The sequence below is a fragment of the Podarcis filfolensis genome, assembly GCF_964270895.1.
Source record: "Podarcis filfolensis genome assembly, chromosome: 17".
Lineage (NCBI taxonomy): Eukaryota > Metazoa > Chordata > Lepidosauria > Squamata > Lacertidae > Podarcis > Podarcis filfolensis.
In genome coordinates this window covers 37,470,850-37,525,175 of record NC_139621.1, presented here as the reverse complement: position 1 = coordinate 37,525,175, position 54,326 = coordinate 37,470,850, and the positions used below count along the sequence as shown (strand labels likewise).

The following is a 54,326-nucleotide window of genomic DNA, read 5'->3' as shown; positions in this document are numbered from 1 at the left end:
CTACAGCTCCCATCATCCCTAGCTAGCAGGACCAGTGGTCAGAGATGATGGGAATTGTAGTCCAAAAACAGCTGGAGACCCGAGTTTGGGAAACCCTGTTATAAGCAATTTCTCTGAAATGAGAGTAGTGTTTTTCCTGGTATACTGAGGAATGCTCCCTGTTAGCAGACGGCATCGTCCGTATTCATTGTTACGTTTATATCCCACCTTTCCCTCAAGGAGCTCAAGGTGTCATACATGGTTCTCTCCATTTTTGTCCTCACAACAACCCTGTTGAGCTGAGAGATTTGGAATGATCCATATTCACCTAGTGAATTTCGTGACAGAGGGGGGATTTGCATCATGGGTCCTAGTCCAGCTCTCTAACCACTTCTGATCCCCATAATCGGGACTAGCAGAGCACAGCGGACTACCTGTGGTAAGCATAATGTGCTTGTCACTCTGATTTTGTTTTACTCCATGGACCCTCATACCTACGGGACCGCCTCTCCTGGTATGTCCCACAGAGGAACTTACGATCTTCAAACAAAAACATCTTGGAGGTCCCGGGCCACAGAGAGGTTAGGCTGGCCTCAACCAGAGCCAGGGCTTTTTCGGCTGTGGCTCCGATCTGGTGGAACGCTCTGTCACAAGAGAGTAGGGCCCTGCGGGACTTGACATCTTTCCGCAGGGCCTGCAAGGCAGACCTGTTCCACCAAGCCTTTGGCCAGGGCACAGCCTAACTCCCTCCTTTGGCAATCTTCACAGAACTCTAGCCCAATGGTTGCCATTAATCTGATTTGAATTAATTTTATAATGAAACGATTTTAGAGTGTTGTATTATTTTATTGTTAGCTGCCCTGAGCCCGGCTTCGGCTGGGGAGGGCGGGATATAAATAAAAATTTATTATTATTGTTATTATTATTATTAGCCATTTTGCCACGCCCAATCCATTGCAACTATTCTGTTTCTGGTGCCCCCAGTATTCAAACCAGTCCAAAAAGGTTGGCAACCCCTGGCCTAAATGATCAAACCAGTTGCTGGTGCTGTATGCTCATTCTTTCTCATGTAACTTTTGTCTTTTGCCCACCCAACAGAGGAGCACTGATTCATGAGCTTTTCATATGTACCTGTCAGGGAACTGTCATCTGAGACGAAGGAGGTGAAAGGGCTCATGGAGGGTGAGAGAGACCACTCAGCGGAGGAGGGGACCAGCAGGGGGAGAAGTGGAGTTCCAAGGGAAAGTGAGTCGGAGGGAGGGCTCAGAGACACTTCAAGCGAGAACAGTGGGGAGGTTTCAGGACCTCCCGTAGGGACACCCACTCCTCGGCGGAAACTGTCACGCCGAGAGTCCAGAAGACGCGTTTCCGTTAAGGAGCTTTTATGCTGGAAGAAGTTCCGTAAACGCCCACTGTCCGATTCAACGAGCGATTGATGGAGCCATGCTTAAGGAGCTCCATCACAGACAGAGGTTTGGGAACTTAGCCAAACTCTGAGGGATCAGGATTTTACGCACAAGCAGCTCACCATCCCATCACAGTACCCAAGAAATTCTCCATTTTTTGTGTACCTGGTGGAATGTGCTTTGTGCCCCAGGGCAGTTGAATCTAGCTTTGGTTCTAGAGGCTGATCAGTGCTCCCAAACGATGAACTCTGATCTCTCAGAGGATGTGCATTGGCATCTAGAACAGGTTGGACGCCATTCCACTCAGGCCCACCTCATGGCAATACCTCCATCTTGTCAAGATACAGCTTCCTTTTAGTGGTCCTCATCCAGTCAGCTCAACACGCTGTTGCCTCGCTTGAACGAAAAAGAGAAATGGACATGCCCTCCCAACATTTTCCCGATGGAAATAGGGATGCCCTATTCCATAATAATAAAGGGATGCAGGTGGTGCTGTGGATTAAACCACAGAGCCTAAGGCTTGCCGATCAGAAGGTCGGCGGTTCGAATCCCCGCGTCGGGGTGAGCTCCCGTTGCTCGGTGCCTGCTCCTGCCAACCTAGCAGTTCGAAAGCACATCCAAGTAAAAGTAGATAAATAGGTACCGCTCCAGCGGGAAGGTAAACGGTGTTTCCGTGCGCTGCTCTGGTTCGCCAGAAGCGGTTTAGTCATGCTGGCCACATGACCCAGAAGCTGTACGTCGGCTCCCTCGGGCAATAAAGCGAGATGAGCGCCGCAACCCTAGAGTTGTCCGTGACTGGACCTAATGGTCAGGGGTCCCTTTACCTTTATTCCATAATAATATTTTTACTATTTATACCCCACCCATCTGACTGGGTTGTCCGAGCCACTATGAGCAGCTTCCAACATATAGGGAAAAAAAATTAAACATTTAAATCTTTCCTATACAGGACTGCCTTCAGATGGCTTGTGGGTTGGAAAACTCCATACCCTCCATCATTTCTCTGATGAAAATAGGGATGTCATAAGGAAAAGTGGGAAATTCCTGGGTGAAATCAGAAACTGGGATGGCTTCTGTAAATCTGAGACTGTCCTGGAAAAAATAGGGACACTTGCTGCGTTTGAATGGAGGTGGCTATCACCAGTTTATTGATGGCACCTCACTCCAAATCTGCAGTTCCATGAAGGTAGTCCTAGACTGCATAGGAGGCAAGGTAGACCCTCGTGAGACCACATAGTGTTAAACTACGGGACGGAGGAGGAGGCGTCTTCTGGCACCACCTGAAAATGGCCATTCAGGCAGGAGCAGAACCACAGCAACACAAATGTCCAAAATCCCCACCTTGGGCTGTGTATCTGATGGATACTGAAAGCCACCAAGAGGTCAAGGAGAATAAGCAGAGTTGCACCCTCTTTACTGTCTTCCTGTCATTGACGGCTAGGCCAAGGCAGTCTTGGGATCAGACCCAGGCCTGTAGCCAGGTTGAAATGGATCCATATGCTCCATCGTCCCAGAGGTACTGCAATGTTGCACTCAAGCATCATGCCTCTAAGGGGAATATTATCGCCTGGCCAATAATACAATCCATGGCGTCCAGGAAGGCTTTCTTCAGCAGCAGTATTATTCTTAAATTTGTTTACGTCCTTGTGCACTGCCTCTTTTGATTAAAACAAGGGAGTTTTAATCTAATGAGACCTGTGGGTATATGGCGGTATACAAATTTAATAAATAATATAATGCAGCCACTGTAGTGCACCCACTGGCTTTTAACTAAAGAAAAATCTGAATTTATCGGTTCCTCAGCTTTCAAATACAACTTCAAAAATAAATGAAAGTCTTGCTTCAGCTTCTGAGCAAAGGGGAGATCCCAGTGTCAGACTAGGACCAGGGTTTCAAATCCCTACCTCACAGGGTCGTTGTGAGCATTCAGTGAGGAGGTGGAGAACCACCTTGAGCTCCTCGGACGAAAAAGGTGGGTTTATAATTTAAGTCGATCCATCACAAACTATTAGGCTCCACTGAAAGTCACAATGCAGTGTGCTAGTTCTTGAGTTTCGCAGAGACCTCAGGCTGGATGTTAAAACAGAAATGGTGGTGCAAAGATATTGCTGCTAAAGGGATGTTTGCAATCCTGACAGCTTTAAGATGGTGGTTCGGAGAGAACCTAAAGTAGTTCATTGCCAGGAAAAACGTTTTTCTGCTTGCATGGAGGCATGCTAGGACAATGAAGCAAGGCACCCCTCTCCCCTTGGAGAGATGAAAGCCAGCGGTCATTCAGAGCTCCCTCTCTAGCACAAGTCAGAACTCGATCGTCATGCCTAGAGCAGTATCTTAAAATTGAATTAAAAGCCCATGAATCTAGGAAGTGTATATTTCGGTTAAGAGACGAAGAAACGCTACCGATTTGCATGCCCTCAAACTGCTGGCCAAAGGTTTCTCAGAATTTGGGCCACTCACCTGTTGCCTGCTTTACAGGGTGTTCGAGAAGGAATTAGAATTGTTCCACCTAAAATTGGTTCTCTTCCCACCCCCCCCCCATTAGAAAATAACAGGGCAGCTTCTTCTCATATTTATCACAGCTGAATTATAGCCCCCAGGATGTTGTCATGGCAACCTTCCGAAGGCAGCAGGGGGAGTTCAGGAGATGGGGTCAGAAACATGGGTTGGCAAAAGGGAGGGGAGGTTTGTTGGCAGTGCGGCGAAAAGATGACTGCAGAGGAGTCGAAGAAGAGCACAAAGCAGTTCAGGAGGAGAAAATGAAGAGGACCAAAGTATATTCAGCAATTGCGCTGTGGCTGGGTTGTGTAAGTGAGCTTTCCCCCCATCTTTTAAAAACCAGCTTCATCCCACTGGGTTTTATTCAATGTAGCACAAAGCAAAACATTTCTCTTTCTGTGCACAGCAAAGCATTCTCCACCCGCTAAATCTGTTCTGGGGGTTCCTCATTGCTCTGGAGAAGATTTGGGGATGGCACAGGGTTGAAAGCTGCTGAGAAATCAAGCAACAGCAGCAGGGTTGCATTCCCCATGGGAACAAATGCCAATTCTGTCCCAAAATGGCCCAAAATCAGACTAAAATGGGCCAGCTTGGTCAGTTTCTTCCAAGAGCACCTGCAGCTAGACTGCCACTACCCTCTCTAGACCCCAAAACAGGTGTTGTAGTTGTGAATCCATCTGCCTCCATTTCCATTTTTTTAAAAAAATATTTTATTGGAATTTTACAAAAACATAAGTTTACAAAATACAAAAAAGAACATATGAAAAGAACAAAATAAAAAAAGAAAACCTAAAAAAATACATAAAAAGGAAAAATAAAAATAAAAATACAAAATACAGAAAGCGAATAGATAAAAGAATTAAAAACAAATCCATTTTTATAACTTTATGCTCATTAGCTTGTTTCCTTGACCTCCTCACACCTCCCCTTTTTGTATTCCCATTTACATAATCAAATCAGCAAATCCTTACCCTCTTTCAATTATCTTAACTCTATCTTATCATATTATAACTCTATATTTTCATCCATTATCAATTCATTTTTGCATATTCTTATTAACTTTGTTGCTAATACCCCCTATTTAATCCAATCATCATTTTAACATTCATTAATTTTACAGTATTTCTGTAAATAGTCTTTAAATTTCTTCCAATCTTCTTCCACCAACTCTTCTCCCTGGTCTCGGATTCTGCCAGTCATTTCCGCCAGTTCCATATAGTCCATCACCTTCATCTGCCACTCTTCCAGGGTGGGTAAATCTTGTGTCTTCCAATACTTTGCAATAAGTATTCTTGCTGCTGTTGTTGCATACATAAAGAATGTTCTATCCTTCTTTGGCACCAATTGGCCGACTATGCCCAGAAGAAAGGCCTCTGGTTTCTTCAGGAAGGTATATTTAAATACCTTTTTCATTTCATTATAGATCATCTCCCAGAAAGCCTTAATCTTTGGGCACGTCCACCAAAGGTGAAAGAATGTACCTTCATTTTCTTTACATTTCCAACATTTGTTATCAGGCAAATGATATATTTTTGCAAGCTTGACTGGTGTCATGTACCACCTATATATCATTTTCATAATATTCTCTCTTAAGGCATTACATGCCGTAAATTTCATACCGGTGGTCCACAACTGTTCCCAGTCAGCAAACATAATGTTATGACCAATATCTTGTGCCCATTTAATCATAGCAGATTTAACCGTTTCATCCTGCGTATTCCATTTTAACAGCAAGTTATACATTATTGAAAGTGTCTTAGTTTTGGGATCTAACAGTTCTGTTTCCAATTTTGATTTTTCCACCTGGAAGCCAATTTTTTTGTCCAAATTATAGGCCTCTCTTATTTGATAATAATGAAGCCAGTCTCGCACTTTATCTTTTAATTTCTCAAAACTCTGCAATTTCAATTTCTCTCCTTCTTGTTCCAATATTTCCCAATATTTCAGCCATTTGGCCTCCATATTGAGCTTTTTCTGAGCCTTCGCTTCCATTGGTGACAACCACCTTGGGGTTTTATTTTCCAATAAGTCTTTGTATCTTATCCAGACATTGAACAATGCTTTCCTGACAATATGGTTTTTAAATGCTTTATGTGCTTTAACAAATATGCATGCCACCCAAAAACATTATTAAAACCTTCTAAGTCCAAAATGTCTGTGTTCTCAAGAAGCAGCCAGTCTTTCGACCAGCAGAATGCTGCTGATTCATAGTAAAGTTTAAAGTCTGGCAGGGCAAATCTGCCTCTTTCCTTTGCATCAGTTAATATTTTAAATTTTATTCTGGGCTTCTTGCCCTGCCAGACAAATCTAGAAATGTCTCTCTGCCACTTCTTGAAACAGTCCAACTTGTCCAAAATTTGCAATGATTGAAACAGAAATAACATTTTTGGCAATACATTCATCTTTATAGCTGCAATTCGACCCAACAAGGATAGGACACCCCTATTTTCATCAGAGGGTATGGTGTTATGTGACCCCTGAGCCAAGGAGGTAAGTAACTATACAACCTTTAGAAGACATCTGACGAGAACCCTGTACAGGGAAGTTTTCAAATATTTAATGATTTATTTTGTTTTGTTATATGTAATGGAACCTGCCCAGACTGGATGGGGCAACCCAGTCAGATGGGTGGAGTATAAATATATTATTATGATTATTATTTATTAGATAGAACGTCCCTTTTTTTTACCAGAGAAATGTTGGAGGGTATAACAATGGAGTTTAGCTTTGACTGGATTGTGCTGAGTGTGTGTCGGTGTGTGTTTTCATACCTAAAACGTAATCCTAGGAGCACCAAATGCTCTGTGATTACCATTATCCTCTGATCACCACTCCAAGAACATAATTGAGCCACAAACAGATTTTGGTGAGTATCCAAGTGCCACTGAAACGGTTGTAGAGCATCATCTGCTGGGTATAATGGAGAAGACATTCATTCCTGCTAACCACCGTTCTTCCTTTGCCTGTTGAGGGTGCTTTTTAAAACATTGTGTTCATAGGTACAAGAGTCTCCCTTCTGTTCTGCTCACATTAACTACTTCTAATCAGTGACGTTTAAAGAATAGCAAGACCTCCTGTGGCAGGAGACAAAAGAGGGAATCTGCTGTGGTCAGTTTACTAACACAGAGAAGCCAATATAGAAAAGCAAATTACATCTTGAATGAATGCTTTGTGCAGCAGGTGGAGAACAGCTTTCAGCAACGGGTCCTATGGGAAGCAGAAATTCTTGGTATGAAAACTGAGAGTATACAAGAACGTCCCTGTTTTCGTCTATGAAATGTTGGAGCATACAGAGCTTACTCTGGCGATATTATTTTCCCCCCAGCATGAATGTCTAGACCTCAGTAAAAGCAGTATTTTATTTTTTTTAAGGAACACTAAGCAAGCATTCCAACCCAGTTCCTGACAATATGTTCTTTTCAACTCTTATCAACATAAGCACATCCACTGTGAGATTAAATACTACCTAACAACCAGAATGCTACTAACATGAGTTTGACCAAACTGTGGGAGGCAGTGGAAGACAGGAGTGCCTGGTGTGCTCTGGTCCAGGGGGTCACGAAGAGTCGGGCACGACTAAATGACTAAACAACAAACAAGCAGAACAACGCTTGCTGGTGGCACCTTTGCAACCAGAGAGCCAGCGAGGCGTAATGGTTAAGGTGTGGGACTAGGACCTGAGAGACCAGAGTTCGAATCCCCTCAGCCATGAAGCTCACTTGGTGACCTTGGGCTAGTCACAATCTCTTAGCCTAACCTATCTTTCACTCCAGAGTTCCAGAAAGACATCTACTTCTGCTTCATTGACTATGCAAAAGCCTTTGACTGTCAACCGCAGCAAACTATGGCAAGTTCTTAAAGAAATGGGAGTGCCTGATCACCTCATCCTGAGAACTCTCTATGTGGGAAATCTTTTAATGAGGGTGAAAGAGGAGAGCGGAAAATATGGTCTGAAGCTCAACATCAAAAAATTGAAGATCATGGCCACTGGTCCCATCACCTCCTGGCAAATAGAAGGGGAAGAAATAGAGGCAGTGAGAGATTTTACTTTCTTGGGCTCCATAATCACTGCAGATGGTGACAGAAGTCACGAAATTAAAAGATGCCTGCTTCTTGGAAGAAAAGCAATGACAAACCTAGACAGCATCTTAAAAAGCAGAGACATCACCTTGCCAACAAAGGTCTGTATAGTTAAAGCCATGGTTTTCCCAGTAGCGATGTATGGAAGTGAGAGCTGGACCATAAAGAAGGCTGATCGCCGAAGAATTGATGCTTTTGAATTATGGCACTGGAGGAGACTCTTGAAAGTCCCATGGACTGCAAGAAGATCAAACCTCTCCATTCTGAAGGAAATCAGCCCTGAGTGCTCACTAGAAGGACAGATCCTGAAGCTGAGGCTCCAATACTTTGGCCACCTCATGAGCAGAAAAGACTCCCTGGAAAAGACCCTGATGTTGGGAAAGATGGAGGGCACAAGGAGAAGGGGACGACAGAGGACGCGATGGTTGGACAGTGTTCTCGAAGCTACCAGCATGAGTTTGACCAAGCTGTGGGAGGCAGTGGAAGAGAGGAGTGCCTGGCGTGCTCTGGTCCAGGGGGCCACGAAGAGTCGGACACGACTAAACGACTAAACAACAACAACAAAAGAACAATCTTTCACTCTATTCAGCTCACTGAAATACACATACACACAATGCCTGTGGCAGCAACTGCCTTCTGAAGGTTCCTCGGGCTGAAGGTTTGGCAGCCCTGGTGAAACCAACCACTCCCTGGTGACAAACAGTGTCTCCTTCTCCCCTCACAGTTCTTCCTCTGGAAACAGCTCCCTTCTGAAGGCTGCTAGGGCTGGAGGATGGGGCAAGGCAGGTGAGGAAAGCCATTACCTATCTGCTGACCAACAGTGACTCTCTCCCCTCACAGTTCTTTCTCTGGAAACAGCTCAGAACCTCACTGTTTTACCAAAGATTTCACATGCACAATGCAAACACACACACACATGCCCAGAACATGCATTACAGATTAAATGCGAAGCTCAAATCTTTTTGAATTTTGCATATTAGAGCTTTATAGGGATGTTGAATAACACCATAGCCATGAATCATGAAAGAGAAGAATTTGGTTGCTCCCGCTATCTCTCTGCCTCCATTTTATGTCTAGCTGATCCTTCGTCTCCGACATTATCCTAAGCATTCGATGATAGCTCCTTGTACTGAAACCGACCAAAGGCTGATCCAGCCCAGAATGCTCTTTTCTCAAAGTCAGCAGCTCTTTTAAGTTCTCAGCCAGCAATCCCTGCAAGCCTGTGGCTGGTGCATGCAATGGCATCCTGGATCATTCTAGAAAACATATAAGTTATGTTTTGCTTGTCTTGGCCCAGTTCTGTCTGCACCGCCTGCTACTTAGGAAAAGAATTGGGTGATGACACATTCTTCTGCTGCCTATTCCTTTCACAAAGAACCCGGTTTGAGAAGTGGAGGCTGCCTCACATTGCCCCGGCAACCCTACAAAGCTAAGTGGAGGGTCTGATTGTTCTGCCTGAGCAGAGTTGTGTTGGTATTTCAAAGTCTCCCTCTCACCCCAAGTGCAGCTGCCAACACACACACCACCCAGCAAAACACACATCTACCTTCTGTTGCCCTCATTTCCATCTCAATAGCTTCCTCTCCTCTGGCCCAGTTTCTATTCAACCTCTTCATGCTTCTTATTCCCCCACCCTGTCCCAAAAGGAGCAGCTGGCCGGCCTGAAATGAAATCCCCTTTTAAAATTCCCTCCCGGCTCTCTTCTGGGCAGTTCATTGGAGTGCAGGCCAGCCTCCTAGCAGGCCATCACACTCCTCCCTTCAGAAAGACAAATAGGATTCTGTAGCTGTTCATTGGCTGCCTCTGTTGAGGGCAAAGAGGAGCGAGTAAATAGGATTTGCAGACAAAGTGACAGCTGTGCTGGGGATGCCCTATAAATTAAAGGGAGGGCAGAAGGAGGGAAATTTGAAAATATTCTCAGAGAGACAAGATGAGCCTGGAGGCGGCAGATAGCAAAGCTTCATGGACGACGACAGGGGCACCCAGGGGATGCAGCTGGAAGAAACCACACCTGGAACAGCCAAAACGTCTGGTCTACAAAAAGGTACATGCAAAAGGAAAGAGAGTGAGAGAGAAGCTGTGTTGGCAAAGGTCTGGAGGTGGGTTAAGTATGGGCTGACGAGGTTGTAAGGAAGGCAGAGATGGAGGGAGACAGAACTGAGCAACAGGTGCAGTTCTGCAGGATATTTACTGCAATCCCCACTGAAATGAACAGTTGAGAAAGAGCGAGGCTGTGATCTTGTGCATCTCCGATTTACTTCGGTGGGGATTACTTGGGAAACTTCCCACCCAACTGCGTACCCATGTTAATTAGTGAGAGGGGATTTGGGATATGATATACAGTGAAATGAAAAAAGAATTCAAATATACATTCCCAAAGAAATGAGAGGCTTTTTTATTAGGGATAATAGGAGATGAATTGAGAAAAGAAGACTGCAAATTATTCTTGTATGCCACGACTGCCGCAAGGATTCTTGTGGCCCAAAAGTGGAAATCCCAAGAGTTACCAGCCCTAATGGAGTGGCAGACGAAATTATTCGAGTATACTGAATTGGCAAAAATGAGTTATAAAATTTGAGACCAAAAAGTGGCAAAGTTTGAAGAGGAGTGGAGTAAATTTGTTGTGTATATACGAAATAACTGTAGAAGTTTAAAAACTGTAGCAGGGCTAACATAATCTTGTGATGTATATAGAATGCAATTAAGAATCTGCAGGAATGGATGTAAATTGGGAAAACCGAAGCAGGGAAGGAGGGAAGTCCGGGCGCAAAATTGCGCAGGGTAAATAAGAAGATAAAAAAGGTTGAATGTTAAAGTTTAACTTTAATTTTGTTTTGTTTTTGAAAATCAATAAAAAAGTAATAATTAGTGAGAGAGGATATCATTCGGATTTTCTGATTCAGGCACTTCAATGTTTTGGGCCAGCTTTGGTCAACTGCTCCCCCTGTTCCCCAGTTCTTCTCTTCCGCCTTTTCTCCTTGCCCAGCATGACAAACAGCTTCCTAGTCAATTCCTCTAGTGATGCAGAAATTCTTCATCTGCAGATCATCAAACCGCTAATGGAGAAGAAGCGAAGGAATCGAATTGCCCAGTCTCTCAACCAACTGAAGGCTCTCTTACTAGGTGGCACCAGCCCAGGTAACAAGGTAAGGAGCCACGTTTGGTGTCTCCCCATAACCCATAATAACACATCCCACTGGGGATGAGAGGGCATCCACCATCAAGCTTCTGTATGTATCTAACATGATAAGCTTCAACTTTTTATGTTATTATTATTTATTAAATTTGTATGCCGCTCTATACCCGCATGTCTCAGGGCTATTGCAACATAAAATTAGAATCTTAAAAACACAAAATTTATAATAAAACAAAACAACCCAATAACCCTCCTCCCCAACACATTTTAAAAGGGCATCGGATGTCAATCAGCCAAAGGTCTGGCTAAAGAGGTGTATGATGAAGGTGCTTGGCAAACCTCCCTGGGGAGAGCATTCCACAGACAGGGAGCCACTGCAGAAAAGGCCCTTTCATGTGTTGCCACCCACAGGACCTCTCATGGAGGAGGCACACGTTGAAGGGCCTCAGAAGGTGATCTCAGGGTCTGGGTAGGTTCATATGGGGAGAGGCGGTCCTTGAGGTACTGCAGTCCTGAGCTGTTTAAGGCTTTATAGGTCAAAACCAGTACAGTGGTACCTTGGTACTCAAACTTAATCTGTTCCAGAAGTCTGTTCCAAAACCAAAGCAGGTGCCCTGGAAACAATAGTCGAGAGCTGCATCTGACCTTTGGCTTCCGAAAAACATTGGGAAACCAGAACACTTACTTCTGGGTTTTTGGTTTGGGAACCAAGGCGTTTGAGAACCAAGGCGTTTGAGAACCAAGGAACCACTGTACATTAAATTGGGCCCAGAAACTAATCGATAGCCAGTGCAGTGGGACCAGGATCGGTGTAATATGCTCAAACCATCTTTTTCCAGTGAGCAACCTGGCCGCTGAATTCTGCACTAACTGAAGTTTCCGAACCGTCTTCAGTGGCTGAATAAGCTTGTTTCTTCATATTCTCTCCCTCTTTCTCTCAGGATCCCTGAAAAGTATAGTTGTGTAAGCCGAGCTTAAGGATGTAAGGGAGAATTCTTTATATGTAAGGATGTAAGGGAGAATATAGCTTGGACTATAGGACACACTCTCCCAGCGTTCAAATGACAGTTTGGGAGAAAAGTTCCAGTAAAAAAATGCAATATGAGTTGCAAGAAAATAGTCTTGTTTCATTCACTTTTGAGACACCACACTAGAAAACTTACGTTGAACTACCTTCAAAAAACCTTCAGAACTGTAGTTTCATGGGGTGTGCTGAGAATGTTTTAAATCAGATGTCCCTGCCTTCTTATTAGGAATTACCATTCCCATGATGCTTCTGTAGGGGACTGTGAAATTTAAAGTGATTTCAATCTGTGATGCAGATGTCCCTCCAAGTTCATTGAATAATAGTTTCTTCGAATTACCAGCTCTCTTTGTTCAATTGAGAGTAGTTCCTGTCCATGCCAAATCCTCTTCTTTCTCCTCTTGCAATGCCAACTTCTGCCTGGTTCCAAGCCAGTCTCCAGTTATCCTCTTTTTTTTCCCCTCCCAAAAGCCTCTTCCTAATTCTCGCATGGACAAGGCTGCTCTTCTAGAAATGACTGTGCAGCGGATTCAAACATTGCAGCTAGCAGGTGAGTTGTAGGTGGGAATGGCTTATTGCAACGTACCATAGTGAAGATGGGTAACATGGAGCGAGTTGGGTGTGATGGTGAGGGTGGAGACCAGGAGTGTATCTACACACAAGAAAAAAAACGCTATAAATAAGTCAGAAATTAAATCGTGATAACAAAAGGAAAAAAAGATTTTTTTTTGCTCCCCACCACCATCTGGCATTGCATGTTTGTAACACATTCAAAACACTTTTTTCTACTAATGTAGCTGAGTCCCAGTGTTCAAATCCCCGCTCAGATATGCAGCTCACTGGGTGACCTTGGGCCAGTCACCATCTCTCAGCCTAACCTACCTCATAGGATTATTGTGAGGATAAAATGGAGAGAGGGAGAGTTATGAAGGCCACTCTGAGTTCATTGGAAGAAAGGTAGAATAGAAATGCCATAATTATAATTATAACAATAATAACAAATGAAGTGCCTCAGAGAGTCGCTTAAGTCACATGCACAGAATGGATTGAGTCCACTAGGCACATACTACAAAATTTTATCTGGATTGCAGGTGGGCCTGCTAGGAGGTAAATGGAGCAGGATTCAGCTCCTAGATCATTACAGCCTATAATCACAATTGTGTGAATTTCGCTTAAAAGAATTAAAAGTCTGCAGCCAAGCAAGCTGAATTCTGCAGCCTGTATAAATGATGTGAATGGGCAAATCTGCATAATTTCTCTCATTCGGCTCTGTTAAGCTATTTAAGACCAAGTGAAATCTTCAGTCATCCTCTCTGGTTTCTGATACTTCCGCGGGCATTGCCCACATACTTTCATTCAGACTTTCATCCATAAGGTCAGGAAGTTGCTGCAAACCAAGACCCAAGGGTACATACCCAAAGGCAAGATTAGAAGATCAGAAGGGACTGGACAGAGGAGGAATGGCGGAGACTGCCTCCCCAGCCTGAACCTTTCAGAGAAGAGGAAGACAGTATAGATTTACAACAGTGGTTTGCGGGAGGTCATAGCTCAGAGGCAGAAGAGGGGAGAAGCTGGGAAATAATGGGAGAAGAGGAGAAGGCAGAGCCAAAGCAGCTGGCTGACATGTTATCACTAGAAAGCATTCCAGACCCCCCTTCTCCCAGAACCCGGTGAGCATTGAAAGTAGGAGAGCAAAGGGCTCAGAGGCAAATAACTCTAAGTGGCCACCATCAGGTGGGTGGTGCTGTTGACAACTAAGGAGAGAAGGGGGGGTGGAGATTACTCGGAATAATGCCATTACTCTAAGAGGCTGCATTTCTAAGCCACTCTCTGTGAATGTTGAATAAAATACATTGTCAATAACTCTCCTTCTCTGTCTATTCCTGGCAGCCTACCGTAGGGGGATCAGATTCCCTGATGCCTGACAGAAGGGCTTTTTCTCCTTCACTTTTACACTGTGAATCACTGACATACTCACCTCCCAACTGATTGCTGATTTAATGATCAGTTTTGCCCCACCTCCATACCTTAGGCAGGCTGTCTGCTGTTTTCATTGTTTAAGGTGTCACTTGTATCCATTTAAAATTGAATTGGGGGGTTTAGGCAAAAGCATGGAGGATAAGGCTGTCAACGACTAGTCATGATGGCTCTGTATGCACTACCTCCTGAACCAGAGGCACCTGCCTCTGAATACCAGCTGCTGGGGGTCATGTGTGAAAACAGACCAGTGGTGTAGCATGGGTTGCCAGCACCTGGGGCTGTGTGGAGTAGGGTGGGTGGAAGGCAGGGAAATGGACGGAGTACGCAATGCACATCCAACTGCCTAATGCTATCCGCGTCACCCAGGAGGTCGCAGCCACAGAGATAAGAAAAAACGAGATGTTCCATTGTCTGGAGAGGTCAGTTCCTGGTTCGCATAGAGAATACGTTTTTAATGGAGCCTAGCGATGGAAGTGCTCAGCTGCGTTGAAGCAGCACTAGGTGTTGAAATTTTGCGCCCCCTAACAATTTTGCACCTATGGCAACCGCCCTTGAGCCCCCCACTGAACAGAGAAGGGCTTTGCATCTGATCCAACAAGGCTCTTTTATGTTAGAAGAAATCACACAGCTTATACCCCAGGCCCCTTTCTCCTCATGACATGCAGATGCATACATTTGATGGATGCTTGACTTGCCTCTCTCCTTTGTATGTTCTTTTTCTCTCCACAGTGGCAGAGGACAAGGGCTTTCATACAGGATACTCCTACTGTGCCTCTCTTGTCCAAGCCTTCCTCATTTCAGAGACACAGCGGTATCTGAATGCTGCGAGTCAGTCAAGCTCTTCATCCAGACACCCCTCTGGGACTTCACTGGCAATTTCTCCACCAGCATCTAAGCTGGGAAAGGTCTCCAGCTGGAGTGAAAAGTGCCTCGCTTCCCCTGGCTTTAGACGTTTTGAAAGGTCTTTCCCTTCTGGGATCCTGAACAGAACAGGGTCCCAGGTATTCTGGAGACCCTGGTCTCCTTGAACCTCTTTTAACCAATATATAAGGAAATGAGGGCAGAAAGAATCCTGTGTGTACTGGAGCTTCTAATTTATTTGGCTTTGGGGAAATACTTTCAGGAATTTTTGTGTGCCTGTGAAGCTCCATGGAGGAAAGTATTTGTGTCCTTCTTGTTCTGTCCACCTTGTCTTATGATCCATTTCCTGCTGTGTACATAAGTTTTTCCCGTGCTGCTTTCTGTGATTCTACATCTCACTGTTCTTGGTGTTGTTCACATGTATTAAATATAAAAGCTTGAAGAAAAGGAAAATTATTTGTAAATAAATGCTTCAAAAATACAGAATGATGTAAGAATTTTCATTAACTATATTGTTTGGCCTTCTCCTAAGTGGGTCAAATGTTCCCTAAATAACTGAAACTGCAAGAATGTCATATTTTTTTTGGAGGAGCTTTGTGTTTGGCATTGATATGGAAGAACACCAGTGCTTTACCAATCGTCTGCACTTTATTTGCAACTGGAATATGGTGTTTGCTTTCCACCATCAAGCCCAGAAAACGTTCAAGTTCCCAATATGTATCTCCCACACAGAGGGATACAAAAGTTTGGACAAGCACTTGTTACACCCATGTTACACCCAGGGCTATTGTTAAGGCAGTATCTACCCTGTTAGCTGCCATTCCTTCTCCTGCTAGGAACCATTGAAACTGCAGTTTTGCGAAAAATTATCAGGCCCCACCCCTGTTATGTACTGAGTTGAATGGGATCCAAAATGCAGCAGTCTGATTGGTCCTAGAACAATAGGATCCAAAATGCAGAAGTCTGATTGGTCCTAGAACGATAGGATTCAGAATGCAGCAGTCTGATTGGTCCACAGGAGCCACCCAATCCAGCTCCAGGTGGAAGTGAATCCGCAGCCTGATTGGCCTACAGGAGAATCCCGGAATTAGCCAATCACGTGCGGCCCATTGTGTAAATAATGTATATAAAGCAGATATTGTGGGGGAACTTTGATTCCTCCTCACCACTATGAGCTGAATAAAGAGCATGAAATCCACTCTCGACTCCGAGTATATTTCACCCCCCAAAAAAGAAAACACTACGATTCCCAGGATTCTCTGGGGGGGGGGGACCACACCCTGGTAAATTGGTATAAAACTCGCATAAACTTGTAGTTGTTGTTGGAAATGCTTGTCACTGAGGGGAAGGAGACACTCCAAGATCCTGGCTCACCAGCCAGACATGTATTTCCCCCAAGCAACAGCCTTGAAGAAGTGGATTAGTGGTCTGGATCTATTAGAAACACAATGGCTGCCTCCCTTTGCAGCGGAGGACTAAGGGGAGGCGAGCTGGGAAGCGAGCGGAAGCCACCTGGCCTAGAGGGGCCGGAAGTGCCTCTGCCGAAAACAGGAAGCTGCTCCTGTTAAGGGCGGAAGCGAAGCCAAGGTGGGCGGAGCCGGCGGGAGGGGAAAGAGCCCGTGCGCTTGGCTGGAACCCAAGATGGCGGCGGGGATGTACCTGGAGCACTACCTAGACAGTAAGAGCGGGCGCGGGGCTCGGGCGGGACGCGGCTCGAGGCAGGCGGCGCAGGCGGCTCCCAGGAGGCGGCAGAGGCCCCGAAAGCCCGCAGTCGGGGGAGGGGGGGTCGAGGCACCTCATATTCCTGCGTGTGGGTCAGTTCACACGTTACGGCAGCAGCCGACCCGGGTTCGCCCTGGTTCCTTTTTAACAGGGCGCTGCGGCTTAATCCCTCAATGTGCTCAGTGGTTCCAGTTCCTTCCCTTCGGGTTCGTTGTCTGTTTGAGTTTAGCCCTCATTCTGTTTTTCATCCCCCCCGACCCCCCAGAAGGAAGGGTGGAAGAAAGGAACTGCTTGATATTGGCATTGGTGAAATTTAAATGTAATAATGTTTGCAAATTCCACACCGCCTCCCTCCTCTTCCCACATCCACAGTTTGGCTCTGCCCTGGTTAAAATATGGCAGTGCACTCAGATACTGCTGGACACAAAAACCCGCTTTACAAAACACACATGCACAACAACCACTGTATTGTGCTTTGTTGGTTAGTCTGTGTGTGTGCAGGCATGGGGGAAAGCGTATGCAATGCTGGCACCTCTAACATGGCTCAGGACCTCAATACCTTAAGGACCGCCTCTCCCTATACAAACTGACCCAGACCCTGAACACCCTTCTCTATGTCCCTCATCCCAGAGAGGTTCGGAGGGTGGCAACAAGAACAGGTCTTTTCTGTGGTGGCTCCCCGTCTGTGGAATGCTCTCCCCAGAGAGGCTTCCTAGTTTACCCATGCCTAAATAATCTATGGTCTGTTAAAACTGGAGACACTGTTATTATGATTATTTTATCATGCGATTATGTTTTCCGCTCCGTAAAATGTGTTCTTAATGTTGTATACTGCCCTGGGATCTTTTGATAAAGGCTGATATATGAATCAGATTATTATTATATGACAGCCTATCCAGACATGTAGAATATTGACATGTGTTTTAATCTGTTTTTTATCTTATCATTTATTGTAAGCATTTTTTAATGTTTATAAGATCGTTATTTACAGATAATGTTATTGTTCTGTTATTTTTAAAAATGCTTTGAGGTTTTATTGCAGTCAAGCCTTGTGAAGTAAACAAAATGTGTTTTAAGGTGTGCACCTACAAATGTAAAATATGGTTGAGGTAAATGTGGGTATCGTATGAGTATGCTAGTCGAAGAGCCGAAATTGGCTGCAGCTTCTTTTCAAGTATATGTTTGGTTAGGAAACTATTCAGTCAACATGGAGTTAATGTTGAGCGTACAGTAAAAGAAAGTATAAATGAAGGTGTAAGAAAGAAGTAACACAGGCAGGTCCCCACCAAGCTGATCATCTTCTCCATCTCACACTTTCCCTCTTTCTCTAGGCATTGAGAATTTGCCCTTTGAGCTGCAGAGAAACTTCCAGCTCATGAGAGACCTGGACCAACGAACAGAAGGTAAGTTTGCAAAGCCTCTGCTGATTGAGATTGACTATATAAGTCTTCTTTGTCACACATGAAGAACAAATAAACCTGATGCTCGTATCCCTTTCTGTTTGGTGTCATGCCAGAGTGCTCTGCTATAATGCTGCACCCTACTTTTGCTTTCAGATCTCAAATCAGAGATTGATAAACTGGCCACAGAATATATCAGTAATGCACGGACGTTGTCTTCAGAGGAGAAGCTGGGGCTCCTCAAGCAGATCCAAGAGGCCTATGGGAAGTGCAAGGAGTTCGGCGACGACAAAGTGCAGCTTGCAATGCAGACGTATGAGATGGTACGAGGGGGCCTGATTAGGTGGGGCTTTTTGGACAGTCTTTGTGAAGAGCCTTCATCCAAGCAGAATTGTATCTCTTTGGGCAGTTACTTTCTGCTGCCATTCTATTTGCCTTTGTATAAGTCTTTGCTCTCTTGGTGGTTGGGACATATTACCTCAAAAATAACTCTCTCCCCCTCTTACCGTGTCTGCAGGTAGATAAGCACATTCGACGACTGGACACGGATCTCGCCCGGTTTGAAGCTGACTTGAAAGAGAAGCAGATAGAGTCAAGTGACTATGACAGCTCATCTAGTAAAGGCAAAAAGAGTGAGTTCTGGTTTCTGTAGAAGTGGCTGACATGAGGGGGGGGGGACAGGGGCAAATGAAAGATGTCCAGAAATGGTGATAGTAGAATTTCAGTCTTCAGAGCAAGGTACTATGAAAGAAAGACTGCATCCCCCTAAATCTGTTTTGAATTTATAACAAATCTAGAGAGGTACGGAAGAGGGAAAATTACTGAGTATTTCCTTCCATTCTGCTGACTGATTCCATCAGCAGATGGAACGCATTGGGTACCATCCACACAGTTGCTGCCTGACTCCACCCAAACTCATAGTGGGGGGAAATGCTAATACAGTGGTACCTCGGGTTACATACGCTTCAGGTTACATACGCTTCAGGTTACAGACTCCGCTAACCCAGAAATAGTACCTGGGGTTAAGAACTTTGCTTCAGGGTGAGAATAGAAATCGTGCTTCGGCTGCGCGGCAGCAGCAGGAGGCCCCGTTAGCTAAAGTGGTGCTTCAGGTTAAGAACACTTTCAGGTTGAGAACGGACCTCCAGAATGAATTAAGAACTCAACCCGAGGTACCACTGTAGGTAGACAAGGGGGGAAATATTTCATAATGGTGGCTTGAAGTACACTTGCATTGGCAGGGTAAATGTACATCTAGGCTGCAGCAAAGAGACATTTTCATACGGTAAGTAACTGTGCTTAAGAACAGTGAAGTCAACGAGCCAACCAGGAGGGAAGCCTACCTGTTGATATCAAATTGGACATATTTGTAAGCGAAAAGTTGTGTCAACGTAGAATCTGATGTTAAAAGAAGACGCTTCTAAAAAAGAAGAAGAAAAGAGGATTGGTTAAAACAAAGTTAAGGAAAAGATGCTGACACCAATTTATTATTTATATGCTGATCATCTGGGCGGCTTCCAACAAATTAAAGCATCAGACACAGTAAAACATCGAACATTAAAAACTTCCCTGTACAGGGCTGCCTTCAGATGTCTTTTAAAAGTCAGATAGTTGTTTATTTCCTGGACATTTGATGGGAGGGCATTCCTTAGGGCAGGAGCAACTACCGAGAAGGCCCTCTGCCTGCTTCCCTGTAACCCCACTTCTCGCAATGAGAGAACCGCCAGAAGGTCCTCGGAGCTGGACCTCAGGGTCCAGGCTGGACAGTGGGGGTGGAGACACTCCTTCAGGTATACTGGGCCTGTATAGACCTTGCTCCCGCCTTGACCTGCTCTATCCCATCATAGGAAGTAGCAAGTACTGCCAGGAGGTTATTTAAAAAGCATTGTAATAGAAACTCCAATTAAATGTATCCCACAGATTAGGAAAAAATGCACAAATGAACCTGACAGAATGTAATTGTGATTTACTTAATTCAAGGAAGCTATAACAGGCAGGAAGGCTTCCTTTTAAAAAAAACTCTTGCATGTATGTTTTATAGTTATGTAAGTAGCAGGCGAAATTCTGAATATTAAGTGGCATATAAATATCTGAAATAAATAAAGTAGATTCTGCCGCAAACAGATTGGCAAAAATAGCATTAGGAAAACAAAAGATGCTGAGGGAAAATCCACATAGCTTCTGCAAACGGAAGTCCTGCTGTAGCAACGTTTTAGAATTATCCGCTAATGCAACAGTGTCTGGGTACAGAACATAAAACAGCGTAGATGTAAAACGAGAGTTTTCAAAATAGAAGGAAGCAGTGAGGTATTCTACAGGTCTGCTTTGAGACCTGCACTGTTTGACTTGTTCGTAAATTACCGTATCTGAAATCCTTTGTGAACATGAGGGCGAAGCTAACAGATGACACCAAATGATGGGTTCTAAAGAACTTAAAAACCAAAAGGATCTCTCCAGATTGGGCAACAACGAATGCCATTTGAGATTCATTGCAAGTTAGCACAAAATGATGGCCATTGGGGCAGAAAATCTTAGCCACATACACTAATGAAATCATAACTAGTTGTGACTAACCTGGAAACGGCTCGTAAGAGCATGGTGGATAGTGCAATGAAAACAGGGACTCAGTGTAGTGGCAGTGAAAACACCAATTTCCACATTAGGAGTTTTTTTTGGGGGGGTGACTAGTGTACCATTTAAAACCAGCTACTAAGCAGCAGTGGGAAATGGCTGTTCTTTTCATGCCAGGCTCTGCCTGTGGATTCCCTGGAGGCATCTGGGCAGCTACCAGGAGAAGCAGGATGCCGGGTTAGGTGGCTCTGTAAGCTGATCCAGCAGGCTTTTTTGTGTGCAGTGAGATTCACGTTTGGCTTAATTTATTCTTATTGCTAATGCTGTGTTCCAATGCGGGAAGGGGGAGAGGTTATAGAGCCTCAAATTGTTTTTTTCTACAGAGATTTGAAAGCATGCTAGTAGGCCAAATAAGCTCTGTTTGTCCCAAAGAGAGGTACTTTATTTGCCCCCCTTTGTCCGTGTTGTGCGCACAGAAGGCCGGGTCCAGAAAGAGAAGAAAGCAGCCCGTGCTCGCTCCAAGGGGAAGAATTCTGACGAGGAGGCGCCAAAGACAGCCCAAAAGAAGCTGAAACTAGTCCGCACGTGAGTGGGAAGAGGGGACAGGCAGAAGCAGGGATCTGTGTTAGTAGATGTTACCAGTCTCGCCCAATGTCAGCTCTACTCCATTCTAGCACCATCCATGGTCGTTGTTGTGCCCAGAAACTCTGGCAGACTAGGTGGTCAATTTTCCTACTGGTGAGGATTGTGAAAAGTGCCAAGCTGGCAAGTTCTTTATTTCTTAAGGTAGTTGATTCCAAGGGACATGGGTGGCGCTGTGGTCTAAACCACTGAGCCTCTTGGGTTTGCTGATCAGAAGGTCGGCGGTTTGAATCCCCGCGATGGATTGAGCTCCTGTTGCTCTGTTCCAGCTCCTGCCAACCTAGCAGTTTGAAAGTACACCAGTGCAAGTAGATAAATAGGTACCACTGTGGTGGGAAGGTAAATGGCGTTTCCGTGTGCTCTGGCTTCCGTCATGGTATTTCATCGCGCCAGAAGCAGTTTAGTCATTATTGCCACATGACCCAGAAAGCTGTCTGCGGACAAACGCCGGCTCCCTCGGCCTGAAAGCGAGATGAGCGCCGCAATCCCATAGTCGCCTTTGACTGGACTTAACCGTCCAGGGGTCCTTTACCTTTTACCTAGTTTATTCCAGAGTGAGGTGGGGGTGAAGGGAATGTTTTTTGATTGCAGGGGTCTGAGAGAAGTCTCCACTGATGACTTACTAACTCTGCTTTCCGTCCTGAAGCAGCACAGAGTACGGGATGCCTTCGGTTACCTTTGGAAATGTTCACCCCTCCGATGTGCTGGACATGCCTGTGGACCCCAATGAGCCCACCTACTGCCTCTGCCACCAAGTCTCCTATGGGGAGATGATTGGTTGTGACAACCCTGATGTAAGAGACTCTCTTAGGAGTTGAGGGTGTGGGGTGAGGGGGGCTCAGCTCTGGGGCAATGGGGACAGCTGCAGATGCGGGGAATCTAAAGGGCCTCATGACACCATTGTGGAAGTCAGGATTCTGAAACTAGAATATAGTGGTCCCTCGGGTTACATACGCTTCAGGTTACAGACTCCACTAACCCAGAAATATTACCTCAGGTTAAGAACTTTGCTTCAGGATGAGAACAGAAATCGTGCTCCGGCGGCGCAGCAGCAGCAGGAGGCCCCATTAGGTAGGGGGTGCTTCAGGTTAAGAACAGTTTCAGGTTAAGAACGGACCTCCGAAACAAATTAAGTACTTAACCTGAGGTACCACTGTATTTTTGTTTATGACCTTAGTACAGATTGGCAACACTGTTTAAAATATTAAAGTTTCCTAAATTAGCAAACCACCCTTTGGCTTGCTGTTCACCTTGCCTTGTTTCTTCTTTTTTTAGAAGCGAATGCCTAGGAAAAAGCTATGGATATGGGGCAGTCGTTTACTGTGTGTTTATGTATTCTTTCCCTCAGGACTCTTGCCAGGCCTCATGCAATAGTGCAGTTTTAGCTGAAGTTCTCTCTTGCCACTGCATAGTGGATAAGGAGTGCATCATGTCTGAGCAGCACAATGTGCCTCACTTTCCTCTTTCTATAAAAAAGGTTTCCTGGAATGTTGCCACATTATCTCCGCATGCCTTAGCGCTTCTTCAGCCAGTCCTTCAGCTCCCCTCCTTCCCTCCCTAAAGGAGCTGCAAATGGAGGTGGAAATGGCTACTAGTGACCTGGCACCTGCAGTCACTGCCCAACCCGACAGTTTTCCTTTAGGCTTCGCAGCTGCAGTGTTCCTTGGAACACCGAGGCACTTGCTCTCTCAGCCATCCCCAGCAGTGTTGTCTGTGTTACACTTCCCAAACTTTGCAGCACGCACACCCCCAAATTGAGAGGCTCTGGGTTCACAGGTTCCAGCTGCTCCGTGAAACATTTCATATGTGTAACAAGTGGTAGGAGAGGATACTGGATCGGAGCCCTGCCCTGTCTCCATTTGAGTTTTGTGTCTTAATTTATCATAGACAGCCATTTGGTGATAACAGGCCTACTTCCAGCCTTCCAAATAGTTTCCTGTTTTAATATTCATTTATTTCCACATATTTCCTGGGTCTTCATCTACTAATCAGTTTTAAAAAAATAAGTCCAAATGAGCATGTGTGTTAAAGCTTTTGTGTAGTAGCAGCAGTAGTAGTAATAATAAAATAATAATAATTTTATTTATACCCAGCCAAGACCGGGCTCAGGGTGGCTAACAACCAATAATAAAAACAAGTTGATTAAAATACAATTTAAAAGATTAAGATACAACATTAAAACATTAGGATGCAGCCTCTTCACAGGAGGAGAAAGGAAAAAGAAAGAGGGGGGAGGGAATCAAACATACCAAGCCAAAGGCCAGGTAGAACAACTCTGTCTTACAGGCCCTGCGGAAAGAAATCAGATCCCGCAGGGCCCTGGTCTCATGAGGCAGAGCGTTCCACCAGGCTGAATCCAGTGTGGAAAAGGCCCTGGCTCTGGTTGAGGCTAATCTAACTTCCTTAGGGCCCAGGGCCTCTAGGGTGTTGCTATATATGGACCTTAAGGTCCTCCGTAGGGCATACCAGGAGAGGCGGTCCCATAGGTACGAGGGTCCTAGGCCTTGAAGGGTAAGTGAGCAGGAGCAAGCTTTTAATTCTTCAATCTTCATTCCCAGCAAGTTGTGTCTGCACAGGACTCATCAGTTCTTTAGGTAGATATGTATTTAGTTGTGTTAGCTACTGGCTTTGCAATTTGTGTAGCGTGACAGAGAAACTTATTATCAAACTGAATTAAAACACCAGTTATTTGTGTGCAAATGTACAGAATACATACAACACCCCTTAAAATTCAATTCAAATTTTAAAATTACACAACTATACAGTTTAAAACTCAGGACATTGTTGTGGCCTTATTTGAATCATCATCATTTGTATTCTGCCTTTCCAAAGTTAACTATGCTGCAGAAAGCTTGCAACATGAAAGCATGTACATAATTACAGCAATATAACAAAAGTAGTCACGAGCATAAATAAAAATATCTCTGTAAGCATACAGAAAAATAAACAATCCCCAAATGAATCATAAGGATTAACAATAAAGATACCAAAAAACACACCCCAATAACACCAAAATTTATGCATCACCAAAATAAAATCTTGACCCCTAACAAAAAAAACAACACCTAAATAATACTCCACCCCAAGAGTGCTTTGCAGGACTCGCAGCAAAGATGGTTGGTTGCAGCTGGCTAAATGCCCTCGCTGAGACAGTGTCAATTCTTTGTTAGGACATAGAAGCTGCACTCGCTGAACTGGTTGATGGATTCTTCAGCAGGGATGATTCCACTTGTGTGTGTATTTCTAATGGGGTGTGTGTAACATAGCTTCAGAGTACAGGGGCCAGATGAGCCCCATAGAGATAGATAGATAGATGGATGGATGGTTAAGAAGCTTTGGAAGGGTCAGGAGCAAGGGAGAAGGGAATGTTCATTATGGAGTAATAGATTTATTGCATTAGCCGTGTGGCCATAGCATGATATACATAGAAATAACAACATAAAATGGGGGTGGGGAGGTAAAGGTAGATATCGTCCTGGGCAAATACTTAAAGGGAGAAAAAAAAGAAAAGAAATAACAGAAGAAACAGAGGATTTAAAACATCGAGTGACCGAATAGTACAGAAACAAAAAGACAAAAAACTGCTGAGGCTGGAGGAGGATCGTTGAAGGGGTCCTTCAGCTCCTCAGATTTGTCCTAGCTCCATTGTCCTTGTACAATAAAGCTACTTGGAACTTCGTTCGATTGTGCAGCGTATCGACTGCAGCTGTGGTGTTAAAAAAGAAGTTAGTGCCGCTTTCCTCTTCATCACACTGAGCAGGAAGTTAGCTGTCATCTCGGTAATGCAACAATCAGAGTCCTGCAAAAAAAGGGACACTATCCAGGGCTGGATTGGGAGATGAAGCTTGTTCATGAGAGGAGTTAAAAACCGAGATCTTTCATTTGACCAGTTAGGACAGAAGAGCATTACGTGTTCCATAGTCTCCAGGATTATGGAGTAGATTATGTACTGATCCTTTACAAAGACAGTGATGCCAAACCATAAGAGGGAGGAAAAGGGCTTGAAAGTGAGGCTCTGAGACAAGGGGTCACTAACTTTAAGCTTTTGTGCTCTTTATACCTTTCCCCAGTGCTCCATTGAATGGTTCCATTTCGCTTGTGTGGGCTTAACAACAAAGCCAAGAGGGAAATGGTGAGTGACTATTTGCTTTCTACAGTCATACCTCGTGTTGCGTCTGCTTCATGTTGCGCCTTTTCGTGTGACGTCCCACGACAACCCGGATGTACCGGAACGGGTTACTTCTGGGTTTCACCGCTCGCACATGTGCAGAAGCGCTAAATCGCGCCGCGCACAAACACGGCACTTCTGGATGCGAACACTTCGAGTTGCGGATGTGCCTCCGGGACGGATTGTGTCCACAACTCAAGGTTCCACTGTATAGTGCATGGGTAGGCAAACTAAGGCCCAGTGGCCAGATCCGGCCCAATCAGCGTGTTTTTACATGAGTAGAATGTGTCCTTTTATTTAAAATGCATCTCTGGGTTATTTGTGGGGCATAGGAATTTGTTCTCTCTCCCCCCCCAAAAAAATATATAGACTGGCCCCCACAAGGTCTAAGGGACAGTGGACTGGCCCCCTGCTGAAAACATTTGCTGATCCCTGGTATAGTGCCTTATAAAATCTCTGTACCCAGTCTCCACTGTGCTCTGAGGGAATCGGAGCACTGAACATTCGGAGCTTGAGGAAAGATTGCAGTTTTCTGAAGACGGGTGCTCATTAGGAAAGACTAGCAAAATACACAGATAGAAGACTGCATTTCAGAGTTCACTGGGTGGGGGTACAAAGCCTTGCAGGATCCTCATTTGTAAGATATGAGCCTCCCGGCATCTACCGTATTTTTCGCTCTATTAGACTCACCGTACGATAAGGCGCACCTAGTTTTTAGGGGAGGAAAACAAATAAGAAAGGAACCCAAAGTATCCCGGGCTAAGAGGGAGCGCTCCTCCATCTTTGCTCAGGAGGCTTTGCGGGCTATCTCTGAAGCCAGGAGAGCAAGCGGGATCGGTGCGCACCGATCCCTCTTGGCCTCCTGGCTTCAGCGAAAGCAAGCCTACTGGCTTTCCTCCCGCAAGAGCCGCAGGCTCTTTAAAGGGAGCACGGCTCTTGGGGGCTTTTCTGGAAGGTAGGGGAAAGGACAGAGCCGCACGCCAGCCGGGAGAGGCTGCACGTGGCTAAGGCTCCCCCAAGAGCCGTGCTCCCTTTAAATAGCGCACGGAGTGTGTGTGCGGCTCTTGGGGGCTTTTCCCCAAGGAGGGAGAAGGGCAGCCCTTCTCCCTCCTCGGGGAAAAGCCCCCAAGAGCTGCACACACGCTCCATGCGGTTCTTTAAAGGGAGCGCTGAGCAAAGCCTCCCGTCTGCATTCGCTCCATAAGACGTACGCACATTTCCCCTTACTTTTTAGGAGGGGAAAAGTGCGTCTTATAGAGCGAAAAATATGGTAGCTGCAGGTTAAGTTTTGCTGCCACTGCAACCCAGTACAGTGGTACCTCGGTTTACATACGCTTCAGGTTACAGACTCTGCTAACCCAGAAATAGTGCTTCAGGTTAAGAACTTTGCTTCAGGATGAGAACAGAAATTGTGCTCCGGCAGCGCGGCAGCAGTAGGAGGCCCCATTAGCTAAAGTGGTGCTTCAGGTTAAGAACAGTTTCAGGTTAAGTACGGACCTCCGGAACGAATTAAGTACTTAACCCGAGGTACCACTGTACTATACCTTATCCTCTCCCCCCCCCCCCCGGAGTGAATGGCAGCTATTCATGTGTATGGGTGAAAGTTGTAGGGGTGTGCTTGGTGACTCAACTGGTGTGATGGCCCCAGCTACTGAGAACTGTTCCTGTACTCTTCTGACTTCTCCAACCTTTCAAGCGTTTCTTGTGCCTACTGGAGTTTTGACACTGTGAGTCCATAGCAATTGGGGTTTAAAAATATATTCAATATTTGTTCATGTCTATCTTACATGTACTTAGGCCTCTTATATGGATGTTGATATTTTGATACTTTGTATATGCTTGTAACAGTAGTCATAGTAATAATAAAATAAAAATAAAACAAGCTGCCTGTCTGCAATATATTGTCAGGACTTTAGATGCTTGTATCGCTGCAAATTGTGAATTTTGGAGTCTCACTTTCTGGTGCCATACTTGGATAACTCACTTGGTGACCTGAGAATATTACACTATGACGTGGGGGAAATGTATATTGGACCTTTCTGGCAACACAAATGCTTTAAAAGGTTGTATGCAGTGACTTGCAAAAGCTCAGAACCAGAGAGAGTGTTGTTTTTGTTGAAAAGAGGCACCATCTCCAACCTTTAGTTGTACTTATCTTTTGTGGAAAAACCATTTTCTTCCAAATGCTCCATGAAGTCCTGGCAGACTGCTGAAATCCAAATTCTAAAAAACACCTTTACATATTTTTGAAACCTAGGCACAGCATTGAAGGAAATGTATGAATAGGGCCATCCTATGACAAGATGGAAAATCTGAGATGAAAATCCAGATGACATCACTAATTAACATAAATTATGCTCTACTGGAAAATTTTCTTTCACTGGCTTTCCTTGAAACAATGTTTTCCCCCAACTTACTACAATTCCCATCATCCCTTACCACTGGTAATGGGAATTGTAGTCCAATGGGTGATGGGAATTGTAGTCCAAAAACAGCTGGAGACCCAAGTTTGGGAAGCACTGCCTTAAAGGAACAGGAGCATCTGAATAAGTGCATGGTGCATTGTACTCTGTAGGCCAGACAGACAATACTGTCTCCTACTTTTAGTGGCACACAGAATCCAAATGGTTTTCCTACCCTGCCTCCTGGTAATGCAGTTTTTGTATACAAATTTACTCAGTTTGCATAGCACCTATTATATTGCTTTCTTTTCTTTTCTGCTTGCAGAATTGGGAATTTCTTAATACGCAATTCTAGATGCCTTTTCATTCTCAGACACCATTTGTTTTGTGATTGCTGCTTTTGCCTTGTCTCCCTGCTACAGGTTCTGCCCTCGCTGCTCCCAGGAGAGGAAGAAGAAATAAAACCTGCGTGTTCTGAGGTCCAGATGTGGTTACCAGAACACTCACCCCTACTCCTGGGCTTCAGCACCCTTCTCCCAGTTCCTGGGGTTTCATAGTTAGGGGGTGGGTCTCATCCTGGGTGAGCAGTGCTACCTGTGAATGGTTTGTATCCATATGATGGTTCCTGCGTGTACTGAAACACTCACTGCTTCCCAGTTCCTCTGCGGCGGCAACCCTTGAGGGGGAAGATGGAGTAAGCCTTCTTCGTTCTTACAACCTTTTACCCTGAATAGGTTCCAAAGCTTGCATTAGCTCGGAGGAACCCAGACTTGTTGGTGGAAGGAGGAGTGACACCTGAATAACAGAAGAAATGAAACATTTCCTCCAAAAAATTTCTCATTTGTGTCCCAGAAGAGGGGCAACCAAGTCAAGCCCCTTGTTCAGTAAGCTGTGTAAGAAGATGGGCCTCTCATGCCTCCCCTTCCCCCCCCCCCACGACATTCCATTTCTCAAAGGGAGCGGAACCATTTAGAGCCAACTGGAATGGGTCTCGTTTTCTTCGTGAGGAGGAGCGTGCGCCCCCCCCCCGCCTGCTGAATGAAGTGTTTTGTGGATTTTTAAACGGAGGCCATCCAGAATTCACTCCTCTCTCGGTGGTGCTTGTATTGGGGGAAACCCCGTGTTGTAAAATATGGCATTAAATAAAGTCAATTCAACAAACTTTGTAGTGATTCTCGGTTGTGAGTAGAGGGGTGGGATTCACGGAGCAGGCAAGTCATTGACGGAAGAAGAGGCATCTTCAGCACTTAAGAGCTCTAACTTGCCCGTCTTACCTGCAGTGGTTGTTTCTGATACTTGGTTTTCAATATTGCGATATATCACCGGCTAAACGTCGCAATATGCTGATCTAGCACAATGTCTGAAATAAGGGCGGAGCACGGTTGTTGCTGCTGTTATTATTTTATTTGTACCTCACCCATCTTAGTTGGTCCAGCCACTCTGAGTGGCTTCCAGCAAATATAAAAGCATAATAAAATATCAAAAATTAAAAACTTGCATGTACAACTTTGCTGCCTGCTTATGTCTTCTAAAAGTTGCATTTTAATAATGCAAGAAGCTAATACTGTAATTAACGATGGGGAATTCAACTGGTTATAGCAACAGGAGACAGACTTCACAAAAGTGCTTTAAAAAACCTGGGTTTTTTTTGTTTTTTAAAGTACAGTCATACCTCATGTTATGTCTGCTTCATGTTACGTTCTTTCAGGTTATGTCCCGCGGCAACCTGGAAGTACCGGAAAGGGTTACTTCCGGGTTTCACTACTCGCGCATGTGCAGAAGCACAAAATGACGTCATGCGCAGAAGCGGCAAATCGCAGCCAGAGGTACCACTGTATTTGCTAGATACCTAAAAGATAAAGTAGGCACCAGACAAGCATCCCAGAAGAGGGATTTTTACAATGGGGTGTTGCAGCCGAAAAAGTGCTTTTCGTGATCATTAGGATGAGCCTGGTGCATAAGTCTGCAGTGGCTCCACCTGATTTTGGCTTTGATTGGCTCCACAATGCAGCCCCCAACAGGCTACCCCCCGAAGCCTGGATCTCCCAACCCATGTGGGGCCTTACAGGTTAACACTGACTTTGAATTGGCCTTTTCCTCCACTTCCTGTCCTGGCCGCCTTTCTACCATCTTGCTCTCCTGGTTGCTACTTTCCTTCTGGTTTCTACTTTCATTTATGTTGATGGTTCAGTTAACTCCCACAAATTTATTAAAGCCCATGTTCTGCTTCATGTGCTCTTTTTTGGGGGGAATTTATTTATTTATTGCCATTTTGTGTTTTCTAGCTATTCTACTTAACGCTGCCATAACCAAATAAAGTCATTTCAGGTTTACTGTAGTTGGGACAAAATGTTCTACAGAAGTAAATGGAGGCAAGAATGAACACAGGCATATTAACAATATACTGTATTTTTCCATCTGTAAGATGCCCCCTATTTTGGGGGACTCCAATTTTAGAAAATGGGAGATGTATCCGTGTATAAGACGCCCCCTATTTTTTGACATAATTTTTAGGGGGGGAACCTAGTCTTATGCACACAAAAATACGGTAACTGTCTCAATGAGTACCCAAAAAGCCAGAGATAGTGCTATTTGTATAGATACTTGCGTCCATTTCACTACCATCTTTAAATTATCATTTTAATCTGGACTGGTGCTGCTTCATTTTGATACCCGCCCACTTACTTCCATTTTAAATATATACATGGGAGTTGGCGCAGTGTGAGGCACCCGCAATCATTTTGCATGTCACCATGAGAGAGCTATGTTCATGTTGAGCCCTAGTGGAGGAAAGAGCATGCCCTGCAAACAACTCAATGTGGGAAATTGGACTGCGCTATCTTGGAAACAAGAATCCAGCAGTAGTAAAACCTGTCCCTGCTCAACCACCCACACCGTCCCACGATGTCCTTTTTCTCCAACTTTCCCAGTTTCTCTTGCTGGCGACACAGAAATGTCTGTATCCGAGGAGAAAAATGCACAAGTGGCGCTACCTCAAATTAATTAACGTCCACAAGCATCTCCTGCGTAAACCCCACTTGAATGAACCAGACTTGAAGAACATCTCTATGTTCATTATCTGCTCCCATTCATTTTTCTATCAAATTGTGGCCCATTATTCAGATGTTTTGGTGCTGGAGCAGACTCTCGAGAGTCCCATGGACTGCAAGAAGATCAAACATATTCATTCTTAAGGAAATCAGCCCTGAGTGCTCCCTGGAAGGACAGATCGTGAAGCTGAGGCTCCAATACTTTGGCCACCTCATGAGAAGAGAAGACTCCCTGGAAAAGACCCAGATGTTGGGAAAGATGGAGGGAACAAGGAGAAGGGGACAACAGAGGATGAGATGGTGGGACAGTGTTCTCGAAGCTACCAGCATGAGTTTGACCAAACTGCGGGAGGCAGTGGAAGACAGAGTGCCTGGCTTGCTCTGGTCCATGGGGTCACAAAGAGTCAGACACGACTAAACAACAGCAACATTCAGATGTTTGCTTCCCACTCGACTGCTTTCAGTGACAGATGGAACCTGGTGTGTTATCTTGCCTCATATCTGGGCCGCCACATGTAAAATCACTTTCCTGTCCTCCCCATCCCCTGCTCAACCCTCTTTAGTCCACCTAGATTCTTTCTCCTGCAATGGCTTCAACTATGAGGTCATTGTGTTCTCATTCCAACAGCTTCTGGCCTTGTTGGCCTTTGAAATGGGGTGAGCCTGATGCAGAACGGCAATGTTGAGGCTCAAGTTGCTACGATGGGCCTGTCTGGTGGGTGAGTGACCGACCTCTCCATTTATCCAAGAGGAAGGCTGGCTGGATTTCTGGCTTGTGGTCATCTTTGGCTCCTTATGGCCTATAACTGCCATTGCTCCTGACTGGCTTGGTTGTATATTCTGGCCGGTGCTCTTTTTCTGACAGTTCCTATTAACATGTGGAAGTCAGACATAAAAGTCAACATGGGCCTTAGTCCATCGATCTGATCCCACTGTGATTTTAACTTATTCTGCCTGGTCTGGATTTGAAGAAAATGGACATTTGGGGTGGGTGGGTGAGTTAAGAAGTCTCTTAGGAACTATTCCTTCGCAATGAATTGTGAAATTGGGTGTTGCTGTCGTCATTTCTTAAGAGGTAAAGGTAAAGGGACCCCTGACCATTAGGTCCAGTCACGGATGACTCTGGGGTTGCGGCGCTCATCTCACTTTACTGGCCGAGGGAGCCGGCGTACAGCTTCCGGGTCATGTGGCCAGCATGACTAAGCCGCTTCTGGTGAACCAGAGCAGCGCACGGAAATGCCGTTTACCTTCCCGCCAGAGCGGTACCTATTTATCTACTTTCACTTTGAGGTGCTTTTGAACTGCTAGGTTGGCAGGAGCAGGGACCGAGAAATGGGAGCCCATTCCGTTGTGGGGATTCGAACCACCGACCTTCTGATCGGCAAGTCCTAGGCTCTGTGGTTTAACCCACAGCACCACCCGCGTCCCTCCTTCCTAAGAGATATTCATTGGTAAATAAAAAGTTTAGGTTTGATAAGTCAGTCAGTAGAACCTCAGTTTTCGAGTGTCTCGGAAGCAGAACAATTCAGAATCTGAACACCGAAAACCCGGAAGTAATTGCTTCCGTTTTTGAATCCGCCTCAGAAGTTGTATGGCTTCCGAGGCGTGTTTTTCATTGTTTCCCATTAACTTTGCAGCCAGCCCATTGATCCTCGGTTTTCGAACATTTCGGAAGTCGAACAGTCTTCCGGAACGGATTATGTTCGAAAACCGAGGTTCCACTGTATTTAACAAGCTTTGGGTGCAGTGGTTCAGTAACATTCAGTAATTTTATTTACAAAAAATATTTATATGCAACTACATGTTTAAAAAATACCAGAAAAAAGCTTGCAACAACAGCATCTATAGGCAATAAAAGCAATGTAAAAAAAATTGGAGACCATCAACGATTACAGAAACAGATTTTCTTTATTGCCTGCACAAGCTCTGGTGGCAGAGAAAAGTTCAGCAAATTTTGCATCTCTGTTTTGGACAATAGGTGGCCCTCTTCTACTTTCTGGTTGCTCAGTAATGAACTACTGCGGCCTGTGCTATTGTGAGGGAATCTACGTAGAAGTGTCTGTATTCAATATTGGGTGAAGGAACACCATCTTTTATAACAAGTGCATGACAGTGTAATCTTATGTATTTTTACTCAGGTGTACGTTTCACTGTGTTCAACAGTGAAAATGTGCGTAAGATTTAGCCTGAAAGTCAGACGGATGACTTATTGTGCTTCTCTCTTGGCCTTTCAACTGCAGAAGGGTGGTTTTGTTTTTGTTTTGGTTTTTTTATTGTGTGGAGGTATTTTAGAGGCTGTCGTTTTTGCTGTGGTATTGGCAGTTAATGCTTTACAAAGGACCCATTGATCTGAGTGCAGTTGAGGTTGATCACAGAATAGCCTGATCATGTGTTGTTTTTGTCTCCTTGTACTCCTTATCTTTTAAAAGGGACGCAGGTGGCGCTGTGGGTTAAACCACAGAGCCTAGGACTTGCTGATCAGAAGGTTGGCGGTTCGAATCCCCGCGACGGGGTGAGCTCCTGTTGCTCTGTCCCTGCTCCTGCCAACCTAGCAGTTCGAAAGCACATCAAGCGCAAGTAGATAAATAGGTACCACTCTGGTGGGAAGGTAAACAGCATTTCCGTGCACTGCTCTGGTTCACCAGAAGCGGCTTAGTCATGCTGGCCACATGACCCGGAAGCTGTACGCCGGCTCCCTTGGCCAGTAAAGTGAGATGAGCACCGCAACCCCAGAGTTCGTCACGACTGGACCTAATGGTCAGGGGTCCCTTTACCTTTACCTTTACTCTTTATCTTTGTAGTAACTTAATTTCCTATTGGACTTTTTATAACATGCTGTTATAAGAAAAACGTCTCCCTTTCCCTCATGGGGTATTCCAGAGCCCGTAGAGAGTCCTTAAGTGGGTTCCCTATCGGTAGGAGAAAATAACAGAGGCCAACCAGAGAATATGGAGACACAAAGCAGCTAGTAAGCTTGATCTTTATCAAAGGAACTGTTGCAACAGAGTCCCCACTCACCACACACAAGAGGGAGGAGAACCCTGAACAATGGTGCTCAAGCCCTTATATAGACTTTTTAAACTGCCCACCCTGTAGCCCAAGACCACCCCCCAAAACATCATACATACATCACAGAAGGAGGTGGTCTACAGCAGAAATCCTGTCTTCCAGGATACCTGATAATGGTCACTGGTTGCATTACCTGGGCAGCCTGGCTATTCTTTTGTGGTGGTTAATACTTTAGTTCTTGAATCCAGGTCAAAGGCTCACCCTATTCATGCACAAATACGCCCTTAAAGACAGGATTTGCAAGCAAAAAGACAATGAAAAGGCTTTCCTCATTTGCCTCCCTCACTGCAGAGGAATATTTGGGGTCATTGGGAGAGTCAAAATGGCTCCAGGATTGCTCTCCTGTACTATTTCAGGCACATGGTTCGTATATTTAGATATGTGTGCATTTATGAATATCTATTCTATATTTGAGACCTTAAAATTCTTATAAAATCTCCTTGTACTCCTTGTACCTTGTAACTTAATTTCCTCTTGGACTTTTTATAACATGTGTTTTGTTTTGTTTTGTAATATGTGGTGTAACAGCCACTGGCTATAAGCGATAAAAATCTGACAGACTTATAACTTCTCCTTCAGGGTTCCTAATCTTCCTGGCACAGTTGATCCCGAGGACTTTGTCCTACCAGCCCGGCAGCCCCCTCACGACTGACGAGTACCTAGACTTTTTTGCGTCCATGAGGCCCAAGTGGAAGGCAAGCGTGGTGTGTCAGATCCGACATAGCAAAGGTTGCCAGGATCCTAAAATCCTACAGCTGGATCAGTATGAGAACCATGGCGAGATCCCAGATGGTATGTGCAGATCACTGGTTCACGCTTCAGATTCCCACCAGATCCCTTTTGTGGTGAGAGACTCTGGTTGCACTTTCTTCAATATATGATTCCCGCCACCAACAGCCTTTTCTGCAGTCTGTAAATCTACAGATCTCTCTAAATATGGCCTGTAAATGTCTGTGCGGGTCCTATGGCAACCTTCTTCAACTTTTTCAGACTTCAGACCAACCTTTAAAACCAATTTTCAGCATAGAACCAACTTTTGAATTGTTTTTTTTAAACAAAACTTTATAATTTCTTCTTTCACAAGGCATATCTACACTGGCGAAATGCAGGGTTTGCAGTATTTCTTAACCCTGGGGAACCCTTGGAATTGTTGTTCTGTCAGGATGGGGCAGAGAGGTGGCTAATAAATACTTTTTAGTATCTGCAGCAAAAATACTTTTTAGTATCTGCAGATGTCAAGGAAATAAACAACTATCTGACTTTTAGAAGATATCTGAAGGGCAGTCCTGTTTCGGGAAGTCTTTAACGTTAGATGTTTTATCGTGTTTTTAATATTCTATTGGGAGCTGCCCAGAGTGGCTGGGGAAACCCAGCCAGATGGGCAAGGTATAAATAATAAAATTATTATTATTATTATTACTATTATTATCTAGCAAACTACAGTTCACAAAAGGAGCATAGCTATCGCAATCAGCGAGTATAGAACAAGCAAAAGATATACCGTATTTTTCACTCTATAGGGCACACTTTTTCCCCTCCAAAAATTAAGGGGAAATGTGTGTGGGTCCTATGGAGCGAATGCAGGCTCCTTGACTTCAGCGATAGCAACGCGAAGCCTCCAAAGCGCAGAGGGAGAGCTCCCTCCGCACTCCGGAGGCTACGCGTTGCTTTCCCTGAAGCCTGGAGAGCGAGAGGAGTCGGTGCGCACCGACCCCTCTCGCTTTCCAGGCTTCAGGGATAGCCGCCTGAAGTCTTCAGAGTGCAGCGGGAACTCACGCTGTGCTCCGAAGGCTTCGGGTTCCCTTTGCTGAAGCTGGGAGAGCAAGACTCTCCTGGCTTCAGCAGAGAGGGAGAGCTGCGCAGCGCCCCTTCAGCGAAGCGGGAGGAGAAATGGAAGTGGCTCTGTTTCTCCTGCCGCTTCGCTGAAGGGGCGCTGAGCAGAGAGGGGGAGAATTTTTTTTCTTGTTCTCCCCCTCTAAAACAAGGTGCGTCCTATGGTCGGGTGCGTCCTATAGAGCGAAAAATACGGTATATTGCTAGACATGTCCCATCTCTCTTTCCTTCTCTCTCCATACTCCTCTTATTTTTCTATTTCTCTTCAAAAATTAAAATACAATGGTGGCTTTGCCAGGGAAGCAACCCTCCTTAGGTTGGGCCAAGACCCAGTTGTGGATCCACTCTCAGCCTACTAGATGAAGGCCTAAGAGGAGAAGCGGAAGATGCTCTAGGCGTTTTCATCGGCTCACCTTTACTGCTGTTCTGTTCAGGGAGGACACAATTCACCCGGAAACAGACCCGTGCAAGGCTTGCCGAGGAGTACCTCGGAGTGGATTGTGCCCTTTCCCCACTTTGATTCCCCAAACCACAACTATTAATCTGGATTTACATGGGAAGGGGAATGGGCTTTCATTAGTCTGCAACGATAATTCAATGCAATTCTGAATGTCTTGTGCTCTGGAAACAAAACAATGTAAAAATTCTCCTCCCGGCTTTAAGGGAATTAGGGGAAAAGAAATTGGCCAATGGTAGTTCGTTATTTGGCAATATACTTCCACAGGCCCCTCAGTCAATAGAGAACATAAGTGTATAGCTCAGTTCAACAACTGGTGCTTTGTTTACTTCTGTGCAATGCTCAAGGATATGGTACTTTTCGTTCTTCCTTCCCCTGGTAAGACTTTTCGCCTTCTGCTTCCAGGTCCCATCTGTGCGGATCTTCCTCACGTCATACGTTTTGAGACTTTTTGTCTATTTGCACAGTTTCGGTGTTCAAACCGCAGGTTCTACGTCAAGGTGAGGAGGAGAGAAGTATGTCTGCCCGCTGCAACAGAGCTCCTGTTTTTAGAAGAATACGAAATTCTGAGTGATTTGGCTAAAAGCAGAAGGTTGAGGCATGTGGCTATCGTTAAGGTCCCTTAATAGGTTACCCTTCACCCTCCCACATAACTGGAGGATTTCAGGAGGGTTAGTGCAGAGGCACAGATAGGGATACAGGACAAGGTCCTACATGAGAAGATGCCCAGAGCAGATCTGGAACGAAAATGCAGACTGAGAGTGGACGGGCAAGCCGAGATGGCTGGGGCGAGGCAGGGTGCCACACAAACCAGGCCACAGTCTTACTGATGCTTTCGCAAGGACCCAGCAGCTTGCCTTGAGAGGTGAAGTTACACTGAGACCTGATAGCACAATGCTATATAGTGGTACAGTGGTACCTCGGGTTACATATGCTTCAGGTTACATACGCTTCAGGTCACAGACTCCGCTAACCCAGAAATATTACCTCGGGTTAAGAACTTTGCTTCAGGATGAGAACAGAAATCGTGCTCTGGCAGCGCAGCGGCAGCAGGAGGCCCCATTAGCTAAAGTGGTGCTTCAGGTTAAGAACAGTTTCAGGTTAAGAACAGACCTCCAGAACGAATTAAGTACTTAACCCGAGGTACCACTGTTCTCGAAGCTACAAACATGAGTCTGACCAAACTGCGGGAGGCAGTGGAAGACAGGAGTGCCTGGCGTGCTCTGGTCCAGGGGGTCACGAAGAGGCAGACACGACTAGAGGACTAAACAACAACAACCACCACTGTACTTTGGTACTCAAATGGCTTGGCTCCCGAACAAATCCGCTCCCGAACACCGCAAACCCGGAAGTGAGTGTTCTGGTTTGCAATCATTTTTCAGAAGCCAAACGCCCACTGCAGCTTCAGATTGAGTGCAGGAAGCTCCTGAAGCCAATCAGACACTGCGCCTTGGTTTTTGAACCGTTTCGGGAGTCGAACAGATTCCCGGAACGGATTAAGTACAAGGACCGAGGTACCACTGTATCAGTCTTCCTCCATTTTGCAGCCTTGACAACAAGGGGCACCCAGTGCACAGGCCAAGAAACTTCTGCCTTAAATTGACATATGCTATTCAGAAATCATGGCTGTCAGGAGTTTGTTACATTATAGAAGGTGTATTTTCTTACGAGTCCCTTGCCTTTGCTCAGATCTTAGGGCAAATGTTTGGATGGGCAGGGATATTTCACTCATTTCCCCCCCACTTTTAATTTGTATACTGTACCACCTTTCTATATTACCATATCCAAGGCGGTTTACAACCTGAAGAAACAACAAAATAGACAGCAAATATTGCACACCTATTGACAATCTGATCCAATGCAAAAAAAGTCATAATAAAAACACAACTTTAAAATAAACAGCTCATATCAAATACAGTCGTACCTTGGTTTTCGAACGCCTTGTGAGTCGAACGTTTTGGCTCACGAACATTGCAAACTCGGAAGTGGCTGTTCCGGTTTGCGAACTATTTTTGGAAGCCGAGCGTCCGACAGAGCTTCTGCAGCTTCTGATTGGCTGCAGGAGCTTCCTGCAGCCAATCAGAAGTCATACTTTGGTTTGTGAACATTTTGGAAGTCGAACGGACTTCTGGAACGGATTCTGTTCAACTTCCAAGGTACGACTGTAAAGCAATATTCAATAATTCGTAAGAATGTAAGAGTAAACAGTAAAATTAGATATCAGCAAATAAAAATTAAACAGTTTACACTTAACAATTCCAATAATCACTAAACTGCAATCGGTAAAGATAATGGCAAATCACAATGCATAAAATACCACAAAACATACAAAACCATGTAGAAGGGTCAAACTGAGAAGCAAGGGCACACAACTTATAATTAAAAAATAATAATCCCTGAACTACTCATGCTCTTACCAGCTGCTGAAATTTTAATTTATAGGGGGATTATGCAATTGCTACACTTTCCTGCCTTTTCTTTTTCCGGTCTTTTATATCTGCTGCAGCAAGCAGGACTTTAATATTGCCTTGGCTCCAGGCTGGAAGGACTGAGGAACGAATGCAGAGAAGGGGTTGTGCTGTTAACACAACCAGACATCCCTAATTCCACTGCCTGTGGTGGATAGGATCATTTCACCGTGGCCTCTTGGCCCAGCAGGTTTTGCAGTTTCTTTTGTGGTGCTTCCAAAACTTGCAAAACCTGTGTGCCCAGAGAAACAACAGTGAATGTAGCTTCCCAATGCTTTTTTATTCCTGGCCCTGCCTCGTCTTCCTTAGGAGGGGTTGATCTGCTTTCAAGCAGGAGACGGGTGATACCTTTTTTTTCAGATAATGTATTAAATTAGGTTGTTTCAAGACAGAACATTGCTCTTTGTGTGCATGTTCTCCCTTTCCTTTTGCCCCCGGTAATCGAGTTTTGAAGATTTAATATTATTTGGAAAACCTGCCTGAAATATACTCGGAGTCGAGAGTGGATTTCATGCTCTTTATTCAGCTCATAGTGGTGAAGAGGAATCAAAGTTCCCCCACAATATCTGCTTTATATACATTATTTACACAATGGGCTGCACGTGATTGGTTAATTCCAGGATTCTCCCGTGGGCCAATCAGGTTGTGGATTCACTTCCACCTGGAGCTGGATTGGGTGGCTCCTGTGGACCAATCATACTGCTGCATTGTTCTAGGACCAGTCAGACTGCTGCATTCTGAATCCTATTGTTCTAGGACCAGCCAGACTGCTGCATTCTGGATCCTATTCAACTCAGTACATAACACTGCCGAAATTCTTTTAGAAGAGGCGACAAAACAAATAGGTCTGCATGCCAGGGGAAGCGATGCTTCTTTCAAGCCTCTCTTTAAAATAATACGAGGAATTCCACATCATGCTAAATTGATGGTTCAGAGCATTCCAGCTTATCGGACGTGATGATTCCCCCACATCCCCCCGCACACTGTTCTGGGGCTCCTCCTGACAACCGTGCCAGCCAATTTCAGGGGGGTGAAACCCTATTGTGTAATCCAGTGTTGTATATGCACAAAGTATTGAATGTGGTGGCAGTAATAATAATGCAACAAAACAACAACACCCTAAACTGGCTTATTAGTATAAAACCTAATTTACTAGAATAATAGCTAGAACAGAGATAGACTTGTAACCATTCAAGCATCAAACATACTCAGGTGCCATGTGCAAAACAAAGCCTGGAGATACTGTAAACATTGAGTGGATAAGTGTACAACTGCATCTTAAGAAGTTACATGTGCAATAAACATTATAAACCGTTTTGTACGACCGGCTTTTCAGACTGATGAAGCGTGCAGCGAAACCTGTAATATATCCGGAGAACAGATCTCCTTTTGCCCACTTGTGTTATTCTCACCAGGGCGGTGGCTTTGAATTGCCTTCCTGTGGTTGATCCATGCATAGGGCTTTGTGTTTCCAACTCAAGACCCATTGAAGAACATCTCATCCAGTTCAAGCTTTGAAAAACTTTTTCATATTCTCCAGTGTGCTACCCTTGCCATTGTGGCAGCACGGGGTTACTGTTCTGTGATTGGACTTACGCTACTTGTTGAACAGTTCATTTATCCAGTCTGTATAACATTTATTGCACATGTAACTTGTTAAGATACAGTTGTACATTTATCCACTCCATGTTTACAGTATATCCAGGCTTTGTTTTGCACATGGCACCTTAGTATGTTTGTTGCTTGAACGGTTACAATTCTCTCTCTTGTTGTTGTTGTTTAGTCGTTTAGTCGTGTCTGCCTCTTCGTGACCCCCTGGATCAGAGCACACCAGGCACTCCTGTCTTCCACTGCCTCCCGCAATTTGGTCAGACTCATGTTTGTAGCTTCAAGAACACTGTCCCACCATCTCGTCCTCTGTCGTCCCCTTCTCCTTGTGCCCTCCATCTTTCCCAACATCAGGGTCTTTTCCAGGGAGTCTTCTCTTCTCCTGAGGTGGCCAAAGTATTGGAGCCTCAGCTTCACGATCTGTCCTTCCAGTGAGCACTCAGGGCTAATTTCCTTAAGAATGGATGCATTTGATCTTCTTGCAGTCCATGGGACTCTCAAGAGTCTCCTCCAGCACCATAATTCAAAAGCATCAATTCTTCGGCGATCAGCCTTCTTTACGGTCCAGCTCTCACTTCCATACATCACTACTGGGAAAACCATGGCTTTAACTATTATTCTAGTAAATTATTCTAGTAAATTTGCTTTTATACTTATAAGCCAGTTTGTGGTGGTGTTGTTTTGTTGTAATCCAGAGATGGCCAAATTTGGCACTCCAGCTGTTTTGGGATTTCAGCTCCCATCATCCCTAGCTAACAGGACCAGTGGTCAGGGATGCTGGGAATTGTAGTCCCAAAACAGCTGGAGGGCTTAGTTTGGCCATCACTGGTGTAAGCAGTAGTCCTACCCTGTATGTTTTTCCATCCCAGGTGGGGTGGAAAGCTTTCATTTCCCCCTCAACCACAGACATCATGCAGAAGACCTCTTAGAAGCCATTTTGGCATAGTAGGGGCATATGAAATAAATATGGCTGGACTTAACCGCACCAGGGAGCCAGGTCTGCTTGGAATAGCAGCAGAAAATAGGCCTTCACTGTGGTTATGGTCTTTTAAGAGGGGAAGTCCTTTTTCTTCTTCTTTTTTAATGGGAGGAATGTGGAAATTGGGAAATCCCTGTATACCTGAAGGACCGTTTCCACCCCATAGTCCAGCCTGGACACTAAAGTCCAGCTCCAAGGGCCTACTGGCAGTTCCCTCACTGCAAGACATGAATCCACAGGGAACCAGGCAGAGGGCCTTTTCGGTAGTGGCTCCTGCCCTGTGGAACACCCTCCGGTCAGATGTCAAGGAAAAAACAACAACAACTATCTGTCTTTTAGAAGACATCTGAAGGCAGCCCTGTTTAGGGAAGTTTTTAATGTTTGATATTTTACTGTGTTTGATGTTTTAATTTGTTGGATGCCACCCAGTCAGACTGGTGGCCTAGAATACTAATACTAATACTAATACAGTGGTACCTCGGGTTACAGACGCTTCAGGTTACAGACTCTGCTAACCCAGAAATAGTACCTCGGGTTAAGAACTTTGCTTCAGGATGAGAACAGAAATTGCGCGGTGGTGGCAGTGGGAGGCCCTATTAGCTAAAGTGGTCCCTCAGGTTAAGAACAGTGTCAGGTTAAGAACGGACCTCCAGAATGAATTAAGTTCTTAACCTGAGGTACCACTGTACTAATACTAATACCAGGTAATGAACTAGGTCTGATGAGAAAAGGAGACAGTCCTCTTTTACATGGGGGAGTGGGAGAGAGGATTCTTCACCCAAGACAACTTGGTCACGTTTTCCCAAATTTTCTCCTTCCTCCACCCCCACCCTGGATAGCGGATACTGTGCCCAGAGTTTGAAGAGGATGAGGATGAACACGAACATGAGGTTCACGAACATGAGGTTCACGAACATGAGGTTCACGAACATGAACATGAGCACGAACATGAGCATGAACATGGGCATGAACATGAGCACGAACATGAACACGGGCATGAACATGGGCATGAACATGAGCACGAACATGAACACGGGCATGAACATGAGCATGAGCATGAACATGAGTACGAACACATGCACAGACATGAAGACGAGTACGAGGATCAAGATGAAGTCAATGCCGTTTCTCCATCCCCAAGCCAGTTGCGTAACATGGCGCCAATAGACCATAGTGCCACACCCTCCCGCGACGCCCGCCTCCGCTCCAACATTGACGCCATTTTGAAATATTCCTTTGCCGTCTCAGGCCAGGAGCCCGTGGCCAGGGAACGTTCCTTCTCAACTCCCTCCAGCACGCCAGACTACGTGAGTGCCGTGCTCGTCGCGGCCACTGCAGAAGCCGTGTCCACCACCGAAATGGCCGCCTCCGAAACTGAAGAGCCATCAGTCACCAAGGGGCTCTCAAACCAGCAGCTCCACAAGAGCATCCACCGCCTGATCGGCATGGCCTTCTCCCTGGAGCAGTCCCTGAATGCCGAGAACGCACAGCCTTACAAAGGATCAAAGGAAGGAGGCGGAGAAGGAGACCTGAATATGCTGACTAGCCAGGAAGGGTCCAGTTCCAAGGGGAGGTAAGGGCAAGTCTTGCTCCCAGGCCAAAAGTAGTAGCATTTGCTGAGGAAAACAGCCCCCCAAAGCACAGGCGGCAGGGCCTAGAGGAAGATGCCTAGCGATGGGACACCTTTGTTGTCAGCTCCCACTGGCTCCTCCCTTTCGTTTCCCCTCATTATATTGACTAAATATATATTTCTATATTTCCAAAATGCTTGTGTGGACTAAAGTTATAAGTAGAAAATAAAAAGTGCATTGAGGACAAATAATGTGGAAAGTCCTAAAGTTTATTTTCAAGGCGTGCTTCTTCAACTCGGTCAACATAGTCACCCCAACAATGTACAGGGTTTGGATATTCTGGCACACTGCAAAGCCATACAACTGAGTCACCCCCATCATTCCTCTGCTCTCACTTTACTCCGTGCTGCCTCTTCCCCAGATCTCCTACATCATCAATCCATGTTCCTCTTAATTGTTGAATGTAAGGTGCTTTCTGGTCAGGAATTGCATACAGGTTTTATTTTGTACAGGGCCTAGCGCCCTATGAGTGCTAAATCAGTGTGTGGATGAGCGACAGCTGCATTGCTTTCTTTTATGAGGGAAATTGTTGGTTCTCCATATCCTTACTCCTTTAAAAACTTACCCAAAGGTATACGAAATTACTGACATCGATGCAACGCTTCAGCTCCCAGTTTGGGCCAGTCTAGCAGTTCCTCAGTTATTTATCCCTTGTGACGGCCATGTTTCAAACAGCCACAAGCCCACACACTCTAAAACCAAGTGAAAAACAAGGAAGACCAAATCCACTCACTTTTAAAAAGAGAGAAAGAGCAGCTACTTCAGGAAAGAGTGGATTCTAAGTGTGCATATCTGTTTCATAATGAGCAAAGAATTAAATTTCCGTTGACATTTTAGATGTAATGGAATGATTTCTCCTGAGTAATTAATAGGTACAAATTGGTTCATTGCCATCCCATTTATACCCATTTGAGGGCTGGGACTTTATCTTTCCCTAAGAGTGGCAGCAGCTCATTTTGGGGACTTCCACTTCTTTTTCGTAGACTTCTTTGAACATCGTGTCATTTGGAGAGAAGGGGTTGGTGTGAATGGAACTTGCCTTTTCCACTACCCCCCTCTGAAATGTCCCACAATGATGCAATTCTCAGAGCATTCTGGGAAATTATAATGGCAGCTTCCCCAAATCAGCTCTATTGCCGCCAACCGAGGATGCAGCAGCAGCGACAACAAAAAGTTGAAACGCAGACAAGAAGCCATGAATGTGGAAAGAAATGTGGTTTGAATGAACGAATAACAGGTTGAGCGAAGTTTCAAATAAAGAAATGGGGGGAAACCACATCCTCAGGTGATGTTGAGAACAGGAGCGATGGGGAGAAAGGAATCGGTACTTGTAGGTGTTGTCAGGCGCTAGTTGATGCTCACAGCCCTACAGGGGGCAAACATCCTGTTCATTATTGTCACCTGTTCAGCTACCTTCTCAAAAATGCAAGCAATGAGAAGAGCAAAGTGAAGAGCAGTAGTCTCCACTTCCCTCCTGCCTACCTCCTACCCTGGGCGTTGTAGGGATTGGGTCCAGAAGGCAAGGAGTAGGTCACGGTGCCTTGGTGAGGGGAAGGGAGACCCACAAAGATGGGGGACATGTTACCCAAGGGTCCTCCAAACCCCGGATCTGGAACTAGGACAGGGGACTAATGTTCTCCTCACCTGCCTCGTCTTTACTCCAGAACCCCTCCTCCTCCTTTCCCCCAGTCATACATTTCTCCTTAAAAAACAAAAAAACAAAGACGTTTGTCAGGGTTTCATATCTGCACATTTGTTGGGACCCAAGAGTTTGCTGGTGTATCCTGCTAGAGTGTTAACGTATCCCAAGCCTTTGGCAGTTCCACACTTTCAGATAATGCATTGCAAAACCACAGCGCACAATTAGATTTTCTGGCAGCTGTAGGTAGAGCTTAAAGGAGCATGTTGCGAATTTTTCAAAAGCAGCGTCTGTGGTTGGCATTCAGTATTGCACTAAGACGGTCATTCTATCAGGGCAAAGATTTCTGCTTGCCAAATGGGATGTTCTCTCGTCTCCACATCCCGCACACTGTTCCGCAGCATTCTCCAGACAGATTTCAGAGTGGATTTCAGAGAGCGGGGAAGGGAGGAAATCCCCATTGTGCTACTAGGAATCCTTAGTCCGGGTTAGTAAAATCCAGCCCTATATGTTAGCATCAGTTATTTATTAACCTAAACAACTGCATATTCAATCGTATGTAAGATCTATTTTAAAATTGTCAACTTCTTTTGCTAATTTTCCAATTGCATGGGCAGTTCTCTCTTTTTGCCAATCAGCATCCACGATGGCCCATTCACTCAAACAAGGCGTCACTTGATAACTTGTCTGTAATTGTAAAAACATGCACATATTCTGACAGCCCATCAATGTGGTGGTATGGTAATAGGACTCTCTGTGGATTACCATTTATGGGTTCCTCCAAAGCATATGTTCCTCCTTTATGGGACCCAGGGAAAACTATTTTGTGAGGCTCTGCATTACGCCATAGGGGCACCTGTCCTGTGGATTTACCTCATTTTTTGCTCTATAAGACTCACTTTTCCCCTCCTAAAAAGTAAGGGGAAATGTGTGTGCGTCTTATGGAGCGAATGCAGGCTGTGCAGCTATCCCAGAAGCCAGAGCAGCAAGAGGGATTGCTGCTTTCACTGCGCAGCGATCCTTCTTGCTGTTCTGGCTTCTGAGATTCAGAATATTTTTTTTCTTGTTTTCCTCCTCCAAAAACTAGGTGCGTCTTGTGGTCTGGTGCGTCTTATAGAGTGAAAAATACGGTAAATAAGGACCTCTTCTGAGGCTCAAACAAGGCATGAGAGTAGATATGGGTTTGCCACTGAAAATGGCAGTTGGATATCAACTTCCCCTTCCTCTATCTACTTAGATAGCGCAGCATGCATTTCCCCACACATGAGTCATCTTAGTCCCATGTTTCCTTAATTGGTTACAATGAGAAGCGGGCGGGGATTGACATAGAAGGCTGCCATTTTCAGCGGTTTCTTCTCGGGCTGATGAGCACCCAGGTATCGGAGCTGCCTCTAAGAGATATTGTGAGGGGGTTGGGAGATCAAAATGGCCGCCCTCCTTCTCACAATTTCCTTCTCTCCGTTTCTCCTTTGTTGCCTTAGCCTCTTAGCTCTTGACAAGGAAGAAGCTCTGGTGATTCTCTGCTATGCAGTGCTGCAAGACATTTGCATATCCTCAGCTGTTAGCAAGGCCTGGAAACAAATGGAGTCAAAAACCTTTGGCTTTGGGGATTTGGTAAGCTCCGTGCTGGATGCCAGTTTCATACCTTCTCACAGCAGAGCCCAGCAGTTGATAAATGGGGAGATCTCCAAGCCCACCTTCAATTTCGGTGCCCCCTTCTGAGCTAGTAAGAGGTCCTGATAAGAGGAGATGGGGAGGCAGTTTGGTTGAACAGAACTTTATTTGTGAATTTATAATCCTCACTTTCATTTTAAAAAGAATGCAGCAAGGCGGAATGCAACATATAAAAATAAAATAAAAAATAGACCGTCCATACAAAACATAACAACAAAAAGAACATTCATATGGTAAATGCCTATTTATACAAAGATTTCAAAAAACTTCTGAGGGAAGAATAAACAGTTCCATAGGGCAGGGCTCAGCACACTAAAGGATCAGTCTCTAGTGATGGTCAACCAGGCCTCAGGGGCGTGCGACACCACCAGAAGTGTCCCATCAGAAGATCTCAGTGACTGAAGTGGAACACAGGACTCAGACAACTGGCGCCCAAGTTATTTAGGCCTTTGAGAATTCACGCAAATACCTTGAACTGGCCTAGCAGCAAATCAATTTTTGGATCCAGTTCAGTTACAAGGGCATACCCTCCAAGCGCCCCTTTTTTCCAGGGACAGTCCTGGAATTACGAAAGCCATCCTGGCTTTTGACTTGATCCCGAAATGTCCCTGTTTCCCCTGCCCATGGTGCTGCTACTGAGCTCAGAGAGAGGGATGAGCCAGCGCTTGTCCCAAGCAACAGCAGTGGCAGCTGTGAAGGAGAATCCGGTGGGCTCTCTATGGCTGCCACTGCCGGCCTCCTCTCTTGGGCAGCTCCTAGTGGCTGCTGGAGAGTGGGTGAGGAGGAGGAGAAGCCGCCAGACATTTGTCCCTGTTTTCATCTGAGGAACGTTGCAGGGTAGGCAAGGCGCCGCACTCTGAACAGAAGGACCGACATGTTGGGAAGGACTGCACGCGCAACAGTGGTTTGCCACATGCTTCAAGACAGAGAGGTAGATTGTTCCAGCAGGCGCGGCTATGTTTTGGTCCTTCTCATTGCTCCATCACTCCCTAGGTGTGTGATAGCTTTGGCCGACGCCATGCCGACATGTGCTCTGAGTGTGCTTTCTGCTCCCTGAAGACAGAGCAGTGCCAAGGAGCCTCCAATCTGAAGCGTACCCACTGTGTTGGTGGCATATTCACATCCTACATCAACCCGGGGATCTTGGCTCAACACCAGGCTATGCAATCCAGGGTAAGCCAAACGTTTAGGTTGCCCAGATATTACAGAAAGCTTTGCTTGCAGACAAGTTCCATTGATTCAGCCCCTTTCCCTCCTCCTCATTTTTTACCACCAGGTCCCCACAGGGGTAGAAGAGTATTTTGGGGTTGAGACATATGCAGGCTTGAAAGCAGACTATTGGTGCGGTCGCTTGGCTGCTCGTGGCTGTGATGATTATCGGGTGTCTCTGTGGTTGAAGACAGAGTATTCCTCCTTCCAAAAAGGAGATTTCCCAAAAGAAGTGAGTATTAATGGAATACCTGTCCCTTGCCCCCATCACATTGGTTTGTTCCTGTCACCCCCGCCACCTTGTCATTTCCTTCTTCCCAGATCTGCGACTCGACAGGAGTTCAACACCCCACCTACTGCGCTTTCAAGAGCAAGCAGTGTCTGAAAGACAGCCTAGCTGGAGAGAAGGTGGGAGGTGACACCTTCAAGTTCCCTTCTTGAAGCTTAAGTATAAGAAATCAGTTGTTTCTTGAGTGCTCCCTCATTACGGAAAGGCAAAGCTTATCCCCGTCCTCTTCCTTTCAACTAAAAAGAAAAGAGGTAGAAAGCAACAAGGCTGTCTTTGTTTAGTTGGATCATGCATTGAGGGCTCACCCAGACTTCCTTTTGTGCCGTGTTTCTGGGCACAGGTCTGCATTTTCAAGCACCATGTCCGAGCATTTGCTTGTTTTTGTCATGGCGATTTCCCCAGGAACACCTGCGTTTTACTGAGAAGAAAAGGTGCAGTGATAGGGGCAGATGGGGCTTGTCAGCCTGGGAAGGTAGCCCATCTGGGAGAAGGAAAACTCTGATCCTAAACCTTGCAGCATATCTTTGGGAGAAGAAAAAACTCAGGAGTAAAAAGCAGAGACATCACCTTGCCAACAAAGGTCCGTATAGTAAAAGCTCTGGTTTTCCCAGTAGTGATGTATGGAAGTGAGAGCTGGACCATAAAGAAAGCTGATCGCCGAAGAATTGATGCTTTTGAATTACGGTGCTGGAGGAGACTCTTGAGAGTCCCATGGACTGCAAGAAGATCAAACCTCTCCATTCTGAAGGAAATCAGCCCTGAGTGCTCACTGGAAGGACAGATCCTGAAGCTGAGGCTCCAAGACTTTGGCCACCTCATGAGAAGAGAAGACTCCCTGGAAAAGACCCTGATGTTGGGAAAGATGGAGGGCAGAAGGAGAAGGGGACGACAGAGGACGAGATGGTGGGACAGTGTTCTCGAAGCTACCAACATGAGTTTGACCAAACTGCGGGAGGCAGTGGAAGACAGGAGTGCCTGGTGTGCTCTGGTCCAGGGGGTCACAAAGAGTCGGACACGACTAGATGACTAAACAATAACAACAAACCCTACACAAATCCGGTGTGGCGTCCCTAAGACAGTTGGATGTCACCTTGTACGTCTCCTTCTGGCAAGTCCTATAGCCAAGCTGGTGCCAAACGTATTGCTCTGCTTTCCTCTGGAGCACACCAGAGAGACCGAGAATGGCGTCTTGTCATCCAGACAGCCCAGGATTTCCATGCACACTGCCCAGGCTTGCACCCTGGGGGAAGTCTTTTTTTGCTGCTGAATCAATGTGATTTCCCATGGATTGCTGCTTGCTCCAATTCAGTGGTAAAATGCAGGCTTTCCCTGGGAAAACAAAAACCACGTGGACATGGAGCTTTAAAGCTCAGACCTGTGCCTGGAAAGTGTGGCGCAACAAGAAATCTAGAGGAGCCTTTAGCTGCTCTTTTGCAAGTTATTTCCAACTAGCCAGCAGCAATGTTCCCCATCTTGGTTCAGTCTTTGCAGAGTACAGTGGTATCTCTGGTTGCGAACAGGATCCGTTCCAGAGGCCCGTCCAACATGCAGGGCAACTTTAGCCCTCCAGATGTTGCTGTAGTCTAGCAACATCTGGAGGACCAAGGGTTCCCCACACGGATTCTAAAGGATGCCAAGTTCCACTTGGCTAGTAGTGGCAAACTTTGGTCTCTCAAATTTCAGCGGCACCCTGTGTGATGCTAAAATCTGGTGCCCTCCCCTGCCTCTTGCACTCCGTTCTACAGCACTGTTATTGTGCCCCCTGCAGCTCAGCGCCCAGTGCAACCGAACTGGTGGCTTTACCCTAACCCTGTGGTTAGTTTGGGGCAAGGTGATTTGATCCTTCGTCAGAATTGGAGAAGACAGCTCTAATGTTCTGTTCTTCTTTCACCCCTCAGGTGATGCGGAAGCCTTGCCAAAAACACCAGACTTACCGAGTGCTAAGTAGGGAGGAAGGGGAAGAGGAAGTGGTGCTTTGGAACAAGAAATTCTTTCTCAGTAATGGAGAGGGGAGAGAGTGAAAGCAGTGGCTCCAATAGCGAGGTGGTAAGGCAGAGAAGATGCAGCACATAGAGACGAACACATGCGCAGTGTGTGATGCTCATCTGATACAAGGCATTCGGCAGGGCACAGTCTCTGCTGGTCTCTTCTGTCCTTTGCTTGTGATGTCACTGTGGATATTCTCACTGTACAGCTAAAATGTGTCTCTATAGCACCAACCATCTTCACCCAAATCCTTCAGGCTCATCTGGGACTCTGCAACCTAGAGCAGAATCCGCAAGAAGGCAGATAGCGCAGCATAGCCATTTAACCCTAGTGATCCTTACCCATATCTCCATCAGTGAATTCAAATCTCAACACCATTGCTAGGCCATATGCTTTGTATTCAAATACATAAAGGACCATCTCTTCAGCTCTGCAGGGCTGCTCAGTGTGCTGTCTTCATTTCTGGTGAACATTTTGGTGACTTATTTTTATCAGATCACAGCCTGCATGCGAGTGCAGATGTTTCCCCTTAACAAGCCCTAGTCTCATGACCAGAAAGTAAATTCTGTGTTCAGAATCTAGCATTAGACAGGCTTGAAATGTGTTACCCAATCTGTCACTTCGCTTCCTTTGTCCAGAATTTGATTTCTTTCTAGTTTCAGACCAGATTTGGGCAACCCTACTCAAATCGCTTTTAGTTTTTCAAAAGTTTGGCAAAACCTGCCTTCACTTCCTTAAGTTTTTAAGCAAAATAGTCTCTTTTCCATGGACTCTCCCAGGGTCTGCATCAAGTGCCATGTTCTTTCATTTAAGAATTCTAAACAAAGAAGTATTGTTCCTTTTTTCACAATGACTAGTTCTGGGATGTAGGAATTCTGGGCTGAGCTATAAGTGGACCTTAGACTCCACACAACCTTATCTGACAGTGATGTTGTACACAGCATTCCGTTTCACCCCCGCCTGTGTGAATTAATGGTATGGCTCCTGTTAGTATGCCTATGAATGAATACAGACATATGGTATTTTAGCAATCAAGCTGCTGTGGCAATACGCTCACAATGTTGTATACAAACATACAATTCCCTCTCCAGGATTAATCTCAGAGAGAAAAAACCACTTTCACCAATTTGCAGAAGAAGCCAGCTGGTGCTTGCAACATCAAAAAAAAAAGTTCTTTTGAAATTGATTTCCCTTTTTAAGTCTTTTTAAAGGGGGAAATCAGTTTCAAAAGAACTTTTGACTTAAAAAGACGCTGAAAGAGATCATTCATGAAGATCAAGCGGGCTTTCTCCTGGTAAGGAAGATGCAAAATAATATTAGAAATGTGATTGATATTTTGGAATATTTAGAAAGCAGGAATGATAAACCAGCAGCACTAATGCTAGTAGATGTGGAGAAAGCCTTTGACAACATATCCTGGCACTTTATGAAAAGATTAATTTATAGAATGGGTTGTGGAGAGACCTTCTGTAAAGGAATTGAGGCAATATATTCAGATCAGCAAGCTAAACTAATCATAAATGGAAATGCCACAGACAGCTGTAATATAGGAAAAGGGACAAGGCAAGAGTGTCCATTATCTCCATTGTTATTTATACTGGTATTGGAACTGCTAAATAAGAGAATATACTGTACAAACATAAGAGGAATTGTAGTAGGGGAGAAGTCATACAAATTAAAAGCCTTTGCTGATGACCTTATAATCATGACAGAAAATCCAAAGGAAAGCTTATTAAAAGTGTTGGAAACAATCAAGGAATTTGGTCAGGTGACGGGCTTCAAACTGAACAGTAGAAAAACGAAATTATTGGTTAAGAATATGGGAGCCTAAGAAAGAGAGGAACTAGAAAGAACTTCGAAACTGACAATCTGTAAGAAAGTAAAATACCTAGGAATATGGCTAACGGCAAAAAATATCAATCTATTCCAAGATAACAATATAAAAACATGGGGAAAAATCAAAAGGAACCTGGAGATTTGGAGTAGGTTAAAATGATCATTCTGGGGAAGAATATCCACCATAAAAATGAATGTACTTCCAAAAATGCTTTTTTTCTTCCAATCAATTCTGATGATAGGGGGATTGGGCTGCTTCAAAGAATGGCAACGAGACATCTCTAGATTCATCTGGCGGGGGGGGGGGGGACACACCCAGGATTAAGCACAAATTATTAATAAATATAAAAGAAAGGGGGGGATTTTCCCTGCCAGATTTGAAATAATACCTGCCTCTCCTGGATCAGAGAATGGTTGCTGTTATGTACTGAAGTTCTCACCCTGGGCCAGCAGGGGGATACTGTAGATAGTTCAGGTCCACATATGCAAATAAGGGATCGAAAGTGACGTTCAGTGATTGGACAGTTACAGAAATTGGTTACTGTTGCGTTCTAGTGGAGCTCTATATAAGCAGGCTGGCTGAACCCTTCAGTTCAGTTCTGTTCTGGCCTGTGAATAAACAAGAGCTGTTTGGAGAATCGCTGTGCTGTCTGATATGTTCACCCACAACTTAACAGTTGCTATGACAGAATATGGATTTATTAGATTTGGAAGGCTTCAATAACCATTATGGATGGCACGCCTATTTAGGGTATGATAAGGTTAAGGTCCACAAAGGATTTTTGAATCATATAAGCAACCTGCTATATGTGGTATGGGCCAAATACAAAGATCTACTTGAACAAAAAACACCCTGGTGTATATCATCCTTAGTGGCATTTGCAGTAAAGAAAAAAAAAATATGAAAGGAAACTGGCCAACCTATATAGAATATTCTTAGAAGAAGAGGAAAACCAGCTTAGATTAAAAAGTTTCGATGAGATTAGATCACATCTTTCAGACTGACTCCAATACCATCAACTAAATGAGACATTCAAATCAGATAAAAGGAAGTGTTTTGCTACAGAACCCATATAGATTAGAAAAAGAGAAAAAGAGTAGGCAATCAAAAGAGAAAACTCTCTCTAAAATGTATAATAATAATAATAATAATTTTATTTATATCCCGCCCTCCCCGGCCAAAACTGGGCTCAGGGCGGCTAATATCAGAATGTATAATACATAAAAACATAAAAACAAACAATTGATTTAAATACAGCTTAAAATCAGATTAAAATCAGAATACAATCAGTATAAACTTCTCCTTGAGGTGAAGGAGGAGGAGGTAAAATCTGTGATGGTCAAATGGGCCCAAGACTTTGGATATAATATCCCAATGGAGTCTTGGGAAAGATTATGGAAGGGAGACCTAAGGTTTACCACGTGCTACACACTGAGAGAGAATTTTATGAAGATGCTATAAAGGTGGTATTTAACGCCTTCAAAACTAGCAAAAATGTATAGGAACACCTCAAAATGTTGTTGGAGATGTGGCAAGGCAGAAGGCACAATGCTACATATGTGGCGGAACTGCAGAAAAGTAAATGAATTTTGGGAAACAGTTTACAACCAACTCAAAAATATATTCAAGATTACCTTTGCAAAAAAAACCCCAAAGCCTTCCTTTTAGGCATAATAGACATGGATATACCCAAAAAGGTGAGGAAGATATTTCTCTATGCCGCTGTGGCAGCAAAAATTATAATAGCTGGAAACTAGAAAAGAGATGTAACACCGACTAAACTGGAGTGGCAATTAAAACTGTTAAGAGTTTGCAGAATTAGGAAAAATGATGGAAAAATTAAGGGACCGGACTGAACAAACATTTATGAGGGAATGGGACACTGCAAAAATTTGAACTCGTCGGCAGGCCTGGAGTGACTTCTGTAGGAAAGTAGGAAACCATAGTAACTTAATAGAACTAAGATGTATTATTAGTGATAAAGATAAGTGCAACAAACCAAAAAGTACTAAGGAACCATGATGGGGTGATGGGAAGTCTCCATAGAAGATATGTATTATGAAACTATTATATCTTCTCGTAAGATGTGAAAGTGTTTTCGTTGACTGTTTGTTTTCTTTTTGGAATCAATAAACCAAAATATAAAAAAGAAGGAAGGAAGAAACAGATTTCCCTTTAATAAATAAAACAATTATATTTTCAAATGACTAGTCGAGTTGCATTTTTTAAAATGAAAAATATGGATGGACAGTCCTTTTGAAGACTGGGAGAAGGAGAAAGCGTACAACGGCGATCTGGGTTCAAATCCCTAAGGAACACATCTGCTTATTGTGTCACACACATGGAGGAAACCAGGGATTATTCTTTTCAGCCGGAGCTCACTGGACCTCAGTTCTGGCACCTCTTAGGTGAGTGCCATTGCCATTATAAGAGAGCAACAGAGGCGTTCATGGTGAGTTCTGCCACCTCTTTTTCCAGAAAAATAGCACTGGAGGAAACCACTATAAATGGGAAGCGGAAGCCTATTTTAAAAGTACATCTGTACCCACCCCTACCATATAACATCAGGGTTAGGCAACCTAAGGCCCAGGTGCCGGATGTGGCCCAATCGCCTTCTCAATCTGGCCCGCGGATGGTCCAGGAATCAGCATGTGTTTACATGAATGGAATGTGTCCTTTTATTTAAAATGCATCTCTGGGTTATTTGTGGGGCATAGGAATTCATTCATA

At 44.8% G+C, this 54,326-nt stretch overlaps 3 protein-coding genes across 9 annotated transcripts; all 3 read left to right on the top strand.

The window, feature by feature from the left end:
* The first annotated feature begins 8,875 nt into the window (after positions 1-8,875).
* LOC310752909 (uncharacterized protein) lies at positions 8,876-15,430 on the top strand. 3 transcript variants are annotated; one of them, XM_083594069.1, is made up of 4 exons: positions 8,876-10,005; positions 11,006-11,107; positions 12,593-12,671; positions 14,831-15,430. In XM_083594069.1, exons 1-4 carry the CDS (start codon positions 9,892-9,894, stop codon positions 15,127-15,129), a joined length of 594 nt encoding a protein of 197 aa, XP_083450195.1. In that variant the 5' UTR covers positions 8,876-9,891; the 3' UTR covers positions 15,130-15,430. The 3 variants fall into 3 exon arrangements, with proteins under 3 accessions (XP_083450195.1, XP_083450194.1, XP_083450193.1); XM_083594068.1 differs by having other exon boundaries at positions 9,900-10,005; positions 10,917-11,107; XM_083594067.1 differs by having other exon boundaries at positions 9,909-11,107.
* Positions 15,431-16,501: 1,071 nt separating this feature from the next.
* On the top strand, positions 16,502-29,028 carry ING4 (inhibitor of growth family member 4). Of its 5 annotated transcripts, none has more exons than XM_083594039.1 (8): positions 16,502-16,640; positions 18,016-18,087; positions 18,241-18,407; positions 18,602-18,716; positions 21,135-21,240; positions 21,944-22,091; positions 25,368-25,429; positions 28,290-29,028. In XM_083594039.1, the coding sequence occupies exons 1-8, from the start codon at positions 16,604-16,606 to the stop codon at positions 28,327-28,329; spliced, it is 747 nt and encodes a 248-aa protein (XP_083450165.1). In that variant the 5' UTR covers positions 16,502-16,603; the 3' UTR covers positions 28,330-29,028. The 5 variants fall into 5 exon arrangements, with proteins under 5 accessions (XP_083450165.1, XP_083450167.1, XP_083450166.1 ...); XM_083594040.1 differs by having other exon boundaries at positions 16,503-16,640; positions 21,947-22,091; XM_083594038.1 differs by having other exon boundaries at positions 16,503-16,640; positions 21,132-21,240; positions 21,947-22,091.
* Positions 29,029-31,522: 2,494 nt separating this feature from the next.
* Positions 31,523-50,186, top strand: ACRBP (acrosin binding protein). Its single transcript, XM_083592472.1, has 9 exons — positions 31,523-31,636; positions 34,566-34,778; positions 36,682-36,776; positions 42,171-42,904; positions 46,083-46,215; positions 47,269-47,448; positions 47,552-47,716; positions 47,806-47,892; positions 49,672-50,186. Exons 1-9 carry the CDS (start codon positions 31,597-31,599, stop codon positions 49,792-49,794), a joined length of 1,770 nt encoding a protein of 589 aa, XP_083448598.1. The 5' UTR covers positions 31,523-31,596; the 3' UTR covers positions 49,795-50,186.
* The last annotated feature ends 4,140 nt before the right edge of the window (positions 50,187-54,326 follow it).

Coding starts and splice junctions, on each gene's coding strand:
- ING4 (XM_083594041.1), top strand. CDS start 16,604: ATGGCGGCGGGGATGTACCTGGAGCACTACCTAGACA. Junction 18,088..18,240: donor CCTGGACCAACGAACAGAAG/GTAAGTTTGCAA, acceptor TTTTGCTTTCAG/ATCTCAAATCAGAGATTGAT. Junction 18,717..21,131: donor ATCTAGTAAAGGCAAAAAGA/GTGAGTTCTGGT, acceptor TTGTGCGCACAG/AAGGCCGGGTCCAGAAAGAG.
- ACRBP (XM_083592472.1), top strand. CDS start 31,597: ATGTTGAGGCTCAAGTTGCTACGATGGGCCTGTCTGGTGG. Junction 31,637..34,565: donor ACGATGGGCCTGTCTGGTGG/GTGAGTGACCGA, acceptor CTTCTCCTTCAG/GGTTCCTAATCTTCCTGGCA. Junction 47,717..47,805: donor AAGGAGATTTCCCAAAAGAA/GTGAGTATTAAT, acceptor CCTTCTTCCCAG/ATCTGCGACTCGACAGGAGT.
- LOC310752909 (XM_083594067.1), top strand. CDS start 10,769: ATGTTAAAGTTTAACTTTAATTTTGTTTTGTTTTTGAAAATCAATAAA. Junction 11,108..12,592: donor GCACCAGCCCAGGTAACAAG/GTAAGGAGCCAC, acceptor CCCTCCCAAAAG/CCTCTTCCTAATTCTCGCAT. Junction 12,672..14,830: donor TCAAACATTGCAGCTAGCAG/GTGAGTTGTAGG, acceptor TTCTCTCCACAG/TGGCAGAGGACAAGGGCTTT.